Below are 50865 nucleotides of genomic sequence, written 5' to 3'. Positions count from 1 at the left end.
CAGGAATATAGCCTCAATCTCACAAACTACAGTTCCAAAACGCACTCTGCACATGAAGCTACAGAACAAACTGACACAGTGTTGAAGAGTAGCAAGAAGTACTTGACTAAACTGTGCAAAGCATCCATGGGCATGTTATTTTGCAAACACATGGCCCATTTACAAAGTTGCGTGTGTTTCACTTTTGAGAAGACAGCCTACACATTAACATCTCAGAAAAGGTGCTGAAAAAGTATGTGCGCCCTCCAACAGGAAGATAAAGGTGTAACAGCTCCTGCTTACAAAGCTGCAAACGATGGAACATGAACATAGAGATTGCAGCCGTAGTCTTTAGCACCATCTGATTAAAAATTTAACTTCCTGCGACTACCACCACACTGAAAAGGATTAGAACTACTGCAACCTGGCAGCCTCTGCACCAGACATGTCACTTGAGGTATGGCCACCAGCGACCATTAAGATGACCTTGCAATCCTTTACAAGACGGTAGTCATCAAACTGAGTTTTTGCCCAGCAAAATTTTGTGAAAACCTTGGTAACAAGGTTGTGGAGGGATTTGATTTCCAAATGTCTTGACGAGTATATATAAGTGTGGCTTGCAAGGATGAAATGTTTTTATGAAAATTTGCTTAAATCTATCTTTCAACTACCACTCGGCGCTTTCTTCCATAGTCATCCTCCCTTGATCTCGGCCTTTGATCTTCCACCTCATCCTCCACCATTCGACCCTTGTTCCTGATCCTGACAGGTCTATCCCTTTCCCAGTTATCATCTTTTTCTCTGTTCCTCTGATCCTTGTAACCATCCCTTTCCCTATATTGTTCTCTTTCCCAATCTGCATCCCTCTCATCCCTTCGCCGCCTCTCTACCCAGTCTCCATTTTCCTTATCCCGACCTCCACTTATCCTGCCCTTTTCTTGTCCCGTCTCTGTGATGTAGGTATAATCCATGCCCCCGCCATCCTCACCATAGCTTCCATCTCTGGCCCTCCGATCATGCTCCTCACTAGCCCATCCACTCACGCTGGATTCTCCCCACATTCCTTGATGAAGGCCATCCATACCACCTCCACGCATCACATTTGCTGTGGCAGACCTGCCAAAAAATGCTGGAATCACATGAGGTGCAACTCCAGCAAGACCTCCAGGTCCCAAGCTTGGGAAAGGTTGAACCATTCCAGAAAAAGTTGAGCCAGGCATTACATAGCCACCATATGCACCCCCTCCCCTTCCCATGGGTGGCCCATAGCTTGGATCATATCCTTGCCCCATGATCCCCTGATGCATTATCATGCCCGTTTGATGAGCTCCCATGGGTCCAGAGTGTCCTTGACCGTATGGTAAACCAGCTGCCCCACTACTACCACCCTTACTCATGTAATTCCCTCTGCCTCTCCCAGGACCTGTCTGTCCTCCTTTGCTACCCATGCCCTGTCCATGACCAGTCCTATTACCAGTCCCCATCCTCCTGTAGCCACGGCCGCTCTCACGCTCCGGAAAGAGGGGCCTCCCCTTTGACCTCCAGGATCATTGACAGGTCTCCTGAGTGGCACCTGCGCCTGTTGTGCCTGAAACTGCGCTTGAGCTTCTCTCCTGTGCATATCCCATGTCTTGGATGGTCCTGGTGTTTCCAAATGCAACCACACAGGGGCGGTCGTGAAACTTCCTCCCATTCATTCCTTGTTTGCACGCCGCAGCAGCAGCATGATCACAAAAGTCCACCTGACAATACCCCTTTAACTTGCCACTAACCCTCTCTTCAAAAAACTTTACGTTTTTCACTCGCCCATACTCTGCTAATGCAGCCTCTAGTTCTGCATCTGTAGTCCACCACTGCAAATCTCCAACAAAGAGCATACCGCCACCACCATCACCGACATATGATAGTTGACCTGCATGTCTGGATGTGCTATCATTTGCTAGGTTTGGTAAGGAATCAATCTGTGTGCGAATCAGAGAAGGCCTGGACGGACCTCCCGTTATGCTTGTTGATCCATCAAGGGACATCTCAGCTACCCAACCTCTTCCTTTAGCGCTTGCGTTTTCGGGTAGCTTGCCTGGACCAACAGGGAAGCCTCTACTTGCAGACCCGCTAGTTTCATAGTTTACAATCTGGACACTTCCAGAAAATGTAGGAGTTCTCTGTCCCAGGCCATTGCGGTTGGAAGACAGTATAGGTCGCTCCATTGGCGTTCCCGGGTCTTTTTCCTCCTTCATACTCGCTGGTATGGCGGATACAGAAACGTTCTCTTTAAACTCTCCTACGTAATTGTGATTTATCCCTTCTCTGGACCATATACGAGGCACTCCATCCTTTTGGTCCATGCCTTCTCTTGGCTCCTCGTCCAATCCCTCAACTTCCTCTTGCCTGATATGCGGCTCAGAACCTGTCCGAGATGGTAACCCCTGCAGGGCCGCGACGCCATGCTCGGTTATCCTCTTATCAGCTTGAGTTGTTCCAGCTGTCCTGTCGTATGCTCCTTCCTCATCGTACTCCAAGCTGAAGGCATTTCCAGCGTCTGCAGCCCTTTCACTCGGAACCTCCGCTGGAGCTTGAAAATACCCTATATTCACATCGTCGTAAAGGTCTTCCAGTCCTCATCTTGTACCATCTCGTCATCTGTAAGAGCAGATATGGCTGCTCCGGGCGTCAGTACTGTATTGACATCCCCCAGTTCGTCTTCTCCGTCGTCGAGTTCATCATCTCCATTGTCTATGCACGACATCCTTCAAGAAAGGCACACGGGCACGCACGCCCACTATCGCGGGCGATAAGAAGTAATGGAGGGTCTTAAAGACATCTTAACGACTCTCTGCACAGTACATCTCATTCTCAAAGCTACGGTCTTCTTTGGGACCATTACGCTGAAAAGCATATTCACCACCATGGCCTCATCTTTTAGCTCCCGCTGCCATTTAACACTTCCAAACTTCAGTCTGGAATGTCCATCGAAGCCTGCAATTTGGATCAAACAGACGATCTTTTCGATGCGCACAACGGTGCTCTTTCCTTGTAGTTCTTGACGAAGAATTCGGAGAACTGCAGACTGTACGCAGGGCGTAGATTTCTCTGCACTGTTGAAGAGTGCAATACAAACAGGAGTGGAATACATGAGGTATGTGTGAAGCATCCCAAAACTTCAAAGGCAAAGAGCCACCACGTCCCTCCAAATCCATCATCGCTCGTCAAAAGCCTCACCCCTAGCACTATCGTTTGACGTGTGTACACGTCACATGAGATATAGCGAAAACCTTTCCCTCGAATGGACATACGCAGCGTACGAACATACAAAGAGGGATGGCTATAAGCATGTGGAGAGAGAGAGACACACACACAGAGCACGCACACGCGTTGACATGTACGGGTTTGTATTCAAGAACAAGTTATGGTAGAAAGCAATCTTCTTTTTCATGTTGAACTAGGTTGCGGTAAGCAACCTTTCCGTCATCGAGCACTTAACTTCTAGCTCGAAATTGAACTTGAATTCTAACATTTTATCAAAATTTTAAAGAGCAAAAGCAAATGAGTAAAAATGTGGACATGAGACACGACACTAGAGTCGTTAGGACCCAATCCTCCCTGTAAATATCAAGGGTGGTGATTTATTATAGACTTGGCCATATTGTTTGTGTGTTGAAGCCCAACAAATATATGAATAAGTCGACATTCACAAGAGCTCATAACTAATCCTCATTGCAGTTTATACAATATTGTCACATGGACTACAATCATACGAATAAGGTGTCGATATCTTTCGATCTTGCATCCAGCTTGGATTTCGTTGCTCCCTCGTATCGAGAACATGCATCAAAAGAGAGGAATATTACAAGAATTTAGATTGAAAATAAGCAATTTTGAATGGATGAGCAATTGAAAATATTTGGATAATAATATATAATATATAATTATTATAACCACACAGTGCGGGTAAGGAGGCAACGCGCTTCTTTCCAAAGAGTTAAAATTCGAGGAAACGGTCCCTTTCCCGTGCGTCGAGAATATAAATGCCGAGAAGATACGATATTAGCGCTAAGAATAAGTCTTGCGAATGGATAAGATACTGGCATATTACCTAAATGTCAATAGTCGTAATCGTAGTCAAACTCCAGTAAAATCACCACAAACGACGCGCCAAGCAAAATTCAAATTCTCATCGTCTTTTAGAATATAAAGCTCACCTCAACACCTTGTTCTCTTCTCATCAAATGAGAATTTTCGATTAGTTTCTGTGACCCCACTGATCATCCTCCAATGACAAAGCCGCTCGTCCACAGACCGCTCATGAAACTAGCTCCTTGATCCACCATGAAGCCTTCTATAGTCCTAAACAAACTGACGTTCTTATGTAATCCGTGGGGAAAGCTGGCTGAAACATGCTTAGCTCTGGCTCATACCCAAGATGAAGATGATAGTTGGGCGTGGGCATTGCACCAACAATGAGCAAAGCTTATCACGCTTTGCTTAGCTCGCTCATCCCATATGGCAAGACCGTTGAGATCCATTGAATGTTTGCTTTAATGAGTTGGTGACCATATCGGCTTTGGAGGTGCTCAATAATAGACTATGGGATCTGTCTCAGGAAATTTGTAAATAATAGAGTGTGAGATCTTTCTCAGGAAATCAATGCCATCCTCTGCAAGATAGAGGTTGAAGCAAGTAACGAAGATTTGAAAATTGTCAAACATCTCTGGCTCATAAGAAAAGTTGGGGCACATTGGTGCCAAGGTAGACATGGAAATATCTTTGCGAAGCGCGTTCAAGCCTTCGTTACCAGCGAGTGGTTCAATCAGAGAAATGTATGTAGCATTTGTAGCTTCCTTGAAAGAGATGTTAGGGGAGTACCTGGCAAGAGGCGAGCTGAGTGTTGATCGTGGAGGGGGAGTAATCAGAGAATTCCCATGTCATTTTAGAAAAGCACAAATCGAGCTCTTGCACCTTCCAGAAAGACAAAGACTTTCTGTATGCTCGCCAGGAGGATGGAATCCTACCACCATCATCTAGACCTTCCATGAGATCCCATGTATTGATCGTCTCCAGATCCCCATCTTCCTCTATAATTAACTTCGTGCAGCAATCTACAATTCTTGATGACGGAAGCGTTCCAGTCCATTGCAGGCTGGCATTTGTGCAGATCTTGGGAGCTATGTCATCCAATTTCATATCTTGATATAGCCTTTCTACTGAAAAACCAAAATCTTTGTCATTTATCCATATCGTTGTAATCCCCAAGCACTACGACCTAAGCATGGTCTATGAGTGAGTAGGAGCTGCATAGTTATCCCTGCATTTAGCTGCCAAAGACCCCTGTGTCCATCCATCTGTGCTAGCGAAACTTTAGAGTTTTCTCGAACGTTACAATCGAAACTTTCTTAGAGTTTTCTTGAAAAAGTAGTAGTATACCACATCCATGCACCGACGATGATGGGATGTCTCAAAGCGATTGTAGTCTCTGAAGTGTTATACAAGTCAAAGATTCTTTATTTCTACTCCTTAATATCTTGCAAATAGAAGCATGTAGTAGGCATAAATCGGGTGGCGAACAAATCTGTAAGGTCCAAAAGCTACCAATGATGTCGGTTTCATGAGCCTGTTGAAACATTTACCCAAGAAATAATGGACCATCGTGGCATAGTAGCCAATTGCCAGTTCCAAGAGAAGTACATGTGCTGAGAGGCTGCGAGCCAGTGACTGACAACTACAGAGAGTATGGAGGCAACCTGAGCTAATCGATAAGGTCTGCTCAACAATTCCCAATCCTCTGGATTCTTGGCCCATGCTTGAGCCGATTGATCATCATAGGATATTGTTGTTGGCTTTGACTCATCAAAGTAATCTGTTTCCGACACAAGCCTTTTGAGCCATATAGCCTCACATGCACCTGTATAGTGAGTGCCCTATATTCTTCTTCAGTCAAAGACAAAGAAATAGTTGGCTGTGTGTTTGACAACCATGATATAGCACCTTGACCAAGGGAAAGTGCATATCCCTGTGTCGATCTCTTCATCTCATGATCTCTAGCATAGTCACTATCACAGTATCCATGCAACCTTGGATGACTTCCTCTGTATTCTATTTCAAACTGTCTTGTACCTCTGATGTATCTCAAGACTCTTGTGGCTGCATTCCAATGAGACTGTTTTGGATTTGCCATAAACTGTGCTAGTGAACCTACTGCATAACAAATATCTAGCCGTGTGATAGTCAAATATATAAGAGATTCGATGAGCTACCTGTAGTATCTGTCATTGATGTAGGCTTTTCTAAATCTTTTGTAAGTTTCAAACTATGTTCCATGGGAGTGGCTGCAATCTACCATATGAAACTTCTTCAGGAGACTATCAACATATTTGAGCTGACTCATGAAGGTGCTGTCTGAATCTCTCCAAAACTCAATTCCAAGACATTAATACATAAGTCCAAGATCTTTCATGTTGAACTCTACAGATAAGTCTTGCTTTATCTTTTTCATAAAGCTATCCTTGCTTCCGGCCACAATCAGATTATCTACGTAACAAAGTGCAATAGTAATGTCTTCCCCTTGAACTTTGTAGTAGAGAGTATGATCTGCATCGGATTTCATGTATCCTAGATCATCAAAATACTTGTCGATTCTGCTATACCAACTTCTAGGTGAAAACTTTGGTTGATTTGGTTTCTCAGTGTGAGAATCTTGGATGTGTTCTTGGACTCTAGAAAGCTATGAACGTATCCCATGCTTCTTTCGATGTCTTGATGGTGTTGAGTTGTCCTAGCATGACATCTTGCACATTCTATTGAGCAAATGATATGCACACTTATCTTTCTTATCCCATTCTACCTGAGCTCAGGCAATGGTAGGATCTGCTACAGGTGCGAAAACTACTGGTGTAGCTAGAGATCCCACTGCTAGTGCTGTAACAATAGGTGGAGTAGAGCTACTGCTGGCTGGACATCTCTCAAAGAACATCACTCTCTCATGGAAGAAGGAACGGAAATATCTCAAATGATGGAAATCTCTCAAAGAACAATGAATCGAATGGAAGGAAATTAACAGAAATCTCTCAAACTCTCATGGACGAAATTCTCTCACCAATGGACGGAATTTTCTCTATCACTCAACGGAAGTGAAAGAACACTCAATCTCTCTCACAAGGATGGCACCTCAGTAGTGGAAGGTAGAACCATGCTCTTATACCATGACAAAATATGAAGAGGGGAGAGGAGAAGAGTGGATATGAGGAGAGAGGACAATGTAGAATATATACAAACCCATTTAGGGTTAGGGTTAGGGCATCTAACCCTTTCCTTTATAGCACTCTATTGGGTTAGTGTCATAATGGAATGTATCAGTCAAAATTTTTTTACTACTAGTCGATTTGCAATATGTAATCTTATTCTTTTAGGAAATTGTAGCAATGTGGACCCCAACCCATGAATTGTATGTGTCTCAAGAAATTGATGTGATTGTACCTCTCATGAGCATCATAAATAATCTCCTTGAACTGTGACATTGCTTGCACCAATCTTTCAACACCAAGTTCAATGTGTGAGTGCAGCATGTTGATGCATACAACTGGGTAAATTCTCTTTGTTATAGTCTACCAACCTTTTTACAACTTTTGCATTGTCTATGATGATTTGTACAACTTTGTCTGGGCCTATATCCGTTATGGTTTTTGCCAAAATACTTGCTATGTGAAGCCCATATGTCTACATAACTTTGTATGGGCCTATCTCCCTTATGGTTCCTATCAAAATACTTGCAATGTAAACCCATAGTTTCTTTCATTTTTTGAGGAAATGGACTTATGAAAGGCCTCTCCTCTTGGTGATACAACCACCATATTGAATAACGATCGTATTTTTATATTTTTCCATCCATTAGAAACAATTGTGCATCCTATGTTTTGTAGGAGCTAAAAAATACTGCAATTGATGTCATTTATTTGCTCAACATATGATTTGTCTAGTATAGTTGTCTGTAAGGCTTTATAAGCAAGAGGTTTAAAAGATGCATCATACTACATGATGCAATTCCATGCACCTTTCATGTTTATGTTACCAACCATACTTAATGGATAGCAAAAATGCAATATCAACCAAGACCAAGAATGTATTGAGCCATTCCAAGTCCAAGATTCAAATACTCTCTATGCTTGATAGTTACCTTATGCTATAACTTCCATTCCTAGCAATAACTTTGGTTCTACGTGGTGTAGATATGAATATTTCTTGATATCTCAATTGAGGCATGCTTGCACCAATAATATTGAGATGGGCTTGAGTAGCCTCAATACTTGTGTGAGATTGTATGATTGGAGCCTGAGATTGTGTTGAAAGGTGGTAGATGTGATGTTGGAACCATCACTCCTAACTTCCCAAATTGTTCTTTTTTTTCCTTTTTCCACTTGCCTCAAATTTGTCTTTAATTGTCAAGCAACTACACAACTGCTAGATCATGGCAAAGTGCAATATATATATTTGCAAAGCCAAGTAGGTGACCCCATATGCAAGGTGTGTATACCTCCATATCATCTCTCTCATTACAAAATTTGCATTTCAATTTAACATAGACATGCAAATTGATTGCAAGCCCCATTCTAGGCCAATAGACTTATATTTTTCTCTTATTATGTTTTTTTCCTTTGTGATGCTTGAGAAAGCTCTACAATGGTTCTAATTGTAACTTGACTAGAATGCTCATGAGCATTATGCAAGGGGGACGTTGTGTTTGCTTGTGGTTGTGGAGCTTCATTTTGACTTGCATTAGCATTAAAAGCTCCAGACCTCTTAGGCTCATCAACCACATTATGCATTATACAAATAAGGGAGGCCTCTACATTTTTTTCTACATTTATAATGCTTACCTCCTACTTGAAGATCATTCTTTCATTGTACTTCCAATACATACATGTTTATTTTTTTTCCTCCATACTTAACAAAGCATAGACACATGTCATGCTAGACAACAATAACATATTGGAAATCTTATTACCTCAAATAATATCCATTGCATTCATTGTCTTGTAGTTATGGTAAAGTCTTAGCCCAAAACACTAGATATTGAAGTAGTCGGCCACTTTTACAATCACAATAAACACTTCTGCCTCACCTTGGTCTTCTCACATCTCTGGGTACAGAAGATATGGACTACAATCGTGCTGAATGAAGAGAACTTGTGGCTCTTTGCCTTTTGTAAGCAGAAAATAAGCAAGAAAATCATGACATATAACTGACGATAGATTTCATATTACTGCCAATATTTAAGCTATTAACAACCACTGATAATACTTCGACAACCCACCAATATCTATCCTATTCTCACTAATTGTCTCAATATTGTCACCGATAATACTGCATTATCAATGGCAAATTTAACAGGCTTAGTAGTTATTTTCCTTGATTACGAACGTCATGACGTTATTCTCTTGTTAATTTGAACCAAAAATGATGGTAGTGATTGACGCATTAATGATCCAAACATGAAAATGTTAATGAAATCCATTTGAAGAATCATTTCAAGGTCATTGAGGACCAACTTATGAGAAATGACATGTAGCAGTCAAATTAGGTATTCATTACTATAAAATGCTAAAATAAGGCATAGATATAGATTTTTAGACAAGACTCCACAAGCCATTAGCTGTAGGTAAATGATTCTCCATCACAAACCAAAGTAATGCAAAGAACAAGAGTAAAGAAAGTCATCCCATACAATGCCTTACCTACCCAAAACAATAGGACGACAGGGAAAGGTCATGGACACAAGATCACATAGTAATTAAACGCTCAGACAAAACCCTAAAGCTTCATCTAGTCAGAAGTCCTATCCCCTTCCAGGACATTAGCACATAGAGCAACCATATGTCTTGATAGACATTGGGGACCTACGCTACAAGGGGTCGACTCACAAACATGCAGCTATCGTAGCACTAAATAGAAATAGAAGAAGAATGATTGAGAAATGACCAACATGAATAGATAAAATTTGTGTTTTTTATGACCCAATAGATCACCAAAGGTTCTTCTTTCACGATACAATGACGGACATCAAATCCCTCTCTGGGTCTTTACAGGACCAAGCCCCCGCCCGCCCAAGTTGCTATTTTTTCCTCTATGGTGGGGGGGGATCATTACACACTGCCATGAAGATGTGGCAAGGTATGGGATGTTCAAGCCCCACCAGCCGCTGCTAAGCAATAAATGCTTTCAATAATGTAAACCCCTGCCCACCTTGCCCATGCTCTTGGGTGGGGGTCTTAACTGCCCAACTTTGTCCACCCTCCTTTTTTAAAGGATCTAATAAGCCTTTTGAATGTGGCAGCACACCCCTATAATAAAGGCTTGGCGGGCGAGGACTTGGGCGGTCTATAAAGACACTCACAAAACATTGAACACACACCATGACCAAAAGACGAAGGGACAAAGTGTCGCAATGGAGACCTAATGCATTTACATAGAGGATAGTTAATCATTTACATAAAGGACAACTAAACAGTGATAAGCTCAAACCTAAAACAAATTAACACTTGCTTATTAGATCTAGCGCACCACTAACTGGGTCGGCTTGACTAGAAACACTGGAATGAAGGGCATCAGCCCTGATTAGCAAGATTTTCAACCATCATCCCATAGACCCTTAGTAGGGCCAAAAACTCTAATCAAAAGGTTGGCTTGGTTCCATGGAAGAGTTACGAAGACCCAACCATGTTGATATCCTTGCCATATGGCATTGTGGTATCCAATCCAACCTCCCCCCACTAATGCCTCGCATTATGGCGAGCCATCACACAACAACCATATTTGGGTCTATCCATGGCAAATGCAACCTTGTCCCTTTTTAGGGTTTGATGCCTTCATTTCAAGAGATGCTGCAAATATGTTGGATTAGGGGCTATCTATTGCAAACTCTAATGTTGGATTAGGGGCTATCTATTGCTACAAATCTGTTGGATTAGGGCTATCTATCGAAGACTCTAATTGCTCATATAGTAGTTTTTGTTCTTACTTGAGGGATCTTCTAGATCTTTCCATGTTCGTGATGCCAACGATAATAGTATAGCTATACCGACCAACCAAGCACCTTCTTTAGAGACCTAGCTCACCCAAAGTAAGCATTCAAAAGGATGTTGTGATCTTCCTACAACAAATGAAAGTAAGCATTCAAAAGGATGTTGTGATCTTCCTACAACAAATGATTCCTACTATGCACATGACACTTCTCTTTCAAGAGCTTCTAGTCAATTTGTACTTGGTTTTCTCCTAGCATCCCCTTTCTATGATTGATTTGCATGATTTGGTTTTTAAGAGTGGTTTTTTGGATTTCTTCTGAGTGCGTTTTTAGTTCGGCATGCACATCATGGTTTGAGTGTTTAAGGCCCTTTCATAACTTCTTCTTTGATGGATTGTGTTGCTTTCATGGAGATTGTTTGGAGGCTTGTTGGCAGAAGGCTTTTGGATATCCTATACTTGATGGATGGCAATCACTACTACACATGCATCCTATTGCGACGTTTACGTACCGACCTTTAGTGCCCGCTTAGCGTTAATCGTCGGTATAAAAATCGGGTTTCGTAAATTGTCACTATATAGCAACTTTTGCCAAAAGTCGCTATATAGCGACACTGAGACAAAATATTATAGCGACGTTTTTACAGAGAGGTTTTTTTTTTTTTAAGGCCTTAAAAGTTAGTTTTTTCCAATGACAAAATTTTTTAAATTTTCATACATGTTTGAGCTCATAGAGAAGAAAAAAATGAGAGCATGTACATCAAGCCTTTGAAGCTCATATATTCATGTCCAAGTTTGAGATGAGAAAAATCAAATAAGAGCATTTACATCAACTGTTTCATCTTGAGCCAAGTCTAAGGTGCCAAGCAAGTCTATCTCCAACTCTATACCGAGTTGATCTCCTATATCATCATCGTACTCTAGTATCGTACGTTCACCTAAAAGTATTTGATCATCTTCTTCAATAAAGCTTAAGTGTGGTTATTGATCGTGATGGTGGTTGTCTTCCTCGTCAATATCGTGATCTCCATCCTCCTCCCATGCGATGTCATTATGCGCATCTTCCTCTTGCCTCATATGGTGATCTACATCTTCTTCGCTAGATTCATCAATTGGATCCGACATTGGTAGTGGCATCTCCATATCCACATCTCGATCTTCAAAAATTTGCTTACTTCGTGGTGCAACTTGGATCACGTACCACCATCTTGGATCAGAACGATTCGGATGAAAAACCACCTATATTGAAGATGGGTGCCAAATGTCGTCAATTATATATATATCAATGGACTTTAAAAACGAAAGCTTCGACTAATTAAATCATTAGTATGCACCTGCTCACAGTGCTCGGGAAGAACAAAAGTATCACTTTCATCGGTCCAATGTTTGGTGGAGTCTATTGCAAAGAGACCGCTACTATCTTTTCTCACTGTCGCATGGGGACCGTTGTAAGTAGTTCTAAACCATTTTACATCAAGAATGAAAATAGTAAATCGTCTGAAATCAATTTCATAGATGTCGCGTATGGTTCCACACAATAATCCAACTGTGAGGAGAGAAGATTGGTATCCGAAGCACTTGCTCGGCTATCTTGTGTGAAGTTAGCCATGACTCCATAATCATACGTGACTCTCTTTGAATCGATGCGTTCCACGCGAAAATGTCGTCCATATGACCATAATGCACTGGACTTTTTGTACTGTAAAAGAGCATCATTAAAACAATGAAGATGCACCTATTTTATAGCATATATTGCCACAAATAATTACTTAATTACGTCAAGAGATAAGAAACTTACATGCACCATACATCCATATGATAACTCCAGCTCGCACTCGTTTATTATCTCTCCATCACGTTCGGCTTTACGTACAGCCAGTTGTAGCCAATCAAGTGACATGTGAGTAGGGAGAAGAGCCAACTCTTGTGGATATGGTTGTACAGGCGTACATTACTCTGAATCTCGTCCTTGCATTTATTCTTTCATCTTTGGCCACTTCATATCTCTCAATCCACTTCTGCATCTCAGGGCTATTGAGGATACAAAACGTATTGAATTTCTCCATTTGCTCTTCGCTCATCTTTCTTTCAATCCCTTTTCCTTAGGGGACCTCGCCAATGATGCGATCATCATCCTTGTTGTGCCAAGCTTGCGGCATATCAGGATCCGTGGATGCAAGAAACTCTGTGATATATACTAATGACTCTTGCACAAGCCATCCCTCTACCATGCTTGCTTCTGGTCTTGCTCTTTGTCTTACAAACCCCTTTAAAGTTTTCATAAACCGCTTGAGAAAAAACATCCATCGATTATGAACGGTACCTGCTATAGCCACCTCATCAACTATGTGCACAAGCAAGTGGACTTGAGTTGTCATAATGCTTGAGGGAAAGTGCTTCTCAAGCAAGCATACGGCTTCGATGGATTCCACCCTAGCCTTCTCGATGCTCGATATAGAGATCTCTTTTTGAGATATCCACCTATTTCACATGTCCATGCATATGTAAGATATTTGAGATATCCACCTATTTCACATGTCCATTAAGAAAATACATAATGCGATTTGATAGTAAGCATACCTCACAATACCACAGATCTTGAATATAGCATTTCGAACATCTTCTTGTAAGCACCCTTTTATTGTAATTGGAAGGATGAACTATTAAAGCAACAATGAAATCATGTCAACAATATAACATAATAATAATTACGCTAACGCATCACTATTATCAGTACACTAATTCTACTTAGAATACCTGTAAGACCTTGTGCCAATCATGGGACTTGAGGCCACTAAGCTTATTGTCCTTTGAAAATGCTCCTTTCAAGCAACGCATGTACCCTATCGGTGTTTGAAAAGAGGCAATGTCTGCCTTGATCGCTGCCTCCTCCCTCGTAGAGAGGATCCACGTTGCTTTTGGGAGGACAACTTTTCCCAAAGCATGCACTTGGGGCCACAAACGAGACATCCTATTCATAGCACGCAAGTCTTCTCGCACTCCTCTCGAGTCCTTGGAACCAACCAAGTGTGCCCAAATGGTAGCCCCCACATTCTTGAAGATATGCATGGGATCCAAGAGATGATTGATTTGTAACTGACCCCAATAAGGAAGCTCGTGAAAGATCGATAGCCTCTTCATACCAGGAGGAGGTTCCTCTCCATTCGCCCTCCAAGCTTGAATCTAATCACTTGCTTTCAAATATGATGGTGGTGGATCAAGCTGACCTCCACATGCGAGATGGTCGAGCGGAAGGTATCGAGCATGACCTTCATAAACATTTTTCCTCATATGTTTGGAGTAGCGTGCAAGCGATTTCAGAGCGGGTCCACAAACAGGACAAGCATGGTACCCACTTGTAACAAGTCCTACACGCGTGCATGAATATGTTAGTACAAGACATGCATGCAAAAGAGAGTAAAAAAAGCATAATCCCTCATTGTACATGTAAAGACATAACCACGTACCTGCGCACTCTCCATATCCTGGGTAGTCATGCATGGTCCACATCAAGATACCCCTGACCAAAATATCATTGGTATGCCTAGGAGCTCTGGAAATATCAAAGACCTGCACTCCTCTCCATAATATCTGTAACTCCTCTATCAAAGGTGCCATGTACACGTCCATGTTTTTTGCCTTGTACTTTCCTGGCACAAGTAGTGCAAGCATGAGGTGTCCCTTTTTTATTGTTAGCCATGGTGGGATATTGTAATTCACCACGACTATGGGCCATGTCAACCAAGATGTCGAGCGTAACCCAAAAGGATTCACGCCGTCCATGGCTAGCCCAAGATGTAAGTTGCATGGCTCTCTCGCAAAGTCCGGCCACTGATTATCTATGTGCTTCCAAGCTGCACAATCTGCGGGAATCCTCAATGTGTGATCAGTGGACCGATGAGATGCATGCCATGTCATCAACTCCGATATGGATTTGCATCGAAACATGTGTTGTATTCTTGCAATGATGGGAAAGTGTCTTAAGACCTTTACCAGTATCCGCTCACCCTGCAAGTCATCTCTATATCATTGTTCCCCACACTTTGGACAACTAGCCAAATCTCCATGCTCACAAAGAAAGAGAATACACAATCATTACAGCAAGCATGGATGGTATCATAATCCATACCCACCATTGTTAGCATCTTTTTCGCTTCATCTCTTGATGCGGGCATGGTATTTGGTGCAGGCAACATCTTCTGGAGCAACCTATGACAAAGACACTATCCAAATGATGATTCTCAAAACAAACAATATCCAAATAATGAGTCAAATTAATGCAAGGGCTAACCTCATTAAGGCCGAGACACTTGTATCCGACCACCCATACTGTACTTGTAGATTCAAGATTGAGAGACAAGCACGTAGTTTAGACATCCTAGCACCCTCGTACAATTGTGTTGATTGCAACTCTCACATTTTGACCTCAGACTCTGACATCACGTGTACATGGGATGTAGTACCCCTAAAAATGGAATCCATCATGTCGACCATACCCTCGTCATCATCCGGGAGACTATAGTCTTGTTGAAAGTGAGAAGGTATATGTGTACCCTCGTCACCCTCCTCATCCTGTCATAAGCTCATTCGTGTAAATATAAGATCTTCTATTTCCTGGTATACAATAAGATTGCAAACTTAAATAGCTTTGACTAACCGATAATCCATCAACATGTGCAACACCAACGGGGGGTACTGGTTCCGGCTCCTCCCCATACATCCGCAAGTGGCACATGATAATACGACGTTGATGTCGTACTTCTCACTTGCAATGAGTGCAATGACAGTATAACCTCTCCGTAAGCCACTTCGTGCTCCCGGGTGTTGGCGCATCATCGGATGAGCTTCCACTCGTCCCTTCCATCTACACTTATAAAATCACAACATAAGCATGAAGAGGAGATATTGACAATTATAAGCATAGCATGTTTGAGCTTCTCTTGAGGCCATATAAAAAGAATGACGTCGCTATATAGTAAGGATTGAAATAAAAAATCCTATATAGTAAGGCTATATAGTAAGAGGAGATATTGACAATTATAAGCATAGCATGTTTGAGCTTCACTTGAGGCCATATAAAAAAAATGAACAGTAAGCGTCGCTATATAGCGACACTCTGTTCTGTCGCTATATAGCGACATTTTTAATTAAAAACATCGCTTATAGCGACGAATAAACGTCACTATATAGTGACACTGTGGGTTAAAACCCGAAACGCTGAAACGCGCGGCATTTGCTCAATCCATTCCCTAATCTCTCAAGTAAGCAACCCAAAATCTCCTCCCACCTATTTTCGACGACCTCCCATCTATTCCAAGCAACCTCCCACTCTATTTTCCACTCCTCACCCTTCTCCTACCTCTTGTACTCCCTCTCTATCCTTTTCCCTCTTTGGTTTCCTGAAAGAAAGTTCTTCAAGAGGTGAGTTTGTTTCAACAATGTAGGTTGTTTGTTTGTTAGCTTTAGTTTTGTGAGTGTTTCTTCTTGTATTGCTAAACCTGTAAACTAGTTTTCATGCTTGATTTGAAAGGATTGAAACAAAAAACGAGATTTCAAGAAAGAAAGAAAGAAAACTCACCTCTTTTTTCTGTATTTCTCTTCCTTCTCTTTCTCCTTGTCTCCTCAATCTCCTCCTTTCCTTGTGTCCTCAATCTCCTCCCTTCAAGAAGTTGCTTTTGTAATCTCCTCTTTCCACTAACATCTTATTTGAAAAAATGGGTTGTTTTCTCTCTTTTGTAGGGCCAGTCCACTACACCGAGCGGGACATACTCTCTCTTTTGTAGGGCCAGTCCACTACACCGAGCGGGACATACTTTTATAGGTAAGTGCTTCCTCTTTTTTCCATTTATTATTTTTGTTATTTGCATTGGCCTACAGCTAGCGCCTTAAGCGCTAGCTGCAGTGATGGGCGTAGGAACCCTCTCTTCCCCTCTCACTCTTTCCTTCTTCCCCCTTCTCTTTTTCTCCTTTTTCCCCCTTCTCTTTTTTCCCTCTTCTCTTATTCTCTCTTTCCCCCTTCTCTCTTTCCTCCTCATCTCTTTTCCCTTCTCTCTTTCCTTTCCCTCTTATTCTCTATTTCCTTTCCCTCTTATTCTCTTATGCTTATGCTTCTCTCATTCCCCCTTCTCTATTTCCCCCTTCTCTCATTCGCATAAGCTCTTTTTCCGCATGAGCATGAGCATGAGCATGAGCTTATGCTTAAGTTTTCGCATAAGCTTATGCTTATGCATGAGCTTATGTGGAAATAGAGAATGAGAGAAGCTTATGCTTCTCTCATTCTCTATTTCCGCATAAGCTCCTTCTCTTTTTCCGCATAAGCTCCTCTTTCTCTTTTTATGCATAAGCTCCTTCTCTTTTTCCGCATGAGCATAAGCATGAGCTTATGCTTATGCTTATGCTTATGCTTAAGCATAAGCATAAGCATAAGCTCATGCTTATGCTCATGCATGAGCATGAGCTTATGCTTAAGTTTCCGCATAAGCTTATGCTTATGCATGAGCTTATGCGGAAATAGAGAATGAGAGAAGCTTATGCTTCTTTCATTCTCTATTTTTGCATAAGCTCCTTCTCTTTTTCCGCATAAGCTCCTCTTTCTCTTTTTATGCATAAGCTCCTTCTCTTTTTTCGCATGAGCATAAGCATGAGCTTATGCTTAAGCATAAGCATAAGCATAAGCTCATGCTTATGCTCATGCATGAGCATGAGCTTATGCTTAAGTTTCCGCATAAGCTTATGCTTATGCATGAGCTTATGCGGAAATAGAGAATGAGAGAAGCTTATGCTTCTCTCATTCTCTATTTCCACATAAGCTCCTTCTCTTTTTCTACATAAGCTCCTCCTTCTCTTTTTATGCATAAGCTCCTTCTCTTTTTCCGCATGAGCATGAGCTTATGCTTAAGTTTCCGCATAAGCTTATGCTTATGCATGAGCTTATGCGGAAATAGAGAATGAGAGAAGCTTATGCTTCTCTCATTCTCTATTTCCGCATAAGCTCCTTCTCTTTTTCCGCATAAGCTCCTCTTTCTCTTTTTATGCATAAGCTCCTTCTCTTTTTCCGCATGAGCATGAGCTTATGCTTAAGTTTCCGCATAAGCTTATGCTTATGCATGAGCTTATGCGGAAATAGAGAATGAGAGAAGCTTATGCTTCTTTCATTCTCTATTTCCGCATAAGCTCCTTCTCTTTTTCTGCATAAGCTCCTCTTTCTCTTTTTATGCATAAGCTCCTTCTCTTTTTCCACATGAGCTCATGCTTATGCTCATGCATGAGCATGAGCTTATGCTTAAGTTTCCGCATAAGCTTATGCTTATGCATGAGCTTATGCGGAAATAGAGAATGAGAGAAGCTTATGCTTCTCTCATTCTCTATTTCTGCATAAGCTTCTTCTCTTTTTCCGCATAAGCTCCTCTTTCTCTTTTTATGCATAAGCTCCTTCTCTTTGTCCGCATGAGCTCATGCTTATGCTCATGCATGAGCATGAGCTTATGCTTAAGTTTCCGCATAAGCTTATGCGGAAATAGAGAATGAGAGAAGCTTATGCTTCTCTCATTCATAAGCTTCTCTCATTCTCTATTTCTGCATAAGCTCCTTCTCTTTTTCCGCATAAGCTCCTCTTTCTTTTTTTATGCATAAGCTCCTTCTCTTTTTCCGCATGAGCATAAGCTCGTGCTTATGCTCATGCATGAGCATGAGCTTATGCTTAAGTTTACGCATAAGCTTATGCTTATGCGTGAGCTTATGCGGAAATAGAGAATGAGAGAAGCTTATGCTTCTCTCATTCTCTATTTCCGCATAAGCTCCTTCTCTTTTTATACATAAGCTCCTTCTCTTTTTCTGCATGAGCATGAGCTTATGCTTAATTTTACACATAAGCTTATGCTTATGCGTGAGCTTATGCGGAAATAGAGAATGAGAAGAGCTTATGCTTCTCTCATTCTCTATTTCCGCATAAGCTCCTTCTCTTTTTCTGCATAAGCTCCTCCTTCTCTTTTTATGCATAAGCTACTTCTCTTTTTTCGCACGAGCATAAGCATGAGCTTATGCTAATGCTTATGCTTAAGCATAAGCATAAGCATAAGCTCATGCTTATGCTCATGCATGAGCATGAGCTTATGCTTAAGTTTACGCATAAGCTTATGCTTATGCGTGAGCTTATGCCGAAATAGAGAATAAGAGAAGCTTATGCTTCTCTCATTCTCTATTTCCGCATAAGCTCCTTCTCTTTTTATGCATTAGCTCCTTCTCTTTTTCCGCATGAGCATGAGCTTATGCTTAAGTTTACGCATAAGCTTATGCTTATGCGTGAGCTTATGCAGAAATAGAGAATGAGAGAAACTATTTCTGCATAAGCTCCTTCTCTATTTCCGATGCCTATGCTTTCCGCATAAGCATAAGCATAAGCTCATGCTTATGCTCATGCATGAGCATGAGCTTATGCTCAAGTTTCCGCATAAGCTCATGCTTATGCATGAGCTTATGCGGAAATAGAGAATGAGAGAAGCTTATGCGGAAACTCATTCTCTATTTTCGCATAAGCTCCTTCTCTATTTCCGATGCCTATGCTTAAGCATAAGCATAAGCATAAGCTCATGCTTATGCTCATGCATGAGCATGAGCTTATGCTTAAGTTTCCGCATAAGCTCATGCTTATGTGTGAGCTTATGCGGAAATAGAGAATGAGAGAAGCATAAGCTCATTCTCTATTTCCCACTCTATTTCCCCCTTCTCTCATTTCCCCCTTCTCTCCTTCTCTATTTTCCCTCATCTCTTTCCCCTTCTCTATTTCCCCCTTCTCTCATTCTCTATTTCCTCATTCTCATTCTTTTCTTTCCTTTCCATCTTCTTTCCCTCTTTCCTTTCCCTCTTCTTTCTTCTTGCCTATGCCTATGCCTATGAGAATGCTTATGTTTGTTTTTTTGTTTTTTGTTTTCGTGTTTGTGTCTATGTTAGACATGGAATCACGTCGCTCATCCGACAAGTACGGACACCCTCGCAGGAGGAGAGCTCATGATCTATATGCTCCAGAGGACTTTGATTCCTCTCAGGCGACTACCCCGAGGACTACTACCCGTGGTCCGACTCCTCTCGGTCCTAGCACTGCGAGTACCCCTGGTCCGACCCCTCTTCCACGTAGCACTGCGACTACCCCTCAGGGAACTCCTTTGCTAGCTGCGCATGGCTTTGTCGGGACTCCCGACGAGTTTGTAGCACAGATGAGCGATGAGGAGGCAGCGAGATTCTTCTCTCTGCTCTCTCAGAGGACCTCTGCAATTCCTTCCCCTACACCGATGGGTGGACGTACTGCCCAGCCATCCCCTCGTGCCCCTTCGACCGCGGGATCATCACCTGTGCATGCCTCCTGCAAGGGAAGGAAGAGTAGGACGGGCGGCTCATGTTGTGCTGACTCAGGAGATGTAGACGAGTCAGCACACTCACGCTCCTTTAGGTCTCCACTTGGTCCAGAGACACAGTATCAGTCAGGTCCCTTTCCCTCTCCTACTCCCACTGCTACTCCTCGATCCGGAAGCGGTCGCACAGCTTCCACTCCTTCAGACTCTACTACCGTCAGTCCCCCTTACTCATTAGGGGATCTCTCCTATCAAATCACATCTGCCAGAGAGATAATAGAAGATAAAAAGGGCAAAGCAGTGATGGCCGCCATGAGGAGGTTGATGAGTCATCACTTCAAGAGCGGCATAAATACCGATTAGCGGTATCAAGATGCCCAAAAGAAGCAGGCGGTGATCGATGAGTTAAAACAAAGATACCCTAATCCGCCAAATGTGGAGTTTAATGACAATTATATGCTCGAGTGCATGGGTTTGGTCCTAAAGCATCGTAGATCAACCTTGCGTACTTCCATTACAAAGAGGTTGGCTAAACCCAGCTGGGCAGATAAAGCTGATTGGAAGTACTTCAAGAAGCAACATAGGGACCATCCCGAAATGTTTGAGGGTCAGAGGAGGGCTGCGAAGAGACGGTTGGATGTCGTAGGTACTTCGCACTTTGGTGCAGGCGGATGGTATGCGTTCGAGGCAACCGTGGTAAGTCTACTTCTTCCCATTTAATGTATTGTTCTATTTGTTTTACTTACATATTACATGCACTTTAGCTAACTCTAACTCTCGTAAATTGGATCCACAGCAAGCTGCGATGGGTCATCTTCCTACGGATGCAGAGACGCGGCGCGCATTTCGGATAGGAACAAAGCCGTGGTTCATTGAGCAAGAGGCAATGGGAGCGACAGTCGATTGGGCTGAGGTGGCTGCTCGCATGGTATAAGTTTACTCCTACTTGTAATCTCACTTTTTAATTTAAGTTCCAATCTAATTTTCGATTTATATGGTTCACTCTTAGGGTCAAAGCTCAAGCATCCCATCATCGGAGGCGAGCGATCAACAGGGGCAAGGATCGGACACAGGTGCCGAGGATGAGGGAGAAGACGCAGGTGTCGAGGACCAAGGAACAGGCCAACAAGACGAAGATGATTCGGATTCGGATGAGTAGTGGTAGTAGCATTTTGTATATCCGCTCGTTTGAGCAATTTTGTATCGCCCTTTCACAGGGTAATTTTGTTACAAACACTGTTGTATATGTATATGCATTTTTTTCTCATCATTTCACAAGAACAATTTTGTATCACCCTGCAAGCAAGGGAAATTTTGTTATAAAAAACTTTCTTTTGTAATTACAAAAAAAAAAAAGGATTAGTGGGGCTAAACAGGGCCAAAAGGAAGCCCTGTTTAGCCCCACTAACCCTTTTTTTTTACTTCTATTAATCGTCGCTATATAGCGACGTTTACCAGTGTCGCTATATAGCGACGATTAACAGTGTCGCTATATAGCGACGTTTGCATAGTTGCTATATAGCGACGATTAACAGCGTCGCTATATAGCGACGCTCCTTTTTCGATGCTTTTAGCGACTTTTATAGCGACCTTTGCGCCCGTGAAAAAAAAAAAATTTAATGTAAAAAGCGTCGGTATTTCCGTCGGAAAATGGCCTATGCCTTGTAGTGATTTTTTCTTCAAATTCATCTACCATGCGATTTGCTTTATCGATTGCGTATAACACCAACTTCAAGAGGAGTTGTTGGAAGCTATTGCCAAATTTTGTTATGCAAAGCACCATGATCTTCTTGCTCTAATCATAGCGATGGGGCACTATATAGCCTCAACCATGCTTTCCCAACTATTATTGATGGAGGTCAGAGACCGCTCCATAAGGGATCTTGCCACCAGTCCTTAGTTTAAAGGACAAAGGAAATGTATAGCTTGTCCATGTTGGTGTAGGATTGGAAAGTGGAAACTCATTTTCTCTTTATTCATTGTTCTTGGCTTCAAGCACTAGTTGAAAGTTGTGATGTCCAATCTATTTTTTTATAAAAAGAATCAAATGTCAATGAAATACTCACCCAAATGATTGGTAGTGGTGGAGGGTGTGATCCTTCCAAAAACATGAATAGAAGAAGCCTAGTTGAGATGGGGTGGCTTGAGGAGTGGCCATAGCAATGCTTGATTGTTTATAAGACCCAATGCTCACAAGGTCTCCGAGGTAAGAGTAACTAGCTCTTGTAGGTAGGCCAAGGATTCAAAGTAGCACTAACTATAAAGTCATGGATGCAATCATGAAGGTGCCCTACAAGGAGTGGGTTAAATTGGCTCTCTATGTGGAATGACAAGACCCCACTTGTTAGGGTTATCCCACCCACACTTTTGCCACCCTTCCTTGTGCTACGAGTTAAGTTAATCTACCTCATGTAGACCCTCTTCAAGGTTATGTCACTCATTGCTTGGTTGGAGTTGGACTTATTTTGTCATGAACATATCATTTCAATTAATGATAGTGATCTTTAATAATTATTGCATACATTACTAGACAGGTAGTTGCTATGTGCTAAGAAAGATATTGGATCATCAAGTACAGTAGAGGGCCTCCCCACGCTCTTGTTAGTGGGGATGGCTGGGTAGTAGAATAACTAGCAGAGCAATGAAGTTTTTGCATCCCTGCGTTAGAATGCCAAATTGGCCTCCCTCGCTCCCTCTGACTTTCGACAATACGTCGATCATCGTGTCTTCGTCAACGACCTCTGACAAAGCCTTCTAGCAGCTCAAAAATTGAGAAAATTTGGGATTCTCTACTGGCGCTACAATGCTGGACTAATAAGATGAAGTGACTTTATGGGGCCTACCCATGGACAATATGATATTTGTGTTAGGTCTGTAGTGAAGTTGTGGTTGGGGTGGTAATTTCGATTGTTTTGGAAAGTGTTGTGTAGAGTACTGAGTGACCTGACCAATATGTGTAGTTTGTTCCATGTTTGCCTTGTTTGTTCATTGAGTTGGTCCATATGTAGTTCCATGCGTAGTCGTAGGTGTTTGAATGACTTGTCTCATGTTGTACACTTACATCAACTATTTTATGTTTGTCATCGAATTTGTGGTGGAATTATAATCAACGCTGAAGTCACCTACAATATATGTTGTTGCCTCTTTGGGTATCTGCTTGAATATGCTCTCGATTGTTTGCAGTAGCACTGTTGGTTTTGCCTTTGGTGCCTTGTATGTGTTCGTAATTGCTATGTGCTTGTTTGACTCTGTCAGAAACAGTAAGAGAAGACACTCGCATCCGTCTGTGTATAACTGTATTTGCTGTAGCAGTTTCTAGTCCCCTTTGTAGTATGTTATAACCCATGGCCTGTTGTTGTGGCACCATAGTCAAAATGCGGTAATGCAAGAGTTGGTTTTGTTTTCATATGAGTTTCTTGCAAGCATAAAATGGTTGGGGCGAGTATGCTTTTTGATCTTAGCAAGTCCTACCTGTGGCTGTCGAAGGAGCGTATGTTCAGGCTTTGCAAGGTTTTGGCAAAGGGTGTCTCGCACGCGAAGTCCACTTGATCGAGCGTCCAATTGGAGTTTTCTCGCGATCGGTTCAACTCTTGGAGGACCGTTGTATCCACTTTGATTTGCTTGCTTTGTAGTTTGGAGAGCAAGTAAAGGTTGCCTGGATCCCGCACTCTAGAAAGAGCCATGTATACCAAGCCATGTGTTTTTACCCCTATAGGATCAAATGCGACTACGTCAATGGTCAGCCCTTGCGATTGGTGGTTGGTTCTTCCAGCTATTGCTTGGATGGGGAATTGCACCCTTGTTATTGTGTTTTGTTGGTGGCTACCTATCTGAATCTCACGGTTGATTTGTTGGATTGGTGTCCATGTTGTAGGCCTCTCAGCATTGTACAAGTGCTTGTTTTTTCCCCTGCTTAGTGGTCGTTAAATTCAACCTCAACGAGGGGAGGTTTTGTTGTGATGGACGAGTCCCTGAATACACCATCGACGTCATTGACAATCCCATCTTGTATGTCGAGGTTGCCGGAGCACACTTCAATAATCATGCCTGGCTTCAAACATAGTTATGAGTGGAGCCCGGAGAGAGCCCGGATGTTTTCCTGGGGTCGTCTAGTATTGCTATTGTCTTGCTACAACCTCTTTCCCTTGTGTCATGTGCTTTCAAAATGTGTGGTTGGCCTTGCAAGATATCAAATATTGTCTCGTTGTGGTTGTTCTTGGCGAAGTTTGTGTGAAATAAATGGGGGACGTTTACTTTGTCTAGTGGTTCATTCATGTGGGTTGTGTTTAGATTCTCAATGTCTATTTTAGTATGTGTCCCTATGCGGATCTTGTTCAGAATTCCCAAGAAGTCTAGATTTTCTTGGCTCATTGGTTGTTGCAGCTCATAGTATTGGATGTGTGTTTTCCAAAAAGAGCCCAACGTTGATGTTGTCCTAGCTTGGCTATTGAAGATCGATGAGTCTTTCACTGGGCTTGCTTGGCACATGTTGCCACATAGAAGGACATCAACACCCCCAAAGGGGTCCTCATGATTATGTTTTATTTCTTGCATGCACATATCTGCTGCCAAGAAAGTGTTTAGGCCTAGGAGGGAAATCTTGTCTATCATTATCAATCCCACGTTTTTGTACTGTGCAGCCAGGGCTTGTAGTTTTTCTACTGAAAGACATGAGTGGCATGTGGAGTGATGCATGAACCGTAATTCCACCAATTGTCCGGGTTGCTTTCCCAGTGTATGCCAACAGTAGCGCTCTGGGGAGCTTGATGTCCTCCGTTTGCCCATGCAAGTAATGCCATCTAAGTGCCTCTGTGATTACTTGTGCTACGAACGTCTTGCCAGTGCCTGCGTTCCTAAAGATGAACAACTATAATGATTTGTGTGGTTGTATTCTTTTCTAAAACATAATGTCTTCTACGATCAAGCATTGTTCAACATCCATTCTTCTGAAAAGGTTGTAGCATGCATTGTTTGGCAACTTTGGTTCATGGCGGCGTCAGTGGATTTGAATGTCCTCCTTTCTGTTGTTTCTATCCATCTCATTTGCAAGGTCAAATCTGGCCGTGGTTTCTATTGTCGCTCCAGAGGTTGCTACAGTGAGGTTGCTTGTGCGTTGTTGTTCGATGTTTCTAGGTGAACCTGCATTTTGTTATATAAAATTTGTTGCCGCATAATGGTACTTGGTGATGCTTAAACATGTCTTTCCAATTTTTGAAGTCATCATTTAGGGAATGCTCTTGTAATTGGAATTGGAGGTATAGGAGGCATTTTCCTCTATAATGGTTTTCAAGATCTTTCACTTTGTTGTAATTGTTGGACCTTTTGATTCTTGGGCGTTTTCTCTCTTTAGTTGTTCCTCTTTTTAATGTGTAGTTACTTGCAAAAGAAGCCATGCAAATGCCATGTAGCTCCATGTTCTTGTCGCAGTATTTCATAATAATGTCATCGAAGAAGATTTTAGTACTATCTAGATGCAATTGCTCGAGTTGCTTGCACCTTTTGAGTAGTAATGTCCTATTCTCAGAAAAGCTGTTGTTTATGTATATGAACTCTCTTGTTGTGCTCGTGAGAGACAATGATAAAGACAAGGAAACTACTTGTTGTGCACTGATGCTGAGTGTTGAGAATGGCATTTTCAACTTTTCAGACGCGCTCGTCCGCATTGGCATTCTATTGGAAACTTTGCACAATCGCGTCTTTGATTGCGTTGTTGGTCTCTTTGTCAATCTTTGTGATGTATGATGTATGGTAAGAAGTTGCCCCGTGTGGGTTAAGAATGAATTGGACATCAATATTGGCTCCCCAAAGATCTATCAATGTAGGGTTGAAGTTGTTAATGTGGATATCTCTTGGTTGCCATTTCAAAAAAATCTTCAGGTGTGAAATGCTACTTCTTATTGCGTTTTTGTACTCCTGGCTGGCCATTGATAGTTTCTGCAAGAATTGTTCGAATGTCAAGTCAATGTTGCCTCATCTTGCAAAGCTTCATTTATCTTCTTGTTGTTTGTTCTATGCTTTGCTATCCATGTTTCAGTAGGTAGTGGTAAGAGCATTTTTGTTTGTTCCAAAAGCTGGTACGAACAAGCAAAGTAATCAAGGTGAAAGCATGAAGGAAAAACTTAGCATTAAAACGTGCTTGTAGCTTGGATGCACTTCACTAACCGTTGCACGATCCTCAGGGTTAGGGCCGTCTACGACTATTATTTGATCAGTGGGGGGTCCATCAAGGTCAACCTTCATGATGACAAAGGCTACCATGCCAATGACCGAAACAAAAGATGCCCTTAAGTTTTCCGTCTAGTTGGCAACCCAGGGTGCATATTGGCGTATAACATTATCAGGCATAAATGAAATTGCACCATCAAATGGCTCGGCCTTTAGGACTGTCGTGGTGGCATCAACGCATAGTGAGAATGAAGAGGTCCATCCTTCCCCTGGAGCATGCTTGGCAATAGATGGTCCCTCAACTCTGAAAAAATCATCTACTTCAAAAACATCTTTGAACTGCAGAACATATGCATAGGGTACATGTAGTGTGATTGTTTCAAAACAAGCTTGGTCTGTTAAGTCTACACGCATGTAAACCGGGTAAGGAAAATCCTTTGCTTTGAAAGTCCCATATTTTGCGAGGACCTTTCCCTCAAAAGCAAAGCGATGGGGAACAAATTCTGATAATGCATCTATTGAAAGTATTAGCAGGGAGTTTGGGTTTGGAGGCTTTAGATAGTTTCTTGCAGGTAATCTTCTAGGTGCACCCTCATTGTTGTTTCCCTCCAGTGTAAGGCATGCTGCTCTAGCTCCATATTTGCTTTGTGCGTGATTTTCTCCACTCGCCTTTCGAAGTTTGAACTAGCTGTTAAAAATCAATTCTTTCTTATATTATGATAAGTGTTTGGAGTCTAAATGTGGCGAAAGAAAGTCCATTGAAATGGATTAATTCCTATGTAAAGTAAATTGTGGCACATTTTCCAAGTTAATGCACTTTGTTTTCCCTTAGTGATCTCTCTTAAGAGTAAGGTGTTTGAAGTTGGTAATTAATGTAGTCTCCAAATCACAAAACAAAAGACGGTAAAATATCTTTACTATGCAGCTTCCAAGTTTGGCTAAAACAAAGCATCAACAAAAAATAGCATGCGAAATGTTGTTTTTTGGTATGAGTTGTAGGATGTGCTGAAAGCGAAGCACCATGGGAAAATGCCATGTGAATATGTTATTTTCATTTATAAAATGCGGCAGCACATCTTTCTAAGACAGAATAACATTGGAAGTGTTTGCATTCTCTTTTAAAGGTCTCATGTTCGAAGCAAACTTTGTTTTTCGCCAAAAAACTATAATCATTAAAACTATTCAACTGGAGTTTCAAAGCACGTAGGGAAAAGGGAAAAAACTAAGTGTTTGTGATTTCCGAACCATCCTCCTCCTCAAGAATAGGGGCCCTGATGCATATGAGTATCTTGCAATTTAGCCTAATGCTGCAACCCTTCTCTCACGTACTCTTTGGCGAATTTGAGAAATGGGGAAAAAACATGAGTACAAGGCATAAGAGTCAAACAACGTTAAAAAAGCAACAAACACTAACTTCAGCACATGCTTGCATCGCAGCCGCATGGAAGGCAGTCTTTAGGTTTTTCTTGGTGTTCTTGTGAATAACACCCTCTTTGATTAGAGCCAAATCCAAAGGTGTACGTGTGCTTGATGATGGATGAGGCTGAGTTGTTTTAATGAGACGAACGCCAGATGCTGAAACCACACCCTGTTGTGCAAGAATGCGGACTGCATCGCTCATTGGTGGACCAAGATCTACGAGAAGATTAAGAAGAAAGAGACGGTTCAGATAACAGGTTGTGGTCCAATACAGAAGTTGACGAAATTAGTACAGGCCAGACTTAAACTATACCTTCATTTGTTTTAGAATCCTATTTTTTCAGCCTACGAAGGATGCCTTTAGAAATCCCTCTTCTATAACAACATCTCCTGCATGACCAAAGCATAACCGTACACAATAAAGGTTCCGTATTAGAAATCAATTATTGTCAAGATGAAGGCCGTCAATATTCTCGTGCACAGTACCTTGATTATGTCCTCTGGTTAGTTACACTTGCACTCTGGTGTTATAAAAGCTATCATATGACATGAGAAAATAACAATGCAGAAAGAAGAGTTGTGGTTTTTTGGCTGGACCTGCTCTGCTGCGCATAGTTTTATTGGTTCCTTTGCAATTTCGGAATCGATCAGCCTGGATTCCTCGATTTCCTCTGACACCATGCAGAAATTACCTTTGATAAGCATCCCAGCAAGAATCGATACTGTGAATACGACCTTAAATAAAGAAGCCTTCATCCTCACCATGCAGAATCAAACGGGCATCATCTGTGCAGGTTTTATGAGACTCCGCCATATTCATAAAGCCTGCAACCAATAAGCATCAGCTTTGCAAAAGAAATAAGAAACTAGATGGAAATAATATGTAGAGACTAAACGTTCGGAATGGTTATTGGAAAAGAAAATAGAAAATGTGAATCGTGAAAAACCTCTCTCGAATTTGTCACTAGTGACTCATGTCCATCGAATCTCTGCTCCCTTCCGGTCTATCTTCAGAAACAGACCTCAGTGCATCTAGTATCTACCATGGCAAATAACGTCTTCAAAGAAAACAGAATGCATAGGGAAAGCAAAAAAGCAGAAGGTCGACACTGCGGATTGCATAGACGTAACGGCGAAGAAGCGCTCCTTTTATAAGACAACCTAAGGCATCCGACTTTGGTAAGGGCATGGGCTGGTCCATCCCTCTGGATCTTCTTTACCAAGCGCAAAGCCTTCGTTTCCTTCTTGGGAACTTGTGACTTTGTCGTAGAACAAGCTGCCCACCCTAGCACGTAAGCTTGCAGGGACAACACACAGCTGGCATGGGTGCAAACAGGATGGTCTTGGAGGAATCAGCCAGCGCACGACGGTCGAGTAGACTGGCAGAGAGACAATGAACATCACCGCTTTGGGTCGAGCAAATCACGGTAGGCTGCACTAGTCCGAAAGCCCTGGAGGTGGAGAAACGTGTCTCGTGCACATAGAACGTTCAGAATCCTCTCCCGACAGCGAGAAACTGGTGAGGGAGTTTCTAACAGTTATGGGAGATCCACCATCGAGAATTGAGTTTAAACGTTCGTTGGTTCTCCGACCACATTCAACATTGGAAGAATATTTCCATCCCCCTCAGACTTGACAGAATGCCTATCCTGGAGTGTTTAATTTCCAACGTTATTCTCTGCGCGAATGGCAGGAGCGACGCAAGGAAATCAATCGTGTTGTCTGTGTGGCTTGTAGTTGACCAGCTATTCTCGACCATCTGCAATAACGATCATCTAATAAGCAAGCATGCCTGATTTCTAATGCACAATGCACAAGCGAGACGATGCCACTACATAAAGTTGTTAATCAATCAAGCAAACATTCAACAAGTGGAGGGGCAAGGAGCTAGAGAGCACATGCAGACTCCTTGATTGATCATATTTGCTCTACCGGTTGGTTTATCGCAACAACGTGCAACCTTGGGAAACTGCTTGGCTTTGATAGATCTTCGAATCAGCGTGAATCAAGTGTCACGAAATATCCCCCCTCACCTCGGCCTGATGAAGAGAGTGGAGCTGATAAAACGAGCTCACCGACAATATTGAAGTCTCAAGCGCCTCCTAGGGCTGCAATATTTGAAACTGGGTCGGAACCATTTCCAAGGGGGAGTTCCAGGTCCTAAGCGCATGTAGGCAGAAGCCAACCAAAGGAAGCCACACGTCGCCAAAGACCCTCGCATGCACTGGCCCATGTCACAATAGTTCACACATTAGAAGCGCCAATTCGCGATAGCCAGGTGGAAATGGCCTCCGTTGTAAATCGAAAATTGCTCAATTTCCCCTTTGGCTTTACTATAGCCTCCCGGTGCCAGGTGGCGGGACAATGCAAACTCTTGTTGCTAGCAAGCGCTCTTATGTCCCCCACTAATTCTTGTTCTCGTACTTTGGTAACTTCACGCCTGAATGTTTGAGGAGGTCGTAGGTGTGCTGACAGGACGAGTTCGCAAGTGCAAGAGGTGGAAACGCGTTGTTGGAGGTATTGCGAGGCGGCTTCTTTCAGTGTAGATTGTAATTGTAATGTAATATGGCTATGGCGGACCACAGTCCTGCGCGGATTCGAAGGGCTACGGCTATGGCGGCTGCCGCCCTTCGCCCTCTTCTACCGATCTCCCTCGTATGACGCCCCGACTCTATCTGGTCGGCCTCTGCCGGCCACCTCTGTCCTCGCCCTTTTCTGCACCTCTTCCTTAAGTCCTCTTTTTCAATTTCATCCCTACACTTCTCCACCATGATCCACCAGCTCCTCCCCTGCCACGCTTGGCGGGAAACCTCCCTTGGCTTTGGCCTCCGATTTGCTTTCTTTGTCCTCTTCTTCTCTGCCCTTCATCACCACTGCGTCTCTGGAACCCTCTTCAAGCTTCAGCACAGATACAGAGGGCGAGATGGGCCTTCCCTCAAGAATATGAGCAAGCCCATGAGCTTCGATCATCTTGGTTTCCTGCGATCACGCGACAGGCTGCGCCACAGTCGATTGCTGGCCAGTGCAGAATCCTATCCTCTGGGCGGAATCGCGGATCCGAATATTGCAGGGTCTCTCTCTCTCTCTCTCTCTCTCTCTCTCTCTCTCTCTCTCTGTGTTGTCCGTCTTGCTCGTGTCATTATCCTTGTTTCGCAGCGAAGGCTCTGAGTCCTTGTCGATGAGCCGAAGCACATGACGCCTTTATTCCTGTCAATTGGCAATTAGGGCACGTAAGGTAGAATAAATGGGTCTATCTAAGTCTTTCACGATTGCGTTTACCAGCGACTAACTTTCCGTGGAATTTGTGTACTAAACAAGTCTTCGTCTCGATCTTCCAGTCTTTACTTTACGGAAATTCAGCTCGGAACACCGCCTACGAAGTACTACGCACAAGTGGATACAGGAAGCGACCTCTTATGGCTAAATTGTGCGTCATGCAAAACTTGTCCTACATCAACTGATCTTGGGGTAGCGTCTTTCACACCCCCTCCACCGCCCCCTCGCCCCGCCCTTTCTTATCTTCAAATGGCTGTGTGTAGGTATGGCATGTTTCGCGCCCGCAGGCACAGAGAGAGAGAGAGAGAGAGAGAGAGACAGAGAGACAGAGAGACAGAGAGATGCAATTACATGTTTCTGAAAGCTTTTTTTCTTATACCTTCACACAGTTTAAAGTTTTGCAATTGACAGGTGCGTCTTGCGCTGTACGATCCGGGTACATCATCAACCAGCAGCTTGGTTTACTGCCAGGACCTTTATTGTAGTACCGCATCTTCGGCCCAGTGTCAATCAGGGCAACTATGTGGTTATCAACTGGGATACGGCGATGGAAGCTCATCACAAGGATATTTTGTTAGAGACGCCTTGCAGCTTGACATAGTAGCTGGAAATCAGTCTATGAAAACTGCGAATGCTACTGTGGCTTTTGGGTAAGTCACTTTGAAGTCTCTTTTTCGGGTCAGTGATGGTTGTGCTTGGATCTAGTCTGCTGATTGGTTGTCTACTGCGTGGCTGCATGATCTTTACAGATGTGGGACAAGTCAGGGTGGTGAGTTGCAGCAACAGGGTCAAGCGTTAGATGGTATCATGGGTTTTGGACAATCCAATTTATCAATTATATCACAATTGGTCAATCAAAAGCAGGCTCCTGGAGTCTTTGCTCATTGCCTGGAGGGACAGGGTGAAGGTGGTGGGATGCTTGTGATTGGCAATGTGCAAGCGCCAGGACTTGTTTATACCCCCATAATTCCAAATCAGTAAGTGAATGCTACTGGAAAAAAAATTCACGCGTACTTGAGCTTTGGAATTTGGGACATGTAATTATAGCACTGGAAGGTCAGCAGCAAATCAGATACTGCTGCATAATATAGTGCTAAAAGGATAAATTTTCTGTCACAGATCCCATTACAATGTCAACTTGAAAAGCATTACTGTTAGTGGTGCAGCAGCAATACAGGTAGATTCAGCAGCATCTTCCACGAATCAAAACACTGGCACAATCATTGATAGTGGGACAACGCTTGCTTACTTTGGGGAGGGGACCTATCAGCAGCTGCTAACAGCAGTAAGAAACCCTCATACAGGCTAAATGTTCATGTTTTTGCTCTGATGAGCAACATGGAATTTGACACTTTTTTTGTTTTGTTTTTGGGAAGATACTTTCTGCCATACAACAGCAGGTCACAGAGGTTTTCACTTGGCAAGGAATGACTTGTGTGCCCTATACTGGCAGGTGATGATTGATTTTGAAACCCACTCCCTGCTGACGTGCTTCTTTTAGTTTTTATCAGCTTCCTTCTCATGAGAACAAGCAGAGGCTGTATGCCCTCTTAACAGCTACTGTGTGTATTAAATGTGACTTTTTGCCACGCTCTCTGTAGGTGTAAGTGCATTGTAATGGGTGTTTGTGTTCAATTCAGGATTTCTTTTGTACCTGCAAGCCTTGTTGGTTGGTGCTTATACTGTGTTTTCTTACTTGATTTACTATTGGAAAGAAGTTTATCGAAGTAGAATAATTATCAAGGCTGACGGGCAAGGCTTAGTTGAAGAATCTCCAAAGAAAAGCAGAGTGTACCTGTTTTATTTTCCTTTCTATAAGTCTCAGCGTTTTTGGTGCTTTGTATTTTTATAGTGAAAATTCAAACTAAGGACATCGAGAGAAATTTAGACTAAAACATGTCTCTTGAAATGTAGTTTTGTTGATGCCTGTCTGGAAGTGCAGTGTTGATGAGGCGTTTCCTTCAGTCACTTTGACCTTTGATGGAAAAGAGGCTGTAATGGTCATCAAACCACATCAATATCTAGTTCAGGCTGAAGGCAGTCCGGTACTTTCTTCCCCCTGCTGCGCCCCCACCCCACCAGCCTCTCTCTCTCTCTCAAAAAGACAGACACAGAAAAGGGAAAAGAAAGAAAGCACGCACTTGTGACTACTTCTTATTCCTCTCTGTTTTGGGAAAGCTGGTGCCTGGGCTTGCGATCTCATTTTCTCTTCAAAATTATTAGAAATGAATTAACAAAAATGTGAGCACACCTTTTTGTTAGCATAAAAAATTATTCATGTTGCCTGCATCTGCTCATAGAGACTGAAGTTATGGACTGTACAAGGGGTCATCCCCCTGGATTAATTGATATTATAAAATAAATCAAAACTCACTAATGAGACAGCCTATTTTATAGATCGGTCATCATCTTCTATTTATACAGCAGCCAGTCTTCTTTCACACTGTAATGCATTGCCAGTATTGAGTGACTCTTTTGTTAAGTTCTTCAAAACAACTCCTTAGATATTCTTCCTGTTTTTGGGTTTGGATACCTTTTGCTGGGTTGTTTGGTGATTATTGGTCAAATGATTCATATTGATCTATTTAGGGGCCTGTCACATGCTCTCCCCCTACGAAGATCTGGGAGCTATTTCCCCTTTCCTTTCCAAGAGGAATCCTGTTGAGAACCAACTTCTCAACCCTATGCAACACCCAATAAATGCAGGTGGAGAGGGGAACAGCCAATAGGAGTACATTGCAGCTCCTGCAGTGCACCGCTGCTCCTGTAGCTTCTTGAATTCTCATGTGGGCATCTGTATTGGTCACCTCCCCTCTGCACCGTAGTGCTTCGCAAAGTAGTGGACCGCATAACTGATCCATTGGATATTTAGACTGGTCTGCCCATAGTTGAAAATTGCTTCCTGAAGGTATCTCCAATACTAGCAAGATCTTTTGAGGAACCTTATTATTATAACAAAATGAGATTTTGCAGACATCCATTTGTACACATCTGTAGTTGTAGTTCAAGACCAAATGCAGCAAGTTATTTGCAGAGCAATGACTCTGCCATCTGAACCCAGTAAATTTAACCGGTGGTTTCACGAATGGGAATTAAATGAATTACAACTTGGAAAAGACATTAAGCTCGTATGTGCCCAGACACAATAGGCCTTACTTTTTCAAGGGACTTTGTATAGCTGACCGTGCCTCCTACATCTGGAGCCTGCACTGAAACTTGGTTACAGATGCAGGAGTGTAAATGGAGGATTAACTCACGGAACCGCGCATTCTTTTCTAACATTGTCATAGATATTGTAGCAGTTCCAGATGGATGGTTACATGGCTAAACTGATAGAGGGTGTTTGAACTTTAGAAGCAGGATGCTCTTTATAAAAACCTAATCCACTGCATGTAGTCAACTGTTTGACTGTCTCTGCTCTTGTAATGCTTCATTTTAGCGATGGCTTTCTGATACTTGTTAGGAAATCTTTTTCTTTCAGTACTTCATTTTAGTTCTTTTTAGTGATGGCTTTCTGAATCCTGATTTTCGTTAGGAAATCTGGAGGAGTGACTCTCGAAACACGTATTCCTGTCCAACATTGTCATAAGCACTGAGCAGTTCCAGATGGATGGTTACATGGCTAAACTGATAGAGGGTGCTTGAAGTTTAGAAATGGATGAGGCAGGATGCTCTTTACAAGGACCCAATCCACTGCATGATAGTCGACTGTTTCTGCTCTTGTAATGATTCATTTTAGTGATGGCTTTCTGTTACTGGTAGGAAACCTTTTACACTCAGTACTTCATTTTAGTTGTTCTGCTTTCAGAGCCCCAATTATGTTGGATGCGGGGAGCAATGGAACAAGACTATAATGCAAAGAGGAGACAACAAGCTGAAGGAGCTGAAGTGTTCTTGCAAATGGACAATGTGAAAGTACAAGAGATGGCCAATATTATAAGGCCCAAATTCAACCAAAGTCAACTTAGGACTAAAATTTTGTAAGTGTACTAGGTGCCCCAATGGGACTAAGTGTCCTAACTAGCCTACAAGGCCATAACAGGGCTAAGTGTCAACAAACTCCCCTCCATGGTATGGCTGAAGTATCTTGGATACATCTCAGGTATACTTGGAGGCTGTATCATAGTTGCACATATTCATCCGTGATGGATATAGCAACCTATGATAGTACATGGAAACAAAAATCACGTAACAGATGGTACCAAGAAGCTTGCCGAAAAGTTCAAACTTGGGTCAGGGTGAATTGAAGTTATCCTTTGTGGGAACGTAGGAGGACTGGTATCTCCAACTGATGGTCGCTCTTGAGCATATTTATAGTGCACCTCAACGTGCTTGTGTTGGTAAACTGAAAAGGAAAGAGTAGAGTGGACACAAATTCAGAATACTTGCATTATGGAATGAAGAAGAGTGAGGTCCTTATGTAGGCACCTCTTACATGCTCACTGACATCACTGATGACTTCAGAGCTCCACAATCATCTCCTCAATCTGCTTCTAGATTCTCTCAATCATCCTATGTGGCTTTCCACCACCTAACTGTGCCTCTAGCACTCACACATAGAAACCAAGGTGTGCCTGAGGCATACACCTTAAGATATCCCATCAAACCCCCCCTCAAGGGAATGCCTCAGGCTATGTCAAGGATACAGCTAGCACAAGGTGTCTCATGCCATCTTATGGTGGTCATGGATCGATCAATGGCGAGGATCTCAAGCTAGCAAGGGTTCCCATGGGTGTAAGGTAAACAAAAGGGATACAAATAGACCTTCCAATGGTTATCTCCCCTGCATGTACGTGCACACAATGTCTACAGGAGGTACCATGGAGCAAAACATACACATGGCCTACATCATAAGGTGACCAGAGGTGTTTACAAAACACACAAAACACAATAGTTTATTTCATTCATTTTGGAGGACTATCCAGGCTGAGTACCTTGACATAAAAAGAGAGATCTGGAGCATACATAGAGATGATTTAAAATGCATAATCTTCAAAGGATGCCTCATCTTGTGAAGGCACATCAACTGAAAGTAGATTTGCATTTTCTGTCTTTGCTTTGGCTCTGCAAAACTTCTCATGATGGTTGTTTTTGCCACAGTGTTTGCATGGATTGATTTTGAAGCAGTCCTTTGAAAGGTGATTTGTCTTTCCATAGTGATTGCAAGGTGTAAACTTGCCCTTCTGGATTTTTACAGCATAAACAGTGTCATTGCCTTTCCTGAGCTCCATGTGCCTTTCTTCTTCTTGGAGAGCAGAGATAATACCTTCAAGATTAGGATTAGGAAGATTTTTCAAAGTGATAACAATATGATCATAATCTTCAGGCATACTCTTAAGTAACACTGCCATAGCATCATCTGTAGTAATAGGAGAGTTGATAGAAGCAAATTGAGTCATAAGACTCCGCATGTAATTGACATGAGCTGCCAAAGTAGTGCCACTAACCATCTTCAATTCAAAGAAAGAGATTTTAAGTGATAATTTAGAGATGTGAGAGCTAGCACCAAAAATCATGTCAAGCTTCTGCCAAGCTTTTGAAGGAGACTCTAAGTCAGAGATGTGATGAATATAATCATCTCCTAAAGCAAGAGCAATGATACCATATGCTTTCTCCTCTCTAGCGGTCCCGATCCCTTGCCGGGCGTGTCGGAGTTGAGGATTCTCCAGCATTGGAGGCTGTAGAAGAAGCGGTTGAAGTCGGTTTGACAAGTCCCCAGAGGTTTTCCCTCATCAATGCAAATTTCACCTTCATCTGCCATGTGTGGAAGCCCTTTCCATTGAACTTATCTATATTCAATATGGTAGCCATGAGAGGGTCTAACCCAGATATTGGGCAGTGTCTTTCTCTCTTACAAGGCTAGAATAACAACTGAAAGGCTTCCAAATATAAGCACTTAATGTAGCAAAGACTAGTGACCAAAATTCAATCAATGATGCTTTTTCTTACATGCTTCATAGAGGTGGCTAAAATGAAAACTTTCCAATCAAAACCAGGTATAGCAACTCAAAGCAAAACTGAAGCCACACTTGTACTGATGTTATTGAAAGTTTCAAAAAACCAGAAATGCTAGAATAGCATCTTATGTAGCATCATCTTCAAAAACTTGTCAAAACTGTCAAAATCAAAAGACTGAACTTGGAGGGCTTGTATCTCACTCTGCAGAGCAAAGGAAAAGGGGGTTTCTGAGGCAAAAGAGAGCTGATATACCACAGAAGGTCCACTGAGGAGAAAAGGCGCAAAAACATGTCAGGGTGCCATAGCTAGTCTCTCCAATTTCGACTGGTTTTTCTCTGTTTTCAGCTTGAATATGCAACCATTGTTGGAATACTGAAAAGAAAGAGTAGAGTGGACACAAACTCAGAATACTTGCTTATAGAATGAAGAAAAGAGAGGTCCTTAAGTAGGCACCTCATACAAGGTCACTGACATCACTGATGACCTCAAAGCTCCACAATCATCTCCTCAATCTGCTCCTAGATTCACTCAATCATCCTATGTGGCTTTTCCACCACCTAACTGTGCTTGTGGGCACCTAACTGTGCCTCTAGCACTCACACATAGAAACATAAGGTGTGCCTGAGGCATACACCTTGAGATATCCCAACAAACCCCCCCTCAAGGAAATGCCTCAGGCTATGTCAAGGATACATCTAGTCTGATAGTTTCTCATGCCATCTCATGGTGGTCAAGGATTAATCTATGGCTAGGTTCTCATGCTAGCAAGGGTTCCCTTGGGTGTAAGGTAAACAGAAAGGGATACAAACAGACCTTCCAATGGTTATCTCCCTTGCATGTACATGCACACAATGTCTGCAAGAGGTACCATGGAACAAAACATACACATGGCCTACATCATAAGGTGACCAGAGGTGTTTACAAAACACACACAACACAATAGTTTATTTTCATTCATTTTGGAGGACTATCCAGGCTGAGTACCTTGACATAAAAAGAGAGATCTGGAGCATACATAGAGATGATTTAAAATGCATAATCTTCATGGGACGCCTCATCTTGTGGAGGCTCATTCACTGTAAGTAGATTTGCATTTTCTGTCTTTGCTTTGTCTCTGCAAAACTTCTCACTATGGTTGTTTTTGCCACAGTGCTTGCATGGATTTACTTTGAAGCAGTCCTTTGATAGGTGATTTGTTTTTCCACAGTGATTGCAAGGAGAATACTTGCCCTTCTGGAATTTCATTACATAAGCAGCGTCATTGCCTTTCCTTAACTCCATATGTCTTTCTTCTTCTTGGAGGGCTGAGATAATGCCTTCAAGGTGTGGATTGGGAAGATTCTTCAAAGTGCTTACAATGTGATCAAAGCTTTCAGGCATACTCTTAAGTAGTACTGCCATAGCATCATCAGGGGTGATAGGAGAGTCGATAGAAGCTAACTGAGTCATAAGACTCCGCATATAGTTGACATGGGCAGCCAAAGTAGTATCACTTGCCATTTTTAATTCAAAGAAAGAGATTTTAAGTGATAGTTTAGAAATATGAGAGCTTGCACCAAAAATCAAATCTAGCTTCTGCCATGCTTCCGATGGAGACTCCAAGTCAGATATATGATGTATGTAATCATCACCCAAAGCTAAAGCAATTATACCATATGCTTTTTCTTCTCTTGCTGGATCCCTTGCCGGTCGTGTCGGAGCTGAAGATTCCCCAGCATTTGAGGCCGTAGAAGAAGCGGTAGGAGAAGGTTTGACAAGTCCCCATAAGTTCTCCCGCATTAATGCAAATTTTACCTTCATTTGCCATGTATGGAACCCCTTTCCATTGAACTTCTCAAGATTATATAAAGTAGCCATGAGAGGGTCTAACCCAGATATTGGGCAGTGTCTATCTCTCTTACAAGGCAAAAAGAACTGCAATACTTCCAAAGTATAGCCACTTGTTGTAGCAGATAGTAGTGACTAGTTTTCAATCAATGATGCTACTTTTTATATGCTTCATAGAAGTGGATGAAATAACCACTTTCCAATCACAACCAGGTCTAGCAAGTCAAAACAAAACTGAAGCAACACTTGTAGTGAAGTTATTAAAAACTTCAAAAGACCAGAAATGCTAGAGTAGCATTTTATGTAGCATCATCTTCAAAAACTTGTCCAAAACTGTCAAAACTGAAAAGCTGAACTTGGAGGGCTTGTAGCTCACTCTTCAAAGCAAGGAAAAGAGGGCTTTCTAAAGCAAAAGAAAGCTCATATACCAGAGAAGGTCCAGCACAGAGGTTGGACGAAATGGTGCGCACTTTTGCCCGGGAGAGTTGCTACAGGCTGAAACTGAGTTTTGATGATTTCTCCCTCGTTACTGAACCAAATGACTTGAAAAATGGCTCAAAATCTTCGTCTTGAGGTCGCCCATCTACTCCTAAGAGGGCTCAGGCAATGGCGGAGTATGCAGGGAGTATTGAGCAACAGAAGAAATTCGCTGTTTGGAGAATGGCAGCCACCACAGACGTTTTTTCTTCAATTGCTTGCAGGTGGAAGTTCGCCCATACTAGAGGAGTTTCCAGCTCAGAGGGTTTGGGCAATGGCTATTTGTAGATGGAGAACCAAGCTCTCAAAGATTTTGGGAAGAAAGAGGAAAATGGAGAAGAAGAAGATGAAGAAGAAGATGATGATGTGGCAGAAATGGGCTCAAGGGGGATCAAAGGGCTCTGATACCATGTTGGAATACTGAAAAGAAAGAGTAGAGTGGACACAAACTCAGAATACTTGCTTATAGAATGAAGAAAAGAGAGGTCCTTAAGTAGGCACCTCATACAAGGTCACTGACATCACTGATGACCTCAAAGCTCCACAATCATCTCCTCAATCTGCTCCTAGATTCACTCAATCATCCTATGTGGCTTTTCCACCACCTAACTGTGCTTGTGGGCACCTAACTGTGCCTCTAGCACTCACACATAGAAACATAAGGTGTGCCTGAGGCATACACCTTGAGATATCCCAACAACCATTGCTGCTCAGATTTCAGCACATGATAGCTCTAGGTATGGACTAGCTCCCTCTGAAAGGAATTGGAGAAGCATGGAGCATGCTGAGAGAAAACGCAGGAACAAAGGTCGACGAACTGCGTGTAATGGCGACGAAACGAGCGCGTGTTTCTTCAATTCCTTTCAGCCAGGGGTTCGCCCCTTTGAGGTGGATCTCCAGCAGGAAGGGCGTGGAGAATGGTAGAGAACCGGAGGAGAACATGCTTAAGCAAATTTTGGGAAGAAGAGGAAGAGGAAGATGGAGAAGAAGATGATGATGTGGCATAAATGGATCAAGGGGGATCAAATGGCTGTGATACCATGTTGGTAAACTGAAAGGAAAGAGTAGAGTGGACACAAATTCAGAATACTTGCATAATGGAATGAAGAAGAGTGAGGTCCTTATGTAGGCACCTCTTACATGCTCACTGACATCACTGATGACTTCAGAGCTCCACAATCATCTCCTCAATTTGCTCCTAGATTCTCTCAATCATCCTATGTGGCTTTCCACCACCTAACTGTGCTTATGGGCACCTAATTGTGCCTCTAGCACTCACACATAGAAACCAAGGTGTGCCTGAGGCATACACCTTGAGATATCCCATCAGCTTGGTATGCACATGAAAGACAGGACTCTGACTGAAGATGCCTGGTTGACATCAAGATCTGCGTCTGCAAGTAACTTGCGGAGCCAAGCCCTGTACTCAGCTTCACAACTCGAAGTAGCAACATTGGCATGTTTCTTGCTGAAGCAAGAAATGCATGAGGAGACAAGCATGAAGCAGCTGCCACTGTGAGACAAGCGGGTGTCATAAAAACCAGCCTAGTCACTGTCTGTGAAAGCATGCATAACTAGTGAAGACTTATAATCACATAACAGTCCCATATGCTGTGTGCCTTTCAAGTATTGGAAGACAGAGGTTTCACTGCCTGCCAATGCTGTGTACTAGGCTTGTGCATGACCTTGCTTAATTGAGAGACTGCATACTGCCAATCAGGCCTGGTGTGACATATAGATAAGGCAGCCCACAGCTTGCTAGTAGAAGGTAGCATCAAATGGGTCACTCCCATCCTCAGAGGGAAACATAAACCAGGCTCCAATGGTGTAGAAATCGGCTTTAAATCCTTGAACTGGAAGCGCTGTAAGAGTTGTCCGAGTTGTCCAGTGTACTTGGCTTGGCTCATCATTATACCCCCAACCCCTTCAAAACTAGCAATTTGGATGCCCTGATAGTAGCAAATGACTTCTGCAAATCTCTTTGAAAGCTGCAATTGGCTGTGTATTTGGCCCAGTAATAAGCTTGTAATATGACCACATACATAAAGAGTGGCCTTTGTTGGGCTGTCTTGAATCCAGGGCATAACAAATGTGAATGTATTTTGGCATACCATGCCTGGGGTGCGTGCTTCAATCCATAGAGGGGTGTTTTCAATTGGCATACCTTATTTTCAAAACCTTCAACCTCAAATCTTGGAGGTTGACTGACATAGACACCTCCAAGTAGATCACCATTGAAACCTCTCAATGCTCTTTAAAGGGGGAAGGGATGAAAGATGCTTTGCACAAGAGTGCAGAATATTGTTTTACTCCATAGATTTGCAAGACATAATTTGAAGTGTACTATACCTCCCCTGTAATAGGGTTGCCCTACCCTGTTGACAAGGGTGGGCTTGGGCATGCCCTTGGATCTCGACTCTCATCGACATCCCAAATTCAAATCTAGCCACCTTGCATGCATGCGCCAATGGGGAGGAGGCCTTTCGCGGTGCTAAACGACAGGTCATCGGTAGCCCTAACCGGATAATCCGCCAAAGGGAAGTCTCAACTAAGCGCCCCGCCAGCAAGGCATCATAGCAAGCCTTTAAGGCTAGGGCACCAGGGCCAATGGTGGCAAAGCACACAGGCTCTGCGGGTCTATGTGTCGATTGCCTCAGCAGAACCATGCAGACTCTGATGCACAAGAGGCCACGTGAGCCGACAGTAGTCTAGGTGGCAGTGTGGTAAGCAGAAGACCCTCGTGGATCTCGGTTGGCGCACGAGGACACATGTGGTAGTTTCGGATTCGTTGGCTTAGTGGTGCCAGGGAGCGCGTGCGGGCAGTGATGCGAGGACCACGTCCAAGGACGACACGTGGCAATCCAAGATTCATCGAGGCGAGTTAGACAGTCAACCAACGTGTGAGGACTCACTCGGACTAACTTGCCCAATGAGTGGAACTAAGGCTCCACTGGTCAGTTAGACCAACCAGATAGCCATGAACACGCATCAATGATCGAGGAGAATCGTTTGAACGATGTCGAATAAGAGCTTCCCGACTTAGGTCGATCCGATACAGACAAAGGGAGACAAAGGCTAAAGGTCAAGGCGAGGTCAGAGATCTGGCAAGGAGTCATTCTCGTGGCAAGACGACACAACAAGTCAGAGGAAGAGGGCAACGGCGATCATGAGCGCACGAGGACGTGACAACAGGAAGGAGGCAACGACTAGTTCAAGCAGGAGCTGAGGGCCTTAGACAGTTTGTGGGAGGCGATCTCTTTGCCGCTTGAAGGGAGAAGTAGTGTGGTGGCCTTTTGCCATCTGTAACACTTGAGCCAAATGGCTCATTGGTCGACGGACCTAACATGAACCTCTTTCAGATTGAAGCTCAACCAAGGTTAACGCTAAGACTAGCTAGCGAGTTGATCCAATCACATGCAGAGGACTAGCCTCGATGATAGATCGCTCGGTATGCTCAGAAACACCCGGAGTTCGAGTCCCATCTCGCGGTAAGTGAAGGAATATTCTAGAGAAGATACCATGGATGCGAATATGCGGAGGATCTTCTTTTGGGCCACGTGGCATTCGTTCCCCAAGTTGAAAGTAAGTTTAACATGATATGGAAATATAACTCAGACAAGGTTTGTGTCGTTGGCTCGACAATAAGGTGGACAGCCGGGGAAGAGAAGGTCACGATTTCAATTTCGCAAGAGGTATGTTTGTAGAGGAATATATGATGGCAAACCGCGCAGTTGATGGGCGTGCGTGACTAACCTTTTTTGGTTCGGTTCGGTTGGATCTAGTTAGTTTCGTGCCTTGGTCGATTTCTCTTTGGCTCCAAGGCGGGAACGAACGGTTTAGATCCAAATGGGGAGATCCAACAGTCTAGCGCTTTGAAGGTTTTGACGGCCGTGATCTAGCTTGCAATCCATCAATGGTCACGATTTAAACTAGGAGATTAGGGCCATTGTTCAAAGGGTGCCAAGATGCAATAGCTGAGAAGCTCGGTGAGTACATAGGCGAATTCGAGGGTCTTCAAGCGAGAATTAGTGGGGCCGAGAGCTCCCAAGGTGCAGTCCTATGCTGCATTTCAAGTGTTCCAAGATCTGTTTGAAGATAACCTGTAAGGTAGAAGGGAGAGAGCATTGAAAGAAGGTGTGTTTGCCTCTAGAGCAAGTCTAGCAAGTCGAGATCCGAGAGGAGGGGGCCTCACACACAGAGAGAAGAAAAGAATTCAAGGTGTTTTTCTCACCCTTGTGACAGTTGGTATCAGAGCACGAACCCAAAACGAATGATGGAGGACTCTATGGAGGTAGATACACGGCCTCCTATTGCAAAAGAAGCTGCTTTAGCCGAGGTAGCTCAAGGGCATGCAAGCAGAACCCACACCAGAAGTTCAGAGAGGTTGACACACGGTTGACTGCACTGGAGGATGCCATTTTGGCAGTTCGAGCTTAGAATGACACCTAGCCATCGTAAAGATCCAGTTTGCTCATGTCACCGAAAAGGAGGGGGGCTCATCAGGTAAGGTCAAAGTAAAACCGAAGGAGCCAGAGCCATACAAAGGAGGTCGAGACATCAAGGTGCTTGAGAATTTTTGTTATGATATGACACAGTACCTCTCTCTAGCTAAAAATTACTGAGTTTAAGGAGCAGGTGCAACTATGGAGGTAGATATACAGCCGCATGTTGTAGAAGAAACTGCTCCAACCGAGGTAGCTCAGAACCCGTCCGAAGTTCAGAGAGGTCGACATGTGGTTGATTGCCCTTGAGGATGCCGTTTTGGCAGTTCGAGCTCAGAACGACGCGCTGGAACGCCCTAGAACAATAGCTAGCCAACTTAAAGATCCAATTGGCTCATGTCACTGAAAAGAAGGACGAGGGCTCCTCAGGTAAGGTCAAAGTAAAACCTAAGAAGCTAGAGCCATAAGGAGTTGGAGATGCCAAGGTGCTCGAGAATTTCTGTTATGATATGACGTAGTAGCTCTCTCTAGTTAAAATTACCGAGCCTAAGGAGCAGGCGCTACTCGCTCCAAATGATGGTGGCGTAACTTTAAAGAAGAACAGCTCTAAAGAATACTTTTGCTATCAGTTCGTGGGAAGACCTACAACAGAGGCTTCGACTCTTCCTACCAGCACATGTAGAGTGGAAGGCAAGAGATGCCTTCAACAATCTCAGGCATACGGGAACCCTATGGGAATTCATTAAGTAGCATTCGTGTTTGATGTTGCAGATCAAAGAGATGTCTGAGGCCAAGCGCCTCTACTACTTCATCACTCGATTGAAACGGTGGGCTCATGATAAGCTTATGAGGCAGTAGGTAAAGACTGTGGCCGAGGCATACGAAGCTGTAGATAGGCTGACGGATTGGCAGGAGCGCCAACACCAGTCTAAAGGAGGTAACCCGCATTCCAAGCCCTTCCACAAGCCTAGAGGAGCGGAGGGAGAAAAATCGAAGGTAAAGCGAAGGCTCAAGCGGCAAGAATAAATTTAGACCTATGGGAGGTGCCCTTGACGATCAACTAAAGTCCTTGCCAGCCCCTAGCCAAAAGGGGAAGGCTAAGGTAACCAACATACAGCCAAAAATCAGCATAGCTTCTAAAGGGTCTATTGGTAATCCAGGACCAAAGGGAGCGGCTGCAATATTTGCATCGGGGCTCATTATGCTCGTGATTGCCCTATGAGACAAAGTCTCCAACCAATTAAGGAGCAACCCGATGAAGGCCCCTCTCAGATCGTCACACCGATTAAGTTATTGGGGCCTATGAAGGAGACCGAGGTAGTTGTTGGGCTCATGTTCCATCACTGCAAATATAAATGTAAGGGCGATGGTTGACTTGCTCTAGCCAAAATTTTATTACACCCCCTAAGGCTAAAGAATTGGGCCTAAGGATTGAAGGAAATGTCGTGAAGATTGTCAATGCCCTTGGGCAAGCCGTAGCTCATGTCGCAAAAAGAGTCAGTGTACAAGTGGGAAGCAACAATAGTCAGGTTGAATTTTCAATAGTGGTGATGGACGACTTCGAGATTGTGTTGGGGTGGACTTGGTTATGGGCCAATCAAGCCCTCGTAAATTGCCATGACGAGTAGTTTGTGCTTTGTTTAGGAAGGAGGTTGCATCCCGTGAGAAGGGAGTGGCCCTACCCCAAACTTTATTCGCGATGTAGCTCAAGAAAGCCGTGAGGAAAAGACAACCGGCCTTCCTCTTGTTGATCCAACAAGTTGAGGAGTCGTTTGCTCCAGGAGATGGCGAGCCCAAGAAGCACGTCTCAAGGGAGGTCCAGGCCGTGCTCCACGAATTCAGAGATATTATGCCGGACCCGCTGCCAAAAGAGTTGCCACCCTGAAGAAACGCAGATCACCGGATTGAGACCAAAGAGTGTGTTGATGTGATGTGTTAGGAGATCTAGTACTAGTGATTTTGTGAGTGTAACCAAACCTTAAGATACTTGAAAATGCTTTAGCAATAAAATCATTGGTATTATGACACTTTTGAGCAGTTTGCAACACACAAAACAGCTTCTGGAACAAATCACAATATGGCTCTACTCCTTGGAATAGCTTGTAGAGGATCTTGGGCACCCTTAGACCAAATCATAGTAGTGCTAGGCTCCTTGGAATCAATTCGCAGCAGGTCTGGGTGCTCTGTAGCCAATCCACATCATCTCTGGGCAGGCCACGAGCCTTTCTTTTATAGACTAGGCCTAGCAAAAAGCTAGGGCGTGCTTTCTAAAAGCTATTAATACAAAAAGTCAAGCTTTTAGTCTTTTTCCTTCTAAATCTGGTGCTCTGTAGCTTTTAGGCGTCTTTTAATCTTGTGGGCCCTTTTTTTAATGAGGCGCCCCCTTATCTTCACTTTTTGAGCCTTGTGGGACATGCTTTTTACACTTTTCTCCCCACTCTTGGGTCCTTCTTACACTCTCTTAGGTCCCACACATGGCACAACCAAATTGCAATACTTACCCATTAAAGGTTAGTGAAATGCATGCATTCCTAGTTCTTGGACTAATCCTAGTCCCTTGTGGGTGTCCCCACAGTTCTTTTTTACCAATGCAAAGCAAAAGTAAAAGTAGTAAAACTTATTCTTGTGAACCAAAGTCAGTTTTCTTTGACCATAGTCAATTTGATAAAGACTCTTCTTTATTTCTTGGGAGAAATACCAATTGGTGACAGTGAGTGTCACGTGTCATTATGGGACTTATCCCATATGCACTTGGTGCAAGTGTGTGAGTGTGTAGCCTATATAAGGCTTGTACTTCACTGGTCTCATTTAGTGATGATGAATGAATGAAAGCCTTCATTATATCTTCATTTGAATATGACTTCTTCACTCTCAGCCTCTCTCTCTCTCTCTTACACCATGAGATATCATAGCCAAAGAGAGTGTTGATGTGATGTGTTAGGGATCTAGTACTAGTGATTGTGTGATTGCCACGTGTCACTATGGGACTTATCCCATGTGCACTCGGTGCAAGTGTGTGAGTGTAACCTATATAAGGCTTGTACTTCACTTGTCTCATTTGGTGATGATGAATGAATGAAAGCCTTCATTATGTCTTCATTTGAGTACCTCTTCTTCACTCTCTAGCCTATCTCTCTCTCTCTCCCTCACACCATGTTTCTAACAGCCTTCTCTTTATATTCATCTCCTTCAAAGAAGTAGTCGGGATCTCGGATCCAGGCCAGGAAGACTTCGGCCTGATCTTCTTCCTTGTACTTGTTGAACTTGAAGAGCTTATCTCCAAGGGGTACTTTATAGTTAGCATATCTTTGTCTCCTTGTGAGCTCTGCAAGAGATGGACTTTGGAGCCGCTTGAGGGGAAGTAGGAGATGACTTACCCTCCTTGTTTTAGCCTCCTTGTTGGAGTTGTGGATGTCTGCATGGCGTCTTCCTTGGGATTGGGGCCCAGATTCGTGCGTTCCCACCTGGTTACTTTCCAAAACTTAAATTTGTTGGCCTACATTGGACAAGAGAGAACTCAATTCGTGGAGATTAGAAGGATCAGGGCCATGAGTTGCCATCATGGCAGATTGACTCTAGAGAACAAATAAGAAAGGACCAAAAAGAGAGAGCACAGAGTACCAGACCACTACCTAGGCTCTAATACCAATGAAACCACTCTGTGCTTTTTAACAATTTGGACAAAGGAATTTATGGACTATTTTACAGTTGCTTATAGATGCAGAGTAGAAACATAGAGATACACACAATTGCACTTGGGTTGAAGGGCTAAGATTCCTCCCCCCCCCCCCCCCCCCAACACACACAACTATCGAGGCTCTTTTTTTGCTCAAATGGAGATATAAGACCAAGGTGCAATGCACCTTAAAAATTCGGACTCCAACTCTTGAGAGAGAGGACCTAGACATAACTGCAAGACAAGAATGCTCAAGTTGAGCTACACAAGGAATGACTCAAAATTTGGAACTAGTGAGAAGTGGACTCCATGGGCACCTCAATCTGTAAGGAAGATGCCTGCACAATCACAACTTCATCCCACATTAGTTGCATGCATTAGATCTCTAGAAAAGGTGGAAATTTCAATGCAAAAATGTACTGCAAATAAGCAAATCTCAGATTGAAGCTCCCCTTCGACTTCTGCTCCCTTGGTTATGGAGCCCTTGGTGAAATTCGCAGCTCCTCTTGCTTGGATGAGTGAGATCTTGGGGCTGGAGAGAGAAATACCCAGAAAAAAAGTTTTGCAGAGAGAGAAAGCCTTGGAGTGGAGTAATGGTATAGAGAGAGGGTGTAATAGCTCCAAGGTAGGGACAAGAGAAAGAGGCAGCGGTGAAGAGAAAGAGGGACTTCTGCAGAGAGAGAAGCCTGAAGCTGTAGAGAGAGAATCTTGGCAGAGGAGAGAGAGAGTCTGCTGTGCAACAGAACCTGACCTTTGGCTGTCCAACAGGCAGTAAGGAGGTCTGTAGGAAGGGCATCTATTCAGCCCACTGAAGCTCTTGGAGAGTACACAGGCTTATTGTTTCAAAGGTGCCAAGACGAGGTAGGAGAACAATTTTGTGGTGCTAGGGTTCCACATCTAGGCAGTAGCTTATCCACTGGATGGTGGCACATTGTGCACACCGTTGTACAACGCTTTGTCCATCTTTGAAGCAATACATATTTACTGTTCATACTTTCACGTGCATGGTTCATTAACTGTCTTCATCTATCTATATTCAGTTGTGTACACACTAGGGCAAGGAGTGAGATTTGAGTTAACACTCTGATTTCTGGTCAACATTTTCACAATCTTTCGCTACAAAAGTATTTGCTGCAGCAAACAACCTCCATCTCTGCTTTCTAACATGGTATCAGAGACCTAAGGAAGACTCACAAGTGCAAGAAGCTCACAGCTGAGAACCTTTGGAAGGAGAACTCAGTTCAGGCTTGTTAAAATTCTCTCCTACGTCTGAAGGACAGGTACCCTTGCGAGGAGGGTGATAAAAAATTCAGATAAATGGGTTTAAGTAAGGGAACTCGAGCCCCTAAGCCTTTCACATCCTCATCATGGCCAATAGACTACTGATCCCAAGCTTTGGGGACTCGGGAAAGCTCAATGGCGCAAATTACCCTCTTTGAAAGATGAAGATCTGGAGCCACCTTGTGGTAAGGAGGATCTGGGAGATTACTACAGGAGTGGAGCTAAGCCTCAAGAAATCAAGAATGCTACCGGGGTAGTGGTGACACCAAGATGAAGGTTGTGAGGTATTAACTACTCAACAGTTGCTCAACAGATGGATTGTCTTGAATAGCCGCATGTAGCCGCTGCAAACTATTCTGCAGTTCCAGAATAGTTTGCATAGCAAGTTAACATGCATGCACCCACAATGCTTGCATGAAGCCTGCTTGACACACAATCCCAGGCATAAAGTAGAAGCTTTTAGCACTCCCAGCTGCTAAAGAAACTTTTTAAGGCATGTAGCCAGAAAAGTAATTCCATTCAGTATTTTCATTTGTTCTCTTGGAGGAATCTGTTCTGCTCATTTAATAATTTTAATCCTGTGTTTTTCTTCAGGGAAATGGTTGGTGCATTGGCTTTCAAACTCCTACACAAAATAGCTTGGATCTTACCATTTTAGGAGGTATGAATTATCTTTACTGTGTTTTTAATTCTGCAGGGTATATTGAATATTCTGTTGTCTGATAACCACTGACCTTTCTTTTTTACTCGCAGACCTGATTTTAAAAGACAGGCTTATAGTGTATGATCTTGGGCAGCAGCGCATCGGTTGGGTTGATTACAACTGTAAGTGTGTGGCCAGTCTGAAATGCTATTTGAACAATCACTAGTCTTTGTGTTGAAATCTTATAGGTGCTTTGTTTTGCTTGCACTACAGGTTCCTCAAATCTGACTGTCATATCATCAACTGGTGAAGTGGAGCATGTCTTTGCTTCATTTATCCCCAGTGCTAGCCTTTCCAGTGGTGCTGTCATTCTAAGCAGTGGCATAATCAATGCAATTCTTTGGTCGTGCCTTTTTCTGTATCTATAGTTCATAATCATTCAAATGAATGTATTCTTGTGCCAAGGATGGCCAGAAATGTGCATCTATTTTTGCGTCTTTGGCGAGTTTGCTGTCTTGATAAAGTGTACCAATCAGGGGCACATAGTGACAATTCTTAATTAGTCAACGTTTATTGATGGGTTGGTTGGAGTTGTGAGAACAGCTTTATATCACAAGTTTCCAATTTTGAGCGCACACACATCTTCAAACCAAATGATGAGGTAAGATGAACCAAATATCAGGTGTTGAAAACAAAAGCCCGTGAGTGCACAAGTTTCAAGAGCTCACTGGAATTAGGAAAAACCCGCCCATTTTGTATCATAAACAGAGCGGAAGCTCGACCAAGTACGCTCATGAAAATATTCTTGTTCCTTACATTCAATAATATAGCCGCCCCTTCAAGCGAGTGGTTTTAGGGCACAGATTGACACTCTATGCTTGTACTACTAGAAAAATTCTACTATTAGAAAAATTCTAATGAACTCATACAGTAAGTAAAATTGTACTTTATATTATATTCTTGCATGGTTCTTGTGTCTCATTCACAACAGTCTGCGGGTGGAACTTTTTACCTAAATTATTCTACATTGTGGACAGATCCTGACATTGGGTCTGATGGCAGAAGTACCAATGTTCTTTGTGTGATTGTTTTCAAAGCTTAGGTTAATGTGGGGTTTATTGGAATGCAAAGGTTGCCTTTGTTAGCACTGCCCTGCAGGCAGTGCTCTTCTAAAACTTTTGAAAAAAAGTGTCCCTCCAGCTATTTTAGGCCTGCTTTCTATTTTGAGTGCTCTCTCTCTCTCTCTCTCTCTCTCTCTCTCTCTCTCTCTCTCTCTCTTCTCCCCCCTTGCCAAATCAACTTGTCCTCTCTCTCTCTCTCTCTCTCTCTCTCTCTTCCCAAATTAACTCTTAGGGTAGTGCTCAC

At 43.0% G+C, this 50865-nt stretch overlaps 1 protein-coding gene and 1 pseudogene across 1 annotated transcript; one reads left to right on the top strand and one right to left on the bottom strand.

Annotated features, from left to right (window-relative positions):
- Window positions 1–160: 160 nt before the first annotated feature.
- LOC147880894 (uncharacterized) lies at window positions 161–3162 on the bottom strand (annotated as a pseudogene).
- A 27306-nt stretch (window positions 3163–30468) lies between these two features.
- LOC147880893 (aspartic proteinase 36-like) lies at window positions 30469–50412 on the top strand. Its single transcript, XM_087370233.1, has 10 exons — window positions 30469–30991; window positions 31259–31388; window positions 31608–31846; window positions 31946–32173; window positions 32316–32481; window positions 32573–32649; window positions 33139–33241; window positions 49452–49518; window positions 49611–49682; window positions 49774–50412. The coding sequence occupies exons 1-10, from the start codon at window positions 30690–30692 to the stop codon at window positions 49926–49928; spliced, it is 1539 nt and encodes a 512-aa protein (XP_087226359.1). The 5' UTR covers window positions 30469–30689; the 3' UTR covers window positions 49929–50412.
- The last annotated feature ends 453 nt before the right edge of the window (window positions 50413–50865 follow it).

This window comes from Dipteris shenzhenensis, chromosome 31 (assembly GCF_047967505.1).
Source record: "Dipteris shenzhenensis isolate YYH24624 ecotype China chromosome 31, Dip_SZ_1.0, whole genome shotgun sequence".
Taxonomy (NCBI): Eukaryota; Viridiplantae; Streptophyta; class Polypodiopsida; order Gleicheniales; family Dipteridaceae; genus Dipteris; species Dipteris shenzhenensis.
Note: the sequence above shows the minus strand (reverse complement) of the source record. Positions and strands in the feature narration are given on the sequence as shown.

Coding starts and splice junctions, on each gene's coding strand:
- LOC147880893 (XM_087370233.1), top strand. CDS start 30,690: ATGATCCACCAGCTCCTCCCCTGCCACGCTTGGCGGGAAACCTCCCTT. Junction 33,242..49,451: donor TTCAGGCTGAAGGCAGTCCG/GTACTTTCTTCC, acceptor GTTTTTCTTCAG/GGAAATGGTTGGTGCATTGG. Junction 49,683..49,773: donor CGGTTGGGTTGATTACAACT/GTAAGTGTGTGG, acceptor CTTGCACTACAG/GTTCCTCAAATCTGACTGTC.